Source organism: Castor canadensis, chromosome 5 (assembly GCF_047511655.1).
Source record: "Castor canadensis chromosome 5, mCasCan1.hap1v2, whole genome shotgun sequence".
Taxonomy (NCBI): Eukaryota; Metazoa; Chordata; class Mammalia; order Rodentia; family Castoridae; genus Castor; species Castor canadensis.
Window position 1 is genome coordinate 145,732,488 of NC_133390.1, and position 72,089 is coordinate 145,804,576.

The 72,089-nt window shown below is 36.6% G+C and overlaps 1 long non-coding RNA gene across 1 annotated transcript; it reads left to right on the forward strand.

Moving 5' to 3' along the window:
• The first annotated feature begins 33,656 nt into the window (after positions 1–33,656).
• Positions 33,657–41,136, forward strand: LOC141423119 (uncharacterized). The gene is made up of 4 exons (XR_012447773.1): positions 33,657–33,741; positions 34,909–34,979; positions 38,640–38,680; positions 41,102–41,136. It is a non-coding gene; the product is annotated as an uncharacterized lncRNA (long non-coding RNA).
• The last annotated feature ends 30,953 nt before the right edge of the window (positions 41,137–72,089 follow it).

Consider the following 72,089-nt stretch of genomic DNA (forward strand, 5'->3'; position numbering starts at 1 on the left):
GCCTCTTTACAAAGCTGATGCCACTTTCCCAGGGAGTTAAGTTTGAAAGGGTCAGTCCCTGGAATTCCTTGTGGTAACAGTGGAGAGACAACCACCCCTGTCTGTTAATTGGCACAGGAAATGAGCAAAGTTGAGTATGTGGTTCTCCTGTGATTAGAAACCTTTTAAAACAACAAGTTTGACTGAATCTTTCCTAAAAAGGGAGGGGGTTGGGTGTGAGTCTAGAAACTTGAGAACTATCTAGGTAATTTTAATGAAAAACATAGATTAGGGTCTCTTGATTTTGTAGAATAAAAAAGTAAAACCAACTGGGGGTAAATCATTCCTAAATTTTAGTAGCTAAAGAGTTTCCTTCAGTTTAAAAAAAAATACTTTTGAGACTAGTTTACTAAAATAAATCATATAAAATACACCCCATGTAGTTTGCTTTCCCATTCTTTTTTTTTTTTTTTTCCTTTCTGTGTTCCTAACAAACCTTCCAAGGATCTGGTTTAAATCCTGTCTCCTTTCCTTTTCTATCCTTCTGACAGATGCTGATTTTTAACGATTTCTCTTTGGGTTTCAAAACCATCAGGACATGTGTTTTTGAAACTTAAAAAAAAATAAAAACAGAACAACTTATTTTTCAGTAAAACTTTTGTTTTTTTAAGGGGAATCTGGGGAGGAGTAAAAAGACTCCCTTTCAATATTAACAAGATAAAAAAAAAAAAAAACATATCCACCATGGCCCACACCCCACTTTTACTCCTGTCAGTAGAATCCACCTTTGTCAGTAGAATCGAACCTTTTGATTATATAGCAATACACTTACATTTTCTTTTTGTTTCCCAAAAGTGCTCAACTCAGTCCTGGGCACAGAGTAAGCACTTAAAATATATTTGCTGATGTGAATTGAAGGTCTGGAGTATTTCCTACAGATTAAGCAATTTTGACACCATAATCCCTAAATAATTCCCAGGAAGTGCTTTGAACAATGGTTTCTATTGCAGTCACATTGGGGCTTTCGATTCCTGTCTTTTGCTGTTTGCTTCTGGTTCATATGTCAAGCTACTTGGTTTAGCTTTTTAGACAGGCAGAGTAAAATGGGTGATAACTCCAGAGCAGGACATTTTGATTCTCCAGGTTGCAGAAACTAGACACCAGAGCAGAGAAACCATTTTCCACTTTGCTGAGTAGTATCATGATTATGGCTTACAAATATTTGGAAACGGGCAATAGAATATAGCAATGAGAGATGAAGGTGCTTTCAGTTGAAATGAAACAATTCTAATTCTGGGGCCTACTCTGAACACAGGGAAATGTGAGTGAAATATCATAGTAGCAAGAGGAATGGTTATTGAACTGTGAAAAGCATTTGCTACATAAAGCGATCCTTAATTCCCTTGATGTTATCGGGGAGGGATGTATTAGGTTCTGAAAGAAAGTAGCAATGATCAGCAAATGTATTTTTAAAATGTTCCTCCCCTTTAATATCAAATGGCTAAAACTTAATCTCCAGTTTGGGTCATTCCTCTTACTTCCCTAAAAGAAGGTGTGGTTAGGGCAGTCAAAAAGACCAATGAAAAGAGTCCTTTAAATTCTGGAATGAATGACTTCAATGCTTCCACTTTTCTGTTGCTTTTGTGTCTAGAAAAAAATATGTTAACACACTGGGTTATTTGAGCTAATAAAAATGCACAAATTACAACTCTTAGTAATTGAAATAGAAGACTGTGATAAACTTGAAATACTAGTAATCATATATATGTATATATGATTCATATATATATGCATTAATTTAGATTAACTTTCTAAAGAAAAAGTTCTACAGAATTTAATTAAAAATCATTCAAGAAGTTGTTTTATTAAATAAAAACATGGAAGAATCACCATTTTTTTATTTTGAAAAAACAAAAATGATTTTAAATGAATAAGGTAAAACTTATACTTTAGTACTTTAACTGAGCTAAAGGATAAATTAAAAAAAAAAAAACTGAAGTATCTCATTTCTTCCAAACTGTTTCAATTGATAAAATACAAAATGGTGCTTAGTGTGGCAGCTAAAACAGAAATGGAGTGAATAGGATAAAATTATAATTTGGACTGAGAATTTGCAATATAGTCAATCTAGAAAGATCCCTGGCAATGTTAAGATAGCTATTTAGAGAGTGTAGAGTTGCTCTCAAGAAGAGCAGGATTTACACCTGGTGTTAGAGGAAGGGATGCAGGAATGTGCTTTTGTTGGGATGCTAAGATACATGCCTAACCAAGGGATTTAGAAAAGAAAGCAATTCCTAATTCTGTTCCTTTCAGAACTATTTTCAAATAACACAGAGCTTTAACTTCTGACATAGCTATAGAACAGAGAATCTGTTCATAAATTCCCTCCCCAGGGTCCATATCGTTGATGTCAAAACCTGATTGTAGTCTACTCCACTATTGCAGATCACTAGAATTGACATAGAGGATATCCCAAACATAGGCAATTGTCTGGAGTCCCTTTAATACCACAAATAATATGTGCTTATGTTCAGCTTAGAGTCCCCTGTCAGTGTCCCCTGGAAGATTCAATACTACCTGATGCTGGCCTGCCCACACTATTGCACTTCCCCCTTCCCCAAAGCCTGAGAGAAGGAGAAACGAAGTGCATTGGTAAAAGCCCATTACCATTCAGGAGAGAGGAAAAAGGGGAGAGAAAAGAGCTGGAGCCACCCCATACCACATCCAGCATTTGTTGGGTCTAAAATTTCACATTGGCCTCTTTCTTATTAGACAGTCTAAGCTGGCAACAAGGGGCTATCGACTGTCAAAATAGCAGCCAGACAAACAATCGACAAAGCCATCCCTTGAGAATGTGGAGTGAATTGGTGAAAGTGCCATCAAAGGAGTTAATGTGTCAAAGGAGTTAATGTGCGAGCTGGCAGCCAACGCCAGGTCCAGCGTGAGAACCACTTACGAAGTAACTGTCTCTCCTGTTGTCCTGGGCCCTGTCAAATACTGCTGTGGGCTTGCCTTTCAGCACAGGAACTGATCTCTTTTTGACAAACTGAAATACACACCTACTCTTAAATCCCACCAACTGAGGGTGGGGAATTCATGTGGCAAAATAGGGAATTCTCTAGCAACCTCAGGCAGTTCAGTTTCCCAGTCCCAGAGGGTCAGGCAGGCCAGGCAACTATTTCTTGGGAACACAGGGTGGTGTTTATGTGCAGCCCAACTCCAGGGCAGATGAAACCAGACATAACTTGAGTCTTACAAACCCCTTATCCCTAATCCATCCGCAGGAGGGGTTCCTCGGTCCCAAGTCCCACACCCTCTTTTGTGGCATTTATAATACCTATCCAAAAAAGGAGAAAGGAGGACTGTAGTCCAATCGAAATCAAGTGCATCACTGTTGCAGTAGCACCTGCAGCACCACAGCACAGACTCTAAATAAGCCAGTGGTCCTCCTTGGCTGAGACTTCATGTGAACCACTTTCACAAAGTAAAGGAAGTAATCTTTATAATTACACAGATTAGGAAACATGCAATTTGAAATAATAGCATTGCATAGGAGAAAAGAAATTCCAAGAGAGGAATTTATTTATTAATTTAGTTTTTTAGTTTTTATTTACTTTTTGAGCACAGAGGCATCACTAGTACATTATTTGAGTTGAGGCCAAGACTGCAGAATCTCTTAACACTATGAGAATCATACTAGCTTGTCACTGTAAATTCTCCAGTGGCCCAGAAAAATAAACGATAAACTTTTTAAAATAGAAACAAATATTACTATGCAGAAAAAGCCACCTGGGAATAATTTTAGCAAATAGTTTATGGATAAATATAAAGGACTTAAGATGCTCAAAACATAAATACATACAGGTTATAAACAGACAAATTGGAAAAAGAAAAATATATCAATCTCAAATGAATGTGGAAAATGAATTAATTTGATTCTTAATTTAAAAAAAAACTGTAAATACATTCAAATTTTTTGCCGTAGTGACAGAGATTAAAGAATGGTAACAATACATGCAACTTGCCCTAATTGGCAAAGATGTAAAGAATGATAAAACTACATGTGACTCATAAAATATGGGTGGTATAAGTATATATTGCTACAAACTCATCTGGGAAGCCTCTTGTCCCCTGCCATTGGGCAGTATAGAACAAAAGCCATGGGGAGACTGTTTTGTAGATGAACCACTCACAACCTTTGCCTTTCATCTTCCAGTTACAGGATACTGGTATGTATCTCAGGAGCTTTTCACTTGTTTCTAGAGAAGTCTGGACTTTGTGTGAAGCTCTGTGAGGAGGGGCACATACTGGTGTCTTTTATCTTCCCTAGATTTTGCCTAAGGATCAGCCTACTCATCAATTATTTCACAAACTTTTTCCTCATTTCAGGCTGTAAAAAACTCATGATCTTATTGGCAATGAAAATTCTATATTCCTTTTTAAGATTATTTTTCTTTTTTTGTGGGCACTAGAGAGTTAATATAAAGTGTCTTTATTCTATCAAAAATATTTTCACATTGTTCTTTCTTGGATTTTTAAAATATTCAACACAGGACCATTTTTGCAATTAGAAAAAATGCAGTTGAAACTAGTATACATTATGAATAGGTTTATAACATGCATTTAGGTGGAAAAATTAAGGTAATAGCTGTATACACATTAAAATTTCACCCAAACAACATTTGAAAACACACTAAATTTATCAAAACACAGGCAATAGCTGTCAATTCCTCTGATAAGCTATTTCAAATGTTTAATTAAAATATTGCAGCTTGAGTTTGAAATGCATCTGAGGCTCACCTTGCTATGTTTTATTCTCGTGTGTGGGTTTTAAGGAAATCCTTTAGTCAACAAAAAATGCCACCTCATAGATAAGAAAAATGAACTAGAACTGATTTTCAACAGATTTTGTTCTCTGCAATGTCTCCATCCATAAATATTTTCACCTGTGTGAAGGAATGAAATCTTCTGGTGGCCTTAGGGTAGTTTTGCTAGAAATGAAATTACCATAGAATTGTTTAATTTTTCTTTAGTACACAACAATAATCTTTGGCATGTATTAAGCAACACCAACTCCTCCCATTTTACCTGGGACTTTCCAGGTTTGAGCATTGAAACTCCTATACCCCGGAAACTCCCTCAGTCTGTCACCCTGTGTCCTGAGAGAGCCTACCTTGTGCTAATTATTCCCCTTATCTATGGCTGAGTGACTCTAAACAATAGCCATATTATTATATCTGATGACTCTGTAGTCAGGAATTTAAGTTAGGTTTATCTGGCAGATTTGTCTGCTGTAGATGACAGTGCCAGGGGTCACTTGGTATTAGCAGGCAGTTAAACTAACTATGAAGGTCCAGGATGGTTTCCTTACCAGGCCCGGCACATTAGTGAAAATGGATGAAAAACTGATCTCAGACTATATATTCTTCCTATGTGTGTAGTCTTTGGGTCTCTGAGGGTAATTGGATGCCTCAGGCAGCAGCCGAGGGTAATAAAAGTGAGAGTTCGAACATCTAGGAAATGGGACTCAGCAAACAGAAAATAGAAGCCAATGCACAGGAAGTAGAAACTGCTAGTCTCTTAATTTCTTGGCCTGAAAACTGGGATATATTCATCATATTCTATTGGTGAAAGCAGTTCCAGAATCAATGAGTCAGATCAAGGGATTGGGACACAGACTATATTTGTCAAGAATAAGCTCAAAAAAGTTGAGACAAATTTCAAATTGCCACACACATACTGTGCTTTGACATGGTAATCCCAAATTACAGGTTAATTTGAAAAAGTGGATATTGTTTCTCACATTTTAGTATTGGAAAAGCTGACCCTCTAAGAGTTGAAACAATTTTATCAAGGTCATACAACTAATAATATAGATAAAGGCTAACTTGATGTGGCTGAAAATTATGCTATTTCTTTTGTGTCACATTGGCCATAGAGAAACATTACATGACATGTTTATACACAGGAGTAGCATCTGTATATTAAATGTATAAGTGCATTACTCATGGGCCAAAAGGACAATGATCAAAACTTCCTGTCCTATACTAATGACAAAGAGATGGCAGAATTTCCTGGCAACGTTTTTAATTATCCATCTACCAAGGCATGCTGTATAGTGAGTGGAGTTAGACTTTTGGGTCATCTGGATTTTACAAGATGTCATGTTACTCTGTTACTCCTGGCTGGACAGTTTTTGCAATCCCAACAAGCTAGCCTGATGTTAGCGATTATGTGCCTGTGTTGAGTTGCTGATTTGGCTGGAAACTGATTGGTCCAAAATGGCTCACTCACATGCCTCTTGGCTTGTAGACCATTCTCTAGAGACTGGCTAATGGTTGGCTGGTGAGCCTTGCTTCTTCTCCATATAAATTTTTAATCCTCCAACAACCGACATCAGGTTTGTTCACATGGAAACTGCATAATTCCAAGAGCAATAATGTATAAGATTTCTTGGTGAGTTCAAGGCTCAGAACTCAAACATTGTTTCTATTGCATTCCATTGGCCAAAACAAGTCTTAATACAGACAGTGGAATAAGTAGAGATGATTTTGTATTCTAACATAAGATCAATTGGTTGATATCTTCTATATTATTTAGAACACAGATATAGTCTCTCATAATTTTGATAAACTGACTTTACATAAAAATGTAGTCTTCAACCAGAAATACTGTTCAGATAATTAATTAATAATGCAGCTAATTACTTCCAAAGGTGTCTGAAGTACTCCTCATCACAGTCCAAGTACAGCTTCTTAAACTATTGAGGTCCATTGTAACCCTGCCTATGTCAAAGCTATCCCCTCTCAGTTATTTAAAACTGGCCCCTTCTAGAAATTAAGTAAATCCCTTTAGACAAACTGGCCCCTGCTAGACATTAAATAAGTGCTTTCAATTCACACAATATTGTGCAATAAAACTAAATTAGGACTTTATAACAAAAATGCAATGACTGCTTAGAGTCCCTGAGAGGTCAAAGAATGTTCCTTGAATTTTAACTATTCCAGGATTCAAATTTGCAATCAAACAAGTATCAATTGAATGCATTTTAGGTTTCAAGTACCATCCTGAGTACTTTTTATATCTTATGTCATTTAGTCCTCACCTTCAAATTTATGATTCAGGAATAAACATTAACATGTCCATTGTTCATTTAAGGATACTGAAACTTCCAGTGCATGGTAGATTGTACAAAATTCCTCCCTGTCCACCTAATGATAGAGTCTATTTCATCATCCCTTAAATCTTGGATCACCTTATGAAACTTACTCTGATCCACAGAATTAGTAAATGTGATGCATACAGAGGATTGAAACATGTTTGTGCATTAGGACTTGTTCTCTTGCATATTTGAGACATTATGCCCACCATGGGAATGAGCCAAAGTGATCATGCTTTAAAAAAGTGGGAGACTACATGGCAGAGATTCAAGGTAAACCAGCTGAGAATCAGCCAACAACCTTTGACTGATCACTGGTCAACTGTCAGACATGTAATTGAGGCATGCTAAATCATGAATCCTACAACCCACGTACAGGGCTAGGAGACCATCCCAGGCTATTACATTCCAAAGCTTATATTTTTAAAAGGAACCCAGTGCTGACATCTTTAAAATGGGTACTATTCCTCAGAATATTAATGAAACTAACAGCTATTAAAATCCAGCTATAAAGACAGAATAGCATACAGGAACACAGAGGCAGAAATTTGCCTAGCTTATGTACTCAAAGGGCTTATACACACCAATGACTTATGAGGTAAGTCTCAAGGTAATGAAACCCATGAAGATTTTAACCAGTGTTATGATGGCCTTATAGAGATAAGACACAAGCAGCAAAGACATATATTAAGGAAAAGGAAAGAATAGAGGCAGGTAAACCTGAGGCAGCATCCTATGAGGTACTGAGTCAAGATAGTGAACATGATATTGAGGTACAGTGAGGAGCAGCTTGGGAGATATTAGAAGAAGAATCTCTATAGAAAATACTTCTTCAGTCCTGTGCTGTTCCTTCAAATACTACTCACTTCAATTCCCACAGGCATCCTGAGTTATGCAGATGCTGAAATAGGATTGATCTGAAAGTAGGAGAGAAAGAGACAACAACGACGGAGAGAGATGGAGATATAGGAACGTTGTAGTCTTGTGATAATTCTTGGTCTACAGATCAGAAAACTCAGAATTTTAATCTTTCTCTGACATAGTTTACTTTGGAGCTTGAATAAGTCATTTTACCATAACCCTCTGGCCTCAGTCCATCTCTGCCAAAGAGAATCCTCTGAAGGACCATGCTTATTAAAGTTAAAAGCACGATTAAATGTTCTATATCATTGATCTCTAAAATGGCCTTTTCTGTGAGCACTTCCCATGCCAAGGCTCTTAAAGGATTGGAAAAGGTGAAGTGGAAGTTACCAGAACCCTTTTCATTAGTTTCCCACATAATGCTGACTCTTCTTAGATTAATTGGAAACTTAGATTTTCTCTAGTGTCTTTTGGGAATTCAATCTGAAGTTTCAATAGCCCTACTTCAGGGGAACTGATATCCAAGAGAAATGTCTCTGGCCTGATAACATATTTACATGAAAAGATTTGGAAGTGTATGATCTCAGTGTTGTCTCGAACCCACTGAATCAAGCTATGAATTCCTGGTTTCAGATCTAGGCCCATCTCTTAATAGTTGTATAGTCTTGGCCAACCTACATAAACAGTATGTGCTTTAGTTTACTTATGTGCAAAATGGTGTTATTATACATACATATATACACAATACACACACACACACATATATACACACCGTAGGACTGGCATGAGAATTAAATAAGTCCCCATGTGTCTGGTGCTTAGAATAATGTTGACACACTAGAAGTAGTAGTTTTAAAAAGATTATTGGTTACTGTTACTGCCTCTTCATGTGAATTAAAACCTCTTCTTTCCCTCCAAAACTTACAAAATCAGGGCAAAATATTTACCATTGATCTCAGTTTCTTTCTCTCCCAGGCTGGTACATTATCCCTGTGCTTGCTCCTCTTAATGTTCTCATAGCAACCACACATCAAGGCATGTGGTTCAACCATGATTAATAAAAGAATGGGATCTCCAATGGACCAGAAATTATCATGACCCAGGACAATTTCAGTCAAAGCAACAAAACTACTTGGACTCTTAAGGGATCATCAAGGTTGCTCCAAATAATTTTTCTATTTTTTCTTTTAAAACAGCAGAAGCTATTTGACAGACACAAGATACAGTCTAAGCTTCTTGCATTATATTAGCCTAGTCTTGTTCATAGATTAGATAAAGTACAACTAGATTAAGTCACTCTACTGATCACACATCTGCTTTGTGGCAAAACCACAAAGGTACTCAGACACCAAACATGAGAAGCCGAACATGAATGTGCAAAACCCAAAGGAGATGGTTCTGTGGACCTGAGATACATCAGGGAATGGAAAGGAAGTGACTGGTGAAGAAAATTCTATCAAAAAGCTTTTGGGTGATGAATCCCCAGCACATCCATGGATTGGTGCCAGCATCTCTGATTGCTGCTTCTTTCCTTTGCACATGGTTTTCTCATTCTCAGCCCATTATCATCAGTGAAAGTTCACATAGTTCACTCTTAACTTAGCTATTCCACTCTTTTTGCTCAGAATCATACAATGATCTTGGCTCACATTACAATACTGGGTAGACAAATATAATGTGTTCCTCAGATCTGCTTCTTTTCCCTTTGTTGTGAATTTACCCTCTCTCTCTCCTTACAAAGTCTCTGATGGTTTCTCCTGAAGCTACTAACTTGACTTTTTTTATCCTACAAAATATACCTTTCCTTTGACCTAACATAATAAATTCCTACTCTAAATTTCCCTTCTAATCAGTACTTAACACATAATACTTTACAGTATGTAAAATCCCTTCCAAAATAGCCTTTCCTATATGTCTTATATCACATACTTCAGAGTATAATTTCTTACAAAATGCAAGTCTCTGAGGGACTAAGCTATGGGTACTCTTCATAGAATGAATGAATTCCTCAAATCCTTATCAAGCACGTGCTGTTGGCAAAGTTTATTGGGAGTAGTCTGAGGGTATCTGAATGTATGTTGGGGTAATAAGGTGATAAATGAGGATTCAATAAGTTTGCTGTTGTGGAACTGGTCTTGAAATGCTGCCCAAGGTAGAAAGCTCAGCATCTAAGGGTAATGTAAACTAATTCCATTTCTAGGATAGAGTGAAAGAGAGAGGAGATCACAAGCAAGCATAAGGTCCCTAAAAGGTAAAATCAGTGCTTGAATGATGACAATCCACTTAAATCAGGTCTATGCCTGGGATTCAAGGTCTATCCTTGGACTGCTGAGATTGTGCTGTATGTACTGCCCACGCCCCTTTCTTCCTACAGGAAAACGAAAGATCTTTACTTCTAACTAATTATATAGAAGAGAATAGAAAACAAATAAGTAAACAGCGAAGAAAACCAAGATGAGTTTCCCTGAAGGTTAAATGAGATCTGTCTCCCAGGAGTAAAGAAGCAATTACAGACTTAGGCCTTGGATTTGATCACATTTTAGATTAACATGATCCCAAGGAAGATGGAGGCCTTGAATCCCATTATCTACAAATGCAATTTCACCTGGAAGATACATTCTCTTTTCGTGTTACCATCATTTTCTGAGAATATGGCATTGTACAGATGCAAATAAAATCAAAATCTCCATAAATAATTAATCTAACTGGCTCAGAAAGATAGAAATCTGGGACAATGAATTGATTGTTCACTGGGTTTTAAAGAACTTTCTGTCATAAAGCTAAGATTTGATGGGAGCTCATGAAGAAGTTAAGTGATCCAGCAGGCTGAGGAGATAAACTTAAAAAGCAGTACAGACAATAGCTAGGAAATGTGGACTCCCAAAGGCTCACTCTATTTTTCTAAGAAGGCTTTCTGTGCCTACTACCCTCCAAAATGGCCTTCATGCCTAATGCTGCACAGGAGAGACTTGGAAGGCAGGGTAGCTGAATGTTGGGACAAGGCATGTGTCAATTACTGATACTAACTAGTGTGGAAGTATTGATATTATAGAAATTGGTATAGTCATCCATGTTTGTTTCCAGAGCTGTCTCCTTGTTAAGTCCCTAATCTATGAGTTTCTATTTGAGTATCAAGGCTTGTCTTGACTTCCGCCAGACAAATTCAAACACTCTGGGCTAACTATTCACTGTACCTTGCTCCTTTCTTTTTCTCTTATCATTGCCTTATACATTTACTTGTCCCTATCTTTTGTACTTGAGTTTGTGCTATGTAAAGACAGATTTCATGTAGAATACATTTTGTATCACCCATGCTGAACACCCTATGGAGTGAATAAATTAATTTCTGCATTTGTCACTATTACCTTCTTTTTTTTTTTTTCATGTTTTGGCATCTGAACTGAACTTACATAAACTTCAGTGTTGGAGCTAGAGTTTATATCTCCATTTCCTAATATCCAGAGTTTTCTAACTCATACTAGAGCTTCAATATTGATGTTTGTGGTTGGTGGAGGAAGCCATAATAATAAGTCAGTGATAACTTTTATGTTATGGTCCACTTTCTAAGTGCCACCACATACATGGGAACTGAAATCCAGATATCATATAAACACATATATTAACATATGCAGCATGTTTATACATATATATAATCATATTATATATTTATTATATCAAATTCACATACTCATTTCTTAAAAAATAAAATTCTGAGGGCAAATATTTTTATCTCCATCTTTTAGGAAAACTCAGAACCAGAGGGCCAAAATTTACATTTTAAAAAAATTCATTGCAACAATTTTGTGAGTTCCTTTAATGTGCTTGTTGTTGTAGGCACTAGGTGGTACATAGTAGGTGGTACATAGTACATGAAATCAGAGTGTTTCATGCCCTTTGGGAGCTTTCAGTAAATAGAGAAGAATACAAATTGTAACAGTTCTGCAAAGGGAAAGGGGATGAATTTGGGGAGAACAATGAGAATGATGTAATGTAAATCTAGAAGAATTGGGAACACAGTCACATGCAATCACATGCCTGCTTCATAAGGCATTGGACTAGAATTTGAACCTGAAATTCATCTGGCTGGTGTCTATGGACAAAATTAACATCTGTGTGCTTCATTTTCTAGATGGAATATGCTCTTAATTTAAAAATTTTTTGAACAATTTTATTCATTAATTATGGTTCACAGAGTATTAGTGTAGGAAGCAGCTCTCAATGTTCCACATAGAGGAGTCACTTGGTGAACAGTCATTATAGTAGTTATTAAAAACTTACTTGAATGCCTTCAGAGGTTAGGATCTTACAGCCTCAAAATGCAGTATATTCTACTCTTGGTAATATGCATAATTTATTACACACTCTCATCAGATCCTCAAAGCCACTTCCTCATTATTTCCACCCAGTCATTCTTACAGAACAATGGAGAAGGAATCACTTCTTCCACATGATATTCTTTATGAAATGCTCCCAATTTGTCTTCCTGATGATATCAGGGATTCTCCCTCCTCTTTTTCTCTGGCTAAGTGTCAGCTGCACCTCTTTCCTTTACCATAAGTCCATCTTATCCTCCTCTGGCTCTCCTTTTAAAATGCTGTGCCTGGAACTGAACAAATTTCCATCTGACAATCATACAATACAAGAGTTTTTCTTCCTACCTGACCACTTCCCTTATGCCAGGGACATGGTCTGAAGAAAAACAGATAATGCTACTCTATGTTCACCTATGTGTTTGACATTCTCATTGCTTATACATGTTCTCTCTTTTGATTATAAACTTCTCAAGAAAGCTCCTACCACAGAATTTGTGTTATAGTAATTTTTTCATAAATCTTTTTCAAAAGAGTTTTTTAAATGGAAAAGTCTCTCTCAGAAGGTTGTTCTGAATTCACTTCTTAATATAAGTGGGCAAAAATCAGAAGATCCTATCATGAATATCCAACTTGAATCAGGAACATTCTGAATATTTGGCTGATGGGGAAATCTTTATTTCCTACTGAAGGTCTGAAGGTATCTGATGGTCATGTGTTAATGATCCTCAAATATTTTTTACTTAGGGACAAAATTTAAATTCCTCTTATTTTTGGATTATGTTAAAATCTCTTTTTTTCATCAACATGTCTCTTTAAATATCTTGCATTGCCTTCAGCCAGTTTCTCCATGTTAACTACATGCCTGAGTTTTTGCTTATTTGCATCACTTCATGCTCCAAGAAGCTGACTGGTGTTCTTTGCTTAAATATTCACCTTCCTTTTCAAAAAACACAATTTACTTGGGTTTTGTTCTGTGAAAAAGCTAGAGACTTTTCTCTGCTAACATGTAGAGACAAATATGACTTTGTGTATTACATAAATGCTATTTTCTAAAACCAACAGGAAGAGGGCTAGAATGAAAGGAGAATGGAACCTCCTGGGATGAGGTCATAAGAGCAGCTTACATTTATAAAGCAGTGATAATATGGCACACATGCTTCCATGTGCTTTTCATTTACTCGTTCAGTGTTTACAATGAAATGAGAGAAGCCTGAATATTAGTTCCATTTCACAGGTGAGAAAACTGATGTCAAAATGGATTAATTGATCAAGATTGTACAGATAATAAGGGATAGAGATGGGAAACAAAATCCTGTCAGCTCTAATGTCAGAGCCTTCTTTCTCTCTTTCTCTTCTTCTCCTCTTCCTCCTCCTTCTTCTTTTGTTTTGTGTGTTTTCTTGAAACAGAGTTTCACTTTGTAGTATAGGCTGACCTGAAACTTCTATGTAGCCTAGACTAGCCTCAAACTCAGAGTCCTCCCTCCTTTACCTCCTGAGTGCTTGGATTACAGGCATGTACCACCACACCAAGCTATGCTTTTTCTTAATAAGTCTATTTTGATGCTACCATCTGGGATTCCTTTTAGCACTATCAAAAATCAACATTGTATAAACCCCTATTGCTTTATACAATCTCACTCTATCTAGACCAATCAACTCAGAAACAAAAGTCCCAGGAAAGAAAACAAAGCCATCCTCACACTTCCTAAAAGAAGCTATAGTGATGTTGGCAGGTGTCTTGCACAGTTGTTAGGAGTCGTGAGTTCTAATGCCTATCCCTGTGTCACCTTGCCCTTTGTCTAGAGTTTTGGATTAGAATGTGGATAAAATTTCTTTCATGTCTAGAATGCTATTCTCATGATAACAAAAGCAAAAATATTAGAGTCTGAGAGGATACTAGCCACCATCTCTTACCCTATGTGCCCCAAAGTGTGGAACAGATGTGGTATTAATGAAACTGAAGACTTTTAGTAAGAAGTCTACTTATTTGTTCATGTGGTGCTAGAATATCTTCAACAACTCTCTAATACCCGCTATCTCCCTTCTTAACAAAGAAAGAGCAGGCTCCAGGTTGAGAGCCTTTGACAACCGTATTTATTGCAATGGTTTTGCGTTGACTGCTAGAACAGACTCAAGCCTAAAATTTTGGACCCAAGTGCATGGTTGATCTGGGAAAAGGACCTTCAATCCATGTCCCAGAAATCAGTAATGTGCACATATTGGTCAGGCAGGTGCTAATGAGGGCTTCCAGAGTAAGTAGATAGAACTAGGCAGGAACAAAAACATTTTTGGCAAAGGAAGATTCCTGAAAAACCTAATGGGATCCTCATTCTGACTAGATGGCTTTAAGTCATGGCCAAGAAAGTATGACTTCAGTGGGGAGGTGCCTCTTTGAAATCTGTGTTTAATAAACTCTCTGCCTTACCATCATTAAAGAAACCTTTATCCCTTACCTGCATCTTTCTCTCTGTCCTCTTGTGACAACCACAGGATGTTGTCTTTCTTAGTGAAAAATCATACTGTTTCTTCATTTATGGGTATGACATAACGTTTTCTTGTTGAATTAATTTGAACAATTGCAAAGCATGATCTTCACTCATACTAGACTCACTATCTAAGGGCAGAAATAGACACTGTTGATTTTCTTCCAGCAAAGATGCATGAGCCTTCCGTGTAGTAGAAAATATAAGAGTGACTATTTGATTGCCCTGTGAGACATTAACCAGTTTTGTACCTAACCAAGACATCTTAATCCAACAGTCTTTGTCATATGTCCATAATCCTCTGATTCTTTATTTCTCTTTGGAACGACTTTTCTATGGTACTAAGTCTCTCATTTTGGAGCTGAAAAAAAATCTTTGATACATGTTCATTTCATATTTGTAAGTAAGCCATGTTTTGTGTTTTTGAAAGTATTCTCTGACAATACTCAGCTTAAGTGAAATTCAACAAATATTTATTGATCAGGTCCAATGTGTCTGGTACACAGATAAATGTACATTAAATCTGTGGTAAGTGCTTTGAATAAAAAAGTGGAAGAGGGAACACTTATTTCTGTGTCAAAGAAATGAACAATAAGAGGTTAAAATGTGTAAGTGATTATATATGTGATTCAGAAGTACAGTAAAATTGTGAAGGTGACTTTTGATTGGCTAAAATTCTGATGTATATGGATATTTCCCCTTGTAGATGGATTCCTAGAGACTCAAGAAGATAATCCCCACTTACTCTAAGCCCACAGCTCCCAGGTCCTCATAATCTGATCTATCCACCACACACAGAGTTGCCCTTCTCTTAGACAAGACCTCAAGTTCCAGCATGTCCTCAGGCAGCTCTGCCTTCTTCTCAGCCCTATGGTAGGTAGCATGTTCATGGCAGGTAAAAAACACAGGTGGGCTGGAGATAAACAGAAGCTGCTTATGAACAGACAGGTGTAACCCCTAAAAATTACTACTGCAATGTTCCTTTGTTTCTTCCTAGAGATGCAGACCTAAGGACTCCCCAAAAGCAACCATTGGGACTCAAATCAGTTTAATGATGGATAAAATGGAAAAGCTAGCAAGTGATTTTCAAACTTTCTTTTACTTCCTTATACATGCTCAGAAAAATAACATCAGGAGCATCTTTCCAATACTAGAGGTTGACTTCAGAAATTCTGGGGTAAAGAGGAAGCTCAGAGTAATTGGGAAAAGCTGCCCCACCTCCAGGTTTTTATGTCCCCAATGTCAGCCTCTTTCTGGAAATCTTGGAACAAACATTTAGCTGCACCAGGGACTGAAATGTATACCCCTCAACATATTAGGAGGATGTTGATTTTGTCTTTAACACCTTCCTACCTTCACTGTCAGGGCTTTCCACCACTATCTTAACACCCTTCCCTCTTGGAAATCAGTGGCTTCACAAGAAAAACACATCTCAGTTAGTTATCACACTTGATTAAACATCTCACCCTGAAGTGTAAATATCTCATGGCTCCTCCTTTCACAGAGCTATGTGCACCCCTTAGCTCTATGGAAGCCCTCTCAAACAGTGGAATTTCAACTATCAGAGAAAGCCAGATAAGGTGGGTATTTTGGGAAGGAGGACTTCCCCAAAGTCTATTTCTCAAACCACATTGCTTTAGGACAATTATGACAGTGATTTATTGGAGAAAAAAAGGCTATCACTTTGTTCTTTCCATATAAAATGTCTGTGTTTTCTTAGCTTAGCTGATTTCCTGGTATATCTGAAATGTATTAACAGAACTCCATAGAAAAGTGTTTATCTTTTTTTCTTTCATTTAATATATTGCTTATATTAAGTTTCTTCCCCTTGGGAAGAATTTTTTTTTTTTAACTTTGCTTTGGGAAGAAATTTTCTTTTAATTCACAGCTGCTTTAAAAACATCTGTATAAATGCAAGAAATTAAGAGCAAAAGCCAAAACATGCACCAGAACAAAGACTAAAATTATTAAACTATAACCTAAGAAAGTCAAAGCAAAAAATACATAAATATTGGGTCCAAAGCTTATGAGATTTAATTAAAAATCTAACTGGTGTTTGAAAAGAATAGCAAGGCAAAACAATAAGCTTGTCACTTGAAAAATCATAAATCATTCACATCCATCCATGCACACAATCATTTCCTGAACCCAGGAGTTAAAGTTCCCTGAATGTGAAAACAGAAAAAGATCTGGGAATCAAATCCTAGGCAGAGACCACAGCAAGTGAGTTGAATAGAGCATTTTTATGAGAAGCCCTGCTGCTTGCCTCATACATATCACACATCACTTATTCATAGCAGCACCAATTAGTCATCTTGTCCCAATACACAAAACATGATTATCTACTTTATCGGCATGAGTAATGTACAGATTACACACCAGAGTTTCCCCAATGGCTGATTGCATCCATTTGTTTTCTATTCACTCCTAAGACAGGAGAATTATAAAGCTGTATGTAAGAAATGCAGCATTTGTCCTGCACAAACTTCTTTATCTTTATTTTGCCCCATTGTCGGCTATGTTTTTTAGCCTTCTGGCAGCCAAAGGCCACATTTCCATGAAGATAAATTTCATATTGGACCTGCTGTGAACTGATGTCAGTGCATTTGGTGCCAGGACAGATTCAAAATGACAGTGAAGAGGAAGTTTCTGTATTTTATTTCTGTGTTATATTGTCCTGTTTTCCTGCTAATAAAGCCAGGGAAGACTTGGAACTGGGACTTATTTTTTCTGCCTTGCTCATCTCCCAACAATAGATAAATGACCTTGGCCCTCTGTGTTGGCCAGATTTCAGTCTGGTTATCTGTGAGATGTCCTCAGATGCTAAGCTCTGGATTCCAGCATCCTTACCTGCAGGCCCAGTTTTGTTCATGCTGAGGTGACTTGGGGTTAGATTAATTGTGTTCCATGCAGGGTTTTGCTGCCAGTGAAGGTCAGACTCACTGTGTCTACAGTGGTGCTTCCTGTCCATTATCATCCTGTTTGACACTGGATGCGTGTCCACTTCATGTGTCTACTAGAAGCCAAGTGGCATAGCTCAAAGATAACATTTTGCCCTGTTTTCCTCCCATTTCAAAGTGAAATCAACTTTTCTGTATGAGTATGCTCTGTTCAGAGTCTGGGGAGGGGGGGAATTCCAAAGCCAAGAATGTTCTGTTTGTGAAATGATCCTAGTAACGTGTGGAATTTTCATCGTGATTTTTTTTTCCCCTTGTAAAGTTTAAATTTTGAAGAAAAAAATGCAGGAAATTGGCAATAAGAATCAATTCCCTTCATAACACCAGCAAGATATCAGGGAGAAAATATGTCCTTCAACTGGTGTAATAATTGCCAACAATAAAACTCTAGGGAGAGCCCATGGAATACTCAGTTTGATGTAGGGGAACACTTACAGTATCGTTCTGTCACATAAAGAGGTCATGTTTTAGGGACTGGTTCACATGATGTTTGGAATTCACACCATGAGTTCTGATTAAATTCATAGTATCGACAAATATTCCAGGTTGAGTTCCACAACCCCGAATGTGCAAAATATCTTCTACCTGCAGCAGTTACAAAATAAACAGTAAAACATATGATGGAATAAGATGAAATCTATTTGTTAGACACATAGCCATTGCTAAACAGTGAGTTCACTATATCAAGGACTGACTTCTTAATATCAGGATAGAGTCCTACCTCTCCTTGTCTAGATATTTGATGAATCCAGCCAGTATTTGTTAAGCACCTAGTATGTACTGGACATGGCTCTATGGACTGGACACTATAAAGGTGCAGTGAACAAAACCGACAAAAAAATTTTACTGCAACATGAGGAGACAAGAGAGAGAAGAAAAAGAAAATGAAGTGCAGTTTATAAAGTGCTCAAAAGAAAATAAAAACCAAGAAAGAGGTTAGAAAATATCAAAGAAAGTATGGTAGCAATTATAGATATTAGCACAGAGAAAGTCAGGTCCTGAAGTAGGAAGTAAGTTAACTGGGAATCAAATCCTAGGCAGAGACCACAGCAAGTGCAAAGGACCTGAGAAATGCCAGATTTGCATAAAAGCCAGTAAGAAAATACTTGTTGGTTCCTGTTTCCAAGGAAGAACAAAAACTGTGTGGTTAACAGGACCCAGTCTAGAAAATATACCAAGATGCAGAAACTTTTAATTAATTAAGATCTCTCCACTCTCTGGATGACTGTTGAACTTCTTCTCCTGGAGACAATCAGCAGAGCAGAAAGCTGGGCGTGGGTTATGTTCATCCTTTCTTTGGGTACTCTAATTTATGCACAAAACAGGACCTAGGAATGTTTGAAATGTATAATCCTTTTGTTAATGTGTAAGCATGTGTTTTTATTCATGTATTTTATGGTGTGGTACAGAAGTTTGAAAAAACTTTTATTGTGAAATGTAACCTACATAAAGAAAACAAGGATATATTGCTCAGTGATTTGTCACAAAGCAAGCACCCATGGGGCTTAGAGTACCCATCTCCACTCTCCTGTATAATAAAAGTACTCTTCTGATTTTAAATAACATTTTCTTGCCTTTTTGTTTCAAAGACAGAATTGTAAGAGGGCCTCCATGTCCCTTTGTCATGCAACTTCACCAGTTGCCAATGACAGACCAATCATGGTCCAAATAACCCTCTCCCTCCCTCCATCACCCCTGTCTAGCTAAGTTAATCAAGCAATGTGCTTATTTTTACTGAAGAATAATCTGTATAAGATAAATGACTGGATTTAAAGTACACAGTCGCATGAGTTTTCACAATGATTATACATGGATGACTTGCTACAAACATTGGGCATGATGAGTTTGTTTAGAATCATGCAAGCTTTCTTTAATAACTGGCAACTCCTAAGTACTGTGTATGCCCCCAGCCTCCATATGTGTATCAGGGAATATCCCAAAGGAGCCAGCCAGAAGTCCAATGAGGTCCCTGAAGCATGCTTAAATTGATCTTCTTAAAACCTTTCTAAATGTAGACTGTTATCAGCTTCCCACTCCTTTTCCCTTCCCCTCCCTCTTTTTCCTTCTGTCTGCAAAATAAGTTTGTTATGGATTAGTGATAAGAATCAGTGTCCACTGAAAGACACATCAAGACCATGGAGACCTTCAAAGCATACCAGGTCACATTTTGCTACAGTGTGAAGAGACTACCTGTCAGGGGGACACAGTTCATGCCACCAACTCCCTTTTGCCATTTTTTGCCCCCAAATCAACCAGAAGGGTGACTTCTTCCCCTTCCTGGGTGACTGGAAACACATAAAGTTTGTAATATGTAGGTTCAGGAAGGTGCAGCAAGCAGGGATGGTAGCCCAGATCTCTAACTAACAATTCCCCTTGGCAGTGAATCCCACTGAGCAGAATTCAGATCTTCTGCATCTCTCTTTCTTTTGCCTTCCACCAGTCCTATGGCATTCTTGCTAGATAATGGGTAATGGTGAGCCACAGATACATTTGTCTCCTCTAGTTACAGGGAACTAAAAGAGTCAAAATAAGTCTTTATTTTGTATTTCTCAAGAGGCCTTTTAATTAAATTTGCATTTGCTTATGCTGATGCTCAACACCTATTTGTTAATAAAGTTGTTTACAAGTGAGTCAGAAATTCATGGCATCATGACACAATTAAATCTCATATTATAATTATACTTAGACATTAACTGCATATTTTGCCTTCTCATCCACATTTTATTAATCCACATCTTTGCTTAGCTTAAAAAATAACACAACAAAAACTAACTAAAAACAAAACAAAAAATATCATGACATTTTCCAAGGTACCCCAACTTCTGAATATACTAAATAAATTAAATTTTGTGTTGAATTTCTTTTGCCTTTTAATTTTCTTGATGTGGTCAAAGTCAGCCAAACAGTATCTACTTTACCAAGAGACTTGTACAAAACCACAGTTATAAGAAAACAAACGTAAAGTACAGTTTTCAAAGCTGGCCTGTGTTACTTGTGGTTAAGCATGAAATAATCCCCACTAGACAATGGCATTATAAAGCTACATATGTTGTGACGTGTACCTGCAGTCTTTCAGTGGGCCTGAATGCAATATAAGATCTGTGTCAAGGCACAATTTCAAAAGTGTTGGAGCCTAAATTTTTCACTCAAGAAGTTTTGGTGTTTATGATGTTTCTTTATACAAAATGTTTTTTATAACAGGAAAATAAAAATAAAGACCCACAATAAAAAGGCTTTGGTCAGCAGTCCCAAACTTAGGAAGAACAGCTTTATATTGTTCTTCCACACAGACACCAGTTCAGGGACCCCACTGAGTGCACATGAATCCCTGGGACACTTGTGAATATGCAAACTTTGATTCAGTTAGCCAGTGTGATTCTGTGTTCCTAATAAGCACCCAGGTGTGGTGAAAGCTGCTGGACCATGGACCATACTTTGAGTAATAAAGAGTTAAAGAAAGTTATCTTGAAATGCTAGGATTTTTCGGGAGTGGGAAAGAGGAGGTTGGTGAGGATGGGGAGGGCAGGTTGGAGTAAATAAATGACTTTTTGTTTCCTGCAGTTCTTCTGCAGCCTTTCATGGGAAAGTGAATTCAAGGTATGGGATTCCTGTCTTTTAAGCACTGTCTCTGACATAACATGTCCCACATGAATTTTCAAAGACTTGCCCAGGGTTTTGCTCTCTTGGCTCTCATGGAAATTAACTATGGTCTTGCCAGTCTATGCTTTGAAAAAAGCAGTGCTCTTTATTTTTGTGGGAACCTGCATCCCATAATAACAGTGGCTCTCAGTGGGAGCAACATGAAAGCAAATTAACCCCTTAAATTACAGGGAACAGACAGCAGTAAACTCACCCTGGGCTGAAGCTGCATCCCTTTCTCCTTTTCATGAGGCACAGGGTTCTTTTAAGGCAATGAAATATCTTTTGGGAGGCAAAAGCCTATGGTGTTACTACTAGGAGACTTCAATCTCTTGTTTGACCAAAATAAGGTCAGATCAAGGGATATGGAAGAGGCTCCTGTCAATCATCAGATAAAGGAATTAACCATTTGAAAGGAAAAGGAACTAATGTCTTCTGAGTACATTGCTTATTCCAGATCCTCTCTGTATAGGATGTCACTTAAATGCCACTCGATCCCTGTTCAATAGGACTGCTCTTTCTCATTTTCTCAGTGAGAAAAATTGAGATCTAAAGATGTTAGAACCACAACTTATGCTTCTGTATTAATTAAACAGCAGAGCTTGAGAATATGAACTCAGCTCTTTCTGATCCCAGAAATATTGAACTGTTTCCCAGACTCCTAGTCTGAGAGCTCCCTGTAATTTGCAGGCAGACCCATTCCATGTATGCTATGTCTGGCACCCTGGATCTCAATCATGAATTGCTGCATAAATGAATGAACATGCTACTCAAATCCATAGTCTCCAGCAAGAAGCCAGAATTGTTTTTAATAACAGTGTTGTACCATACCATACAAGGACATGTATTATAGATCTCACGTGCATGAGAATTTAAGATCAAGACAGGAAACGATACATGTGGATTGAACCTTCCTGTCTTCTTTATAAACTCGGTCAGTGTTATATCTTTTTCAAATGTCCCCTACCCCCTCCCCCGAAAAAAGTGTTGATAGAAGGAACAAGTTCCTAGTGACATCAGTTCTCAGGTTCCATAACATTTTTTAAGAGCTTTAATATGTCTCCTTGCAGCAATGAAGAGAAATGAGACATGGAACAGAATGTAACTTAGCTAAGAAAAAAAAGCTTAAAGATAGCAGTAGGGGATTCAGTTATTAATATGCAAACACAAAAGAGTCCCTACATGGTCTGGATCCAGCAAAGGAAAACTTTAAATTAAAGAGTCAGGATTCTCTGTCTATGACCCAGAAGTATTAGAAAACATAGTGTGGAATGTGTCTTCTACAAAAGAAGTGAGGTCACCATCTCTGCTTTGTTGACTATGGGTTTCTCTCCTTGGAATCCCTACTATCAGTCAATGTTCCTGTCTCAGATGATAAAAGGAAATAAAAGTCCTGGAAAAAGCAAAGAAAATACACATGCTAACATACATACCCATACATGAACAAATAAGCATACAGAAAAAACAGAAAGTGCCACCCCCCCATAGAGAGTGATGAGTCAGAATTTTCAGGCAGTGTTTTACAGATACTCCATATCTTCTTACACTTGGTTACATTTTCCATACCCACTAAAGAAAATGACTTGCAATATTTGCATGGAAGCAACTGTCTTAGAATCCCTAATACTGACCAGGCTTAGTGCCACATTTCTATAATCCAAGCTACTGGAAAGTCTGAGGTAGGATGATCACAGTTCAGGGCTGAGCTGGGCAAAAGTATGATATCCTATTTGAAAAATAAACTTTAAAAAAACAACTAGGGGTGTAGCACAAATGGTGGAGCACTTGTCTATCGTATGTGAGGCCTTGGTTCAATTCCCTTTACTTCAGGGAAAAAGAAAAAGAAAGAAAGAAAAAGAAAAATCTAAAGCATTAAAGACTTATCATCCTAGTGATTATGTATCAAAATAAATAGGCCACGGAGCTCCACTGTATTGGCACAAACACCTCTGGGAAATTCTTAATACCTCTTCCTTCTTGTCCTTTCCTCACTCACACATTGGAATATATTATACTGGTTTGCTTTTTATTAATTTGGAGCTAGGAATAGTTCTCTGAAAACTGAAATATCTGAGACCAGATAGTTTTTAACATCAACATCAATTGACCACAGGCCACACAGATAACCTGGGTATTAGGTTGCCTACACGTAAGAATTAGAGACCAAAAATTGCCAGTCTTTTGGTTAGTGTGGAAATATACTAAAAAGCTAAAGTCTCAGAAAAGCAAAGAGTGGGCCTTGTTGGGTAGGATTAGAGATAGTGTCAATCTTTTTCCTTCTCATGATGGGCAGTACATCTTTCCTCCCCTTGTCTCCTATCGTCTCCTGATTTGAATGACTCTCCTCTGGAGAGCTTCCCAGCAGGCTCACTTTCCCAGGATTTTCAAGTGGTGTTTCTACCAACTCAGTAGAGCATCATGGTCTGTTTATTTTGATAAGTCTGTCACTAGGGCAATAAAAGAGATCTTTTAAGCTTTTCTTCTCACGAAGCCACCAGCTCTTCCCTTATAGATCCCATTTTGTTGCTGTTGTTTTGTTTTGTTATTCAAAACAATCACTTCTTGGATTTTCTTTTATAAATGCCACAAAACAATTTCCTACAGAAAACAATGTTTTTGAAGAGTATAAGAATGAGAAAAGGAAAGATGATTTTATTTTGACTTAAATGTCAAACTTCCATAGAAGATGATATATTGAGCTCCTCCCATAATCTCCTCTAATCTCGTACAGTCATTCTGATTAAACACAACCTAGGCAAGAAGTTGCTTACAAGGCAACTATGCTTCGGATCCCTGGGAATAAGAACAGATTTAAAGAAACAGTTCTGAAGTAGGAGACTCCTAATGCTCTGCTTTAACTCTTCTGGGGAATGACAGGTTGAGCTTCAAGTGTGTGATCTAGAGCTGAAAGCGGGGAGTAAATGATGGAAGCGGAAATGGACCAGGGGGACAAGGACCAAGGAGCTCAAAGTGCACTGCAAAACTTAGCAAACTTCATAAGACATTAAAGCCGCACTCTGGAGACATCAAACTCAAAAACGCATCTGAAATTTTGTTTTAGATAAAGCATTGAAAAGTGTGTCATAACCCTCCACTTTAGCAGACGGTCCAAAATCACCTGCTGCCTAACTGTGACTAGGAGGGGAAGGTTTGATAAAGAATAATCAAGAAATTTACAGATTGTTTTTATGTGGAATATAGTGACAAGTTTTGTATGTGAAAGCATTAAGTAAAAGCCGGCAGCTCAAATACGACATTCTCGATCTCTTTTGATTAGAAGCATCTGAAATGTAATTTTAAATGTTAAATATAGAGTAAACAGAAGTTTTCCGAAAATGGTTTTTGAGTTTCAATAACAAGTAAATTACTTTGGGTTGGGAGTGTACTCAGTGGTAGAGCACTTGAGTTCAAGGGCCTAGATTTGATCTTCAGCACTGCCAAAAATTACTTTGTATAAAGAATGAATGAACCCAAATTCTTGCTACCATTTTAAAATAGTGTGTACACTAAAGCTTTCTAAAAGAAAAAAAAGGTATAGGCTCTGAAATAGGACCCTATAACACATAGACTCTCATCAAAATATCATCATGGTGGCTGATGCATTGGCATATACTTGTAATCTCAACTATGCAGAAGGTGGAGATTGGGAAGATCTCCGTTCAAGGCTACCTCAAGTAAAAACTTAATGAAATCCCATTGCAACAAACAGCAAGTCAGTGTGGTAGTGTCTATAATCCCCACTACCCTGGAGGCAGAGGTGGAACATAATGGTTTGAGGACAACCCCAGTCAAAAAGCATGAGATCTGCTGGCACTGTGGCTCAAGTGGTAAAGCATCTGGCTAGTGAGACCCAAAGTTCAAATCCCAGTACCCTCCAAAAATGTATAAAATCCTATCCAAAAAATAACTAAAGCAAAACAGAGCTGGAGGCATGATTCAAGTGGTAGAGCTCTTGCCTAGCAAGCACAGTCCCTAAATTCAAACTCCAGTATTGCCAATGATATGTATATATATGTATATATATGAGATATGTGTTGGTATTGATATAAAATTATAGAAACTGCTATACCAGTAATCTCAAGAGAAAGCATTAATTTTAGGCCTAATCTCAAAACTTAAGCATTTTGGGATATTTACTTATTCTTTAATTTCTGAATAATTTAAAAATGGTTAGGTACAAACAGCATTCACAGTTCATTCAACTTGAATGTTTTCTAAAATAAAAGAATAATATATAACTCCTTTGGTTTCTAGAGCACTTTCACCATTTTAGTGCAATTTTCCTTCAGAATATTCAGTGATGTGTGTGTGTGTGTGTGTGTGTGTGTGTGTGTGTGTGTGTGTGATTTGGAGGGATGGAGACAAGGCCTCTTTTTGAGAAATGTCATTTCTTTTCTTCTGATATCTCCAAATCATTGTTCCTCACAATGGATAAGTCTTTCTACATGAGGTATAGCATAAGAAGAAATCATCACCTGGCCCAGTTGTTCCCAAAACTTGTCTGCACATTGAAATCATCTGGAAAATTTCAGAGCATATAGCATCCATCCCCTGAGTGAAGAGACTGATTTATTGGCCTGGGTGTGTCCTAGACTTTGGAATTTTTAAAAGATCTCTTGGTGATTCTAATACACAGACAAGCTTAGGAGCAACCCATCAAGACTCGTTGGATCTCACTTTTCCCACCTATAAAATGCATGTGTGGGTGGAGTTGAAAGAGCTTGAAGTGTGGAGTACTAATCAACTTTCTGAAGTAAGTTCTGGAGAACACTGGATATCTCTGATCCATATGAGAAACAAAATGGCATGCTCTGATAAAAGTCACTTTAGGAATGAATGTGTAAACTGCATTGAATGAATGAATAATAATTGTCTTAGTGAATGAATGCATCGATCTATCAACCCAGAATCAAGTGCTGGTTCAGATTCATCTTCAACCCCCACTAATGATGAATCACTTCATGTCATTTACCTCACCAAGGCTCAGCTTCCTCATCTGTAAATAACTGGTTGACTAGATGTCTGTGATGCCTTACATGTCTCACGTTCTGCGACCCCATGCAGAAGAACTCTGAGATCCCTTTTATTATAGGATTCCATGAGTCAAGGAGAACCAATGATCTTATCTAACTCACTTAAGAATACAGTATGGGGGTGCTTAATTGGTCTAATTTTACAATGAATCATCATTAGGCCTCTAGGCAAAGTAGCTGTAGACCATGATTCTTCTCTCTAGTGGTTAAGACTCATTTTACTCCTAAAAGCTTTGTAAAATATTATCTTCTTACTGTTGCAAATAAAGACAGAGAGCCTCAGAAGGGGTGATTCATAGCTTCTGTTTCTCAGGCTCATAACTACAGACGACAATCAACACAGGCCTTCCTTGCCTTCAGCTTTCTCTCTGCCAACAGACTGTCTAGACCTTGCCCGGGCTGTCTCTGGGTATTAATGAATGCCGCATTCACTCCAGGGGATATCAGAAGTGACTAAGGGATAGAATATTTGGGCTGCCTGCAGTCACATTCAATGTCCTCTTATACCAGCTCCCCTTTTTCCTCATGTTAGCTTGGAAATTGGAAGAATAAATAAAATGCTGTTAGGCCAAAAAGAATTTAGTGACATGGAGGAAAGAAAATATGAAAGTCTGGTGGGTCCTGAACAGTATCTATGGATTGACAGCTTAAACGTGGAACCATTTAGATGAGCTGCATTTCCTTGAAGCTAATCTTTTAATGCAGTCTTGAAAATTATTAAAATGCTTGCAAATTAATCAGTTGTTTGGAAAAATAAAGGACTGCAAAACATCCTTTAAATCAGCTATTGACAAAAAATAGATTATGTGATAAATTCATCCCTATGACTATTTTTGTTAATAAAGTTTTATTAGAATGAAGCCACACATTTACCTACAGAAGATTTCCCTCTAAAATGGAGCACTAAATAGATATAATAGGTAGCAAATGAACTGCAAGAGCCTAATATATTTATGATCTAACATGTTGATTTAAATACTCTTTCAAAAAATTTATTCTTTCCTCCTTCCCATCCTTCCTTCCTCCCTCTCTTCTTTCCCTCACTCCAAAGGCATTTATTATCAAAGCAATGAAATGAATACAATAAAGAATACGAAGAAGTAATCTCCTACCCTTTGCAAACATAACTGAATATCCAAAGTCATCTTGTTGCAATCATTTATCTACAAAATCCTGTAGAAGCTCAATCCTATACACACTTACACACATGGCCTTCAGGATGAAAGGAGAAACATACTCATGACCTTCTCATGTACTTCACCTTATTATACCAATTAGATATAATCCATAGAAATCATACAATGTCAAGCTACTAAAGACAATTATTTCTAGCCCATTCTTTCTAGTCAGTGTCATAAAACCGCAGTTGGTGATAAGTTGTTTTATAATATGGAGGAATCTTGCCCCTTCAGCTATCATAATAATACATATGTATGTAAATATACATATAAACAACCCATATACATAAACATTTGAGGTATATCTCCAAATGTTTCAGTATGCTAGATTATTTTGCATTTTTCCCTGTTAGGACAATTGCTGCTAGAGTATGTCTTCTTTTATAGCCTTGGTATAAAATAACAAACAAACAAACAAACAAAAAAGTACAAGACAGGTTTTGTTTAGGATTTTTTCACTTCAGGGGGAGGAAAAGATTCTAATAGCAATTTCATTTTAAAGATGTTTAAAACACAAACATTCTACTAATTTAATCCTTAACATCTCTACTTTGAAGCTGTGATTTACATTGAAATAAGGATGGGATCGATTTTGATCCAAAGTATTTTTTTCTCAGCATAAGAACAGATCTGATACCTACATGTTTGAAAAACAGAAGTTATAAACTAGTCTAAATAGTGCTGTTTTCACAAATAATTTGCAAGTAATATGCTCATGGAACATCTAATTCCATTCCACTAATTTACACATTGTGTGATTTCTTAGTCTCAATGTAACACACCATAATAATAATAGGGATAACAACTATTCTGGGGCACTGCTTTTCTGCTGTTGGGATCTAAAAATCCTAAGCCCATGTTTTACTCATTAACTGAGAACCAATCCTTTCACCTTTCTAAATTATTCCATATTAGGATTTCAAGAAGTAGTAGATCAGGTTACCACTGCTTATAGAATGCTGCTGGAAAGTGCAAATTCAAACGTTGGAATTTTAATGCCATATTTCATTGGAGTAAATGCATGGTAGAGGAAGATTAATTAGATTTAAGATACAAGGAGAGACCAACCTAATTTTGCCTCATTACTCAACATGCCTGGAAATTACACTTAGTGTGTGGGATTCTCCCCGAGGGGAACAGCAACAGAGCCTCCTCCTGCAGTGAGGTCTTGAGCATAGCAAGAGATTTGTTCAGTCTCCTTGTGCTTGTCCTGTTCTGTACACTCAGTGGCCTATTTGTGCCTGAACAGCTCTGTGAGCCAGTGAGCACTCTTTTCTGGCATGAGATTTGCAAGATGAGGAATGGCCTTCTATGGTTTAAATAGGTCAGCATGAAACTCTGGCTTTGATTGAAAACTCTCTGAGAGACTTAGACTCCAATTCTGTGTTCATAGGGTTAAAAGCAGAGAGAAGTACATGTCACATTTCAACAATTTGCAAGTAAATTCTTGCCATTCAAATTAACCCTAGTTTAACCTAAAAAGGACTTCAGGGCTGAATCTGGAAACCTTCCAGATGAGGCATGATGCCAAAAATGCACCTTATCCTTTCTCCCCTCAGGAGTTTCATGTTTATTGGCCCCTGAAAAGACCTGCGTTTACCTACTGAAATGCTTTAAGCCCCAACACTCACTCATTAGTCCTTCCCTAGTCCTTTTCAACCTCTGTCTTCTAAATACTCCAGTACATTGTCTGTACTACAGAACTTGGCAGCAAATCTCCACAACATTCTGCCTTTCAATCTACAGACTTAGAAAGATATAAGCAAAACTGTTGAAGGTCAGACTCATCAACTGTGCCTATCACCAACAGAGGGCGTAAGAAGTTGGAAAAGTGGTCCTAAGAACCAATTTCTTTGTATTTGCTGGATGATGTTCTCAGGGTATGTCACTGTGAGCCTGTTTGTCTCAGTAGAACACAGCTTTTGAGAACTAGATTCAATCTTCTTCAATATCTTCATCAAGTTATGATCTGTAATTTAAGATCTGGTCACCTTTTCCTTCCAATGACCACAGGTCCTCACTAATTTTAATATTGGGTCTCACAGCCCACTTTCTGAGCTAGTCTGGAGAATCCTGGAAACACAATGCTTCCATGAATTAAGACATAAATTTTGAGACAGACTATCACTTAGTAAGAATAACAAAGTGTGCAGCATTAAATTTACCTATTGATTATAAAGTGCACTGCAATTCCAAAACAAGGTTTTTACCATCTCAAAAGTGGTAGAACTGATAAATAACACAAACCAACTATATCAGCACAAACTCCAGTGGAACATGAAACTGAGTCCCATTGGTCACAAATGGCCTTAACTCTTTTGTAAATAAAGAATGGGTTCATGTATACATTTTTAAACTTCTCACAGCCTCAATCCACTTTGCTTGATCATTAGTGTATTTACAGAAACTAGTGTGTTTAATTTGAGTTGAAAATATTCATGGTAAATAACTAAGACATTGATTTTCATGTGCTTCGCATGCATTATGTTATACAATTCTTATAACAAACATACAAAGTGTAAATTGCCATTATTTTAATTTTACACATAGAAAAAAATGAAAGAATATAGAGATGAAACAAGAACTGATAGAACCCAGGATTTGAACTCAAAATGTCCAACTCCAGAAATCCCATTTAAATCATTGGACTGTACCAAGTTGTTAAAAGTGGTTTAGATAAGAGCTAACAAATATATTCAGGGTAATAAAAAGAGAAATAGTGAAAAGGTGTTGAGCAGTGAACAGTTATTGCCCTCTTTGGCAATAGGATGAAAACAGAATCATTTAATCCTTGCTATCAATATTCTATTCTGTGTGGGTGTATGTGTGCATGTTTGTAGGTTTACATGAATGTGCATGCATGTGTTTGTGTGTATTAAAAGATACCTTGTTTCCTTTAATAATTTACCTTTGCAAAATCTTTTTTTTTTCATTTCATTTTCCTCACCATGTTCTGAACTAGTCATGCAGGAAGACTCACTGTTCCTCCCCTGGCAACCCCTATTTCCTCCCTCACTGTCTCTTGAATGAAATTTTCTGTGCAATTCCAGTCTTTTGGTATGTTCTATCCTTGACAGAAACAATGTCAAGAATCAAGGGAGGGCCTGATATGGTGGTACATACATGTAATCCCTGCTACGCTGGAAAAAGCAGACTAAGTCCTTCCATATTGGTAAGAGAAGATTGGTATCTTGATAGTGGAGAGAAATATTATTGCTTGGATTCCAATGCCATGCACTGCTTTCTACCGTCCTACACTATTTTTTCTTTCTCTTTCATCTTTGTGAAGAAGAAGCTTAGAAGGGCTCTGGGAGAAATATTACCATCTTCATTATTTCTTCTTTCTTTCTCCTGCAAAGTTTAATGTAGCACCAGCCACATAGTATCATAAAACCATAGAATGTCAGACCTGGTAGTTTCCTTAGAGTGCATTTAATTCAAACCTCCATTTGACAACTAAGAAAGATCCATCCCAGAGAAAATAAAGGACTTTGCCAAGGCTACATGTCTTTCTTGTGTCAGCAAAGATGTGAGAGACTAGCTCTCTAGACTCCAGGCCCAGCAGGTGCTTGTTAAAGATCTGACGAGAGGAGGATTAGGTATATGAAGGGTTGCAAGCCCTGAAATGCTGTCTCCTTTCCACGAGGACCTTGGATGAATTGCACTTTATTGGGTAAGCCTTCATGATTCTTCATAAGTGGGTTGAAGTGGGTTAGGAACGCATCCCAGGGTGTCATGCCTGGGTGTCCCTTATCCTTATCCTACTTTAATATGGACTAGAAAAGAAAAAGAAAACAAAACAAAAAGAATGCACCCAGAATTTGATTAAACATCTTCTTCTCAGAAAGGCTTTGTCTACCCATCCCATAAGGAACATCAGTGCTCAATATTAATGGTTCAATTTTCTCTCCATAGCACTAAATACCACCTAATGTATTACAGATGTGTTCATTTTTTATTTCCTTTTTTCGAATGCCAGAAAGAACTCAAAATGGAGAATGTGCTTGAGGAAAATGGAACACTGAACATTTCCCTACTATTGCTAAGGTATTGGCTTATAGTACTTTAGGCAGAGAAACAAAATAAACTCTGATAAGGCATGAAGGCAAGGCAAGAGGAGGGACTAAAAGTTCATAAGTAAAAAAACACCATCAGACTGTTTCACTACCAAAATGTGTTGTGTAACCAAAGAACAAAGACTTGAAATAGAACATTAGGAAGAAGGTAGCTGTGTTACTCACTAATATTTGGTACAATAGTGCCACATAACAAACCACCCCCAATCTCTGGCTCAAAGTAGCACTCAAGCCCATTCATATTCCCAAGGGTCAGTTAGCTGTTGACTGATTTAGCATGGCCTTAGCTAGGACAAGTGGGATGACATGAGACTGTCCCTCTATCTTATCCTCCAGAAGGCAATTCACAGTACAATGTCATGATTGAAACAGACAAGTATTAAGTGAACAAATAGGAAACATGCAAGGTGTCTCAGGGTTTGGACAGAATTGTACAGCACAGTTTCTACTATTGGCCCAGGCAAATCCCAAGGCCAGCCAAGAATTAAGAAATAGAGAAATAGACCCCCACTTCTGGAAAAGAGATGCTTCAAACATCATGGATAGAACAGGGGTAAAGAATTGAGCTTTCAATCAAAATCTACAACAGTAGCTCTTGAGATTCTGTGGACTAGAGGAGGAAAGTCTCTGGAAGGTTCTCCAGTGTCTCTTTCTTTCCTTTTTTTCTTTCTTTCTTTCCTTCTTTCTTTCTTTCTTTCTTTTTATTTTCTTCCTTCCTTCCTTCCTTCCTTCATTCCTTCCTTCCTTTCTTTCTTTCTTCTCTTTTTTGGTGGGACTGGGATTTGAAATCAGAGCTTCACACTTGCAAAGCTATTGTTCTACATCTTCAGCCAAAACTCCAGTCCATTTTTCTCTGGTAATTTTGGAGATGGAATCTCACAAACTGTTTGTCTGGGCTGTCCTCATACCACAATCCTCCCTATCTCTACTCCTCCTGAGTAACTCTGATTATAGGTATGAGCCACCAGTGCCTAGTTCAGGGTTTCTTCTTAAAGATAAGAATATTCCACGAGAGACCTGTATTCTTGGGAACTTTTTTCACATGCATATATTCAACTGTCTTTAAGTCATTTTCCATATATGTTGTATATTATGTATGCATTTTTCATTTCCTTTAACACTGTCTTGAAAACAACTTATTAGAATGTACTCTCCAAAGATGATGAGTGAGGTGGGCTTCACCCCCAGCTACAATTATGTTATCAGGAGAATGTAACTTAGTCTCTTTTAGCATAATAACCAAGATGACATGGGAGACTGATGTGCACATGGGTGAGGAGCATTCCATCTCCCTACCTCAAGTTCTATAACTTTGCTGAGGTATTACAGTATTTACATTCCTCTTTATCTTACCCCATTCTATCCTATAACAACTAAATTAGCCCTCTTTATTCACTAAAGAGATTGTGACTATGTTGGCCCAGAATCAAACTTGGGGAAGAAGACTCAACCATTCTCCACCTCCCCCCAGTGACTGATACAAGGGCAATTTTGTGATTCCTCAAATAGCCCTCTTGCCAGCTTGCAAGCAGGCCAAAGTCCAATAGGGTCCACCAACTAGCCACCACCATTCCTTGGTAACCCTCATTTTTATGTAGGACTGATCATTATTGGGATAGGAAAAACCTCCTGAGGGTACTTCTGTCTACTCTCTGCATACTTATTATTCTAGGTGCAAACTAAAATATAAAAAGGAAAACCAAAGGCTTGCTCATCTCCTATGACTCTACAGGGGAATTCCAATCACACAGAGAACACCCTGTCTCTTCCTCCCACCTTTTCCACCCCACAGATGAAGAGGAACTAGCCTTGGGGGGGGGAATCATTTTCCTGTTCCACTGTCTGTAAGCACATTTTCCAGATCAGTCCTGCCTTTTCAATTTCAGAAAGCCTCCACCTCCCAATAAGGTCCAAAAATGGACCAGCTTGACCACGTACTTCCTCCTTCTCATAGGTAGAATGTTTATCTGCCTGAAGGGAAATGGCAAATGCACAGGGTGACAGAGAGAACATGCACACTGCTGGCTGATAAACAGAGCTTCATGCTTATGGCAGCTTGGGGGGTGAGTGGTTATTTTCCATGGGTTGTTATCAACAGGAAATCTAACTGTAGCTAATGCAGCAGGAGATTTTGGCTAGGCTCTGGAAACAAACTTTTGAGAGCCCTTAAGATAACTGTCGCTCACCCTCCAGACTCATTAATCATTGGCAAGCTAAAGCCATCCAGTGAGGAGGAAATGAAGAGGGGGCTAAGGAATACATGTCAAACAAATCATGCTCTTGAACTGGCACCAAACTCAGGAAACCCTAGTGAGAGACAAAATGTACCCTAATGTGCCAAGTTAAATCCTTGCACTGTGATTGTGTATGTGACTGTAAGAGACAGAGAGGGAGACATAGACAAATAGAAGAGAGAGGTGGGGGGATACAGAAAGACAGAGAAAGGGAAAGGGGGAAGACAGAAAGCAGAGAGAGGGAAAGAGAGAGATCTAAAAAAAGTAACATGGCTCTGGTTCTGTGATCAAAAACTTGAGATCGTAACTTTCAATTCTTTTCCTTTTACTCCGATCCCAAAGAGAACTTATTACCCTGTCTGGGGGAAGTAAGAGTGAGAAGGTAGGAGAGGCACAAAAAGTGATAAAGCTGTACAGAGAGCTCTGTGTTCCTTGACTTCCGTAGACAGCAAGGTAGATCCTCGAGGACTTATTTTTCTCCATTAACTTTTATGAAGCCTGACGCGGCTGTAATGTTTTCTACATGCCAGCTAGTTTCCAGCCAGGATTTTCCAAGTGCATCTAATTGCCCATTTTATCACAGCTACTATCAGGTAAATGGTGTTCCACCTCCGCTGGGCCTGCTAAAGGCTGACACTTGGGACTTGTCAGGCAATGTATCACAGAGCCAGCATAGAGGCCCCTTGCCCCACATACTTGCAAGAGGGTGACAGTAAATTATGACATCTGCCAGGAAGATCAGAACAGGGCTATGCTACCGGATGCATCTAAGCAACACATGAGGAAGGCTTTTAGGATGTGACTGGAGATGTGGCTGAGAGCCCTTAAAGGTACAAAGAGCCTCTCTCCCCAGCCACAGCAGAGAGAGATGGTCGCTGGACATGCACTTAGTCTTTGATGATGCTTAATGACCTATTTTTATGTTTGAGTGAATGATGCTCCTGGCAATTGTAAAGTGTTCCGGAGTTTAAACTGTGCTTATATCCATCTTCTCAGAGCCATTCAGAGGAAAAGCAGTCATCGTGCCCATCATCTAGGATAAAGAAACTGATACTGGACTAGGTCAGGTGAGTGTTTTTGGTCAAAAGGAGATTATAGAAAGTGCCTCAGCTGGGCTTCAACTATCTAAAATGTGTTCTTCACTTTAGTGAGATTTTTTTCTATCTTCCTCTCTAAATTTTTTTTGATAATTATAGGTTGAGGAATATGAGTTATACTTTTGAACATGTATGCTTTTTAGCTTAAATCTTTATAGGACTTATACTGAAAATTAATGTGAAAACAAACAAAAAAGTAGCACAAACACACATTTCAAAACCCAAGAGAGGAAAACATTCTCACTTCAGTGAGTTTTTAAAAGGAAAGTCTTCAACCTTTAAGTTTGTAAAGCAAAAAAGAGATTGTTTCATGGGTGTAAATAACAAGTATGCTTATGTTACATGGCTGAATGACTCTATTTGGTAACAGTAAAAATTGTCCTTTGAAGGCCCAATGTTTAATATTCAAGAATACATCCCTGATACCTGAAAGACCCTAAAACCTCAACCAAAAAATCTCTTAGATCTCATAAACACTTTCAGTAAAGTAGCAGGATACAAAATCAGCACACAGAAGTCAGTAGCATTTCTATACACAAACAATGAATAGTCTGAGAAAGAAATCAAGAAAATAGTAACATTCACAGTAGCTTCAAAACCTGAAATACCTAGGAATAAATTTACCAAAGGAGATGACCGACCAATACAATGAAAATTATAGATCCTTAAAGAAAGAAACCAATGAAGACATCAGAAGATGGAAGGACATCCTATGCCCATGGATCAGCAGAATCAATATTGTGAAAGTGACTACAATACCAAATGCAATCTATATGTTCATTGCAATCCCCATCAAATTTGAATACACTCTTCACTGACATAGAAAAGTCAATCTCAAAGTTCATAAGGAAGGACAAAAGATCTTAAACAGTCAAAGAAATCCTGAGCCAAAAGAACAACATCGGAGGTATCATAATACCTGACTTCAAACTATATGACAAAGCTATAGTAATAAAACAGCATGGTGCTGGCACAAAGACAGACATGAAGATGATTGAAATAGAATAGAAAACCCTTTCTTGCTAATACCCAATGCTAAAAAAGGGCTGGTGGAATGGCTTAAGTGGTAGAGTGCCTGTCTAGCAAGTGTGAGGCCCTGAGCTGAAACTTCAATACCACCAAAAAAAAAAAAAAAGAGAGAGAGAATGAAATTCTGTAATTTTCAGCAACACAAATGAACTGGAGGACATTATGTTGTATGAAAAATCCAGGCACATAAAAACAAATGTTGCATGCTCTTTCTCATATGTGGAAGCTAGAAAAGTTGATTTTATAGACATAGAGTGTGGAACAGTGGTCATTAGAGGTTAAGAAGCATAAAAAGAGTGAAAATAGAAGGAGGTTGGATAACAGGTACCAAAATTCAGTTATGTCAGAGGAATAAATTTTAATCTTCCATAACACAGTAGGGTGAGTACAGTTCATAACAATTCATATATTTTATAAAGAACCAGAAAAGAAGATATTAAAGTTTTTAACATTAAAGAACAATAAACATTTAAGGAGGTGAAATGATAATTACCCTGATTTGATTGGACCCTTAAGTATATGTAATTATTCTGTATCAATAAAGATATTTCTTGGCAAAATAAATTAAAAAAGAAAACCACTGTGGTAGAGGCAGGCATAGTCAAACAGAGTAGAAAGTTGAATTGTATTTGTTTGTGTAAATGTATCTTAATTCCGTTCTTCCAAAATGTACTGAATAGCCACTGGCCTTAAGTAATGTACAGAATAATGTGCATGGCATATACATACACAAATAATCCAAACTATTACATTGTGATACGTGTAACAACAAAGTAATTTTATGAGCCCATTTAATGATTAAAATTTTCTGGGAAGGAAATGCCTGAAACATTAGTATATGCACTTATTCTTACACCTCGAACTATTTATCCATAAATACCACCTTTTTAAAGTAATAGTTCAACGTGGAATGGATTGGAAAACGTTTTTCTTCACTGTAGTTTTTGGCAATACTGGAGATAAGTAAATAGATGGCTACACTTAAGTGACCAGGAAATAGAAAAGCTGACAAGTCATTGTAAGCATGCATGACAAGTAGAATGAGGTTGGTTTACCACAATTTGAAGCAGAAAGATCCTAGAAAAAAAAAATATGAATGGATGTGGCATCTTCTAGCCTTCCTTGCGTCATGGTCAATATTTCAAAATACCAATAAAATGCCGCCTATGCTGAAATGCTGGTGGAACAAATGAAATAAGGATTTTAAAAAAAAAGATTTAGTGGTTTCCTTGCCATTCACTCTCAAGTTGCAATCCTGGAACACTGCATCTTTTCTCTCTTCTATTAGCTAAACTTTTCCAAAAGAAATTGTCATCATTGCTTCTAAGATATATAGAAACTACATGATCAATAGTAAGAATCTGTGTAAATCAAGTAGATACAAAGTATTGTTTTTACTCTATTTTAAATATTTGTTAGTTTGAATTTGTACTAAAAATGAATTGTCTAGGTTCTTAGTTAAGATAACTCACAGGCATTATTTTCATGCTAAAGTTCAGAAGTCACTAATAAGTTTCTGTGAATCCTGTCATTTAAGAACCTAGAATTGAAAACAGTCCTCCCCAGTCCACAACTGGCAATGTCCTTCATTACAGTTGTTAACACATCACAACAAACACAATAACATTGCCAAAATGGACTCTTCAGATTTTCAAGTGGTTTGAAAAACATTGTCCTTTGATTCTTTTATGAGGGTTCCATAATTTCTTAGGGTTTTCCAGCTGCTTTTTGATCACTAGGCCTGCCAACCATTCTTCCCAGACAGAAACTGGGATACTCGATGGTGGCTGTGGTAAATTAATAAAGGGAAAAAATAAACAGAAGGCCCTTTTCCCATGTTTTTTTTTTTTTAACTTCACAATCTGTTCACTGTACAGTTAATTTGGAGCTTGCAATGCAGGAACCCTGTCTGGCTTTTCTAATTCATCATTCTCTTCTCATGTTGTTCCTTCCTTAGAGTCCACAAGTGGGGCTCACAGCAGGCCAGTGAATGGATGGCCCTCACTCCAGGTTCCCACATTCCTCCAAGACATCTGGGCAGCTGGATGCAGGCAAAGCAAAACTTTCCAAAATTCCTACCATCCAGTCTCTTAGACTTAATATCATTTAAATTAGTGGTAGGCAAACATTTTCTATAAATAGCTATGTAGTAAATATTTTTGGCTTTGCAGGCCATATGGTCTCTATCACAAATCCTCAGTTTTGCCTCTGCTGTATGAAAGTAGCCATACATAACATGTAAATGATTAAGTGTGGCTGTGTTCCAATAAAGCTTTATTTATGGACACTAAAGCTTGAGTTTCATGTATCATGAAGTACTTTGTTTTGTTTTTTTCCAAACCATTTAAATACAAAAAATATTCATAGCTTTCAGAAACATAAAAAAAAAGACAGTGACTGAATTTGGTCTTCATATCATAGTTTATTAACCTGTAGTCTAAATGCTTAGTACTTCAAATTTACATCTCCTCAAGCCAATTCCTAGTTTTTGAAACTCATAATTGGCTATTGGTATTTCTACTAATTTATTCCCTAAAAACCTTCAGAGTCCAACATAGAAACCATGATTCCACATTGTTTTGCTTTGTTTTGTTTTCCCAGGTCTTCCCAATCTGAGAAAATATTTTCATGCCTTCAACATTGTGAGTATAGTTAGAAAACTGCAAACCATTCTTAAGTGTTCTTCCTTTATCATCCATAGCTACTCCACCACTAAATTCTATGGATACTCTTTCCAAATCAGATCTCAAATCTTTTTAATTCTCTTCATCCTGTCCAAGTTATTTGCTATGGTTTGTATGTGTAACCCAAATTCATGTGCTGGAAGGTTGAGCCTAATAAGAAGCAGTTGGGTTAGATAAAGTCATAAGGGTAGGGCCCCATGATAAGATTAGTGGCTCTTTAAGGAGGAAAGAGAAACATAAGTTTGCACATTCTTGCACTTTTTTTCCATGTGATACATGTATATTATGATGCCATGACATAGCAAGAAGGCCTTCCCCAAATACCAGCACTTTGATATTGGACTTCCCAGTGTACATGGTCATGAGCTAAATAAATATTCTTACAAATAATAAATACTTTTTATCAATTACCCAGTCTACAGGATTCTACTATAAAAAAAAGTCTAAGACACTACCTTTTTACTTATTTCCATAATAAGTTCCTAATTGAAGCTTTTTTTTGTTTATTATCTATTAGCTAAATCTTTGCAAATAAGTATTGCCATTGCTTTGGAGATGTCTGAGACTGAGTGATCAGTACTTATAATAGTTCTAGGTAACATAGAAGCTTTCACTCTTCTCCTCTCAGTGTATTTTCTGTACAGTATCTGAAGGGAACTTGCTAAAACCTTAATACATATGATCACTATGACGATCAATGTTCCTTTGTCCTGAAAATGATGCAAACTCTTACTTAAATTCTACCAGGTCCTACCACAGACAAACTCAACTTTCACCTTCATTTCCTTGTCACCTCAGACCATTCTCACTCTTGTTCATTATATTCAGCTCAACAACTGGCCTCTTTCCTATCCCTACATTTGCATCCTTTCTTGGCTCAGTGACTTTCCCTGCTGTCTTCTGACTGGGTGGTCTTTCTCCAGTTTCTGGCATGGCTGACTCATACTCATCTTTAAGATTCAATACAATTGTTACTTCCTTGAATGACCACTCTATCCAAAGTAAGCACCTCCACCTTCTTCACCCTGACAATACTCTTCATAGGCTATATCTCAATATCAAAACATTTTGGTTGCCCTTTTCTTAAACTAGTTCATTATCTGTCTTCCATATAGAATGTAAGTGGTGTTGACAATACATATTTGTTAGATTCACTGTATTCAAAGGTGATTTAGCACAGATCTAGCTACGTAATAAGTATTAAATAAATGACCTCATACATGAATCTATCAGTTAAAATTTTAGAACAATCCTGTAACATAAATTTTTTAATTTATGCAAGTTTTAACTGAAATATAAATTATACCAAGTCACATGACCAGAATGGTATTATTAATTTTAAGTCACTCCTTCAGGAACAGTCACTGCAATCCACATGGCAACAAGAGAAATGCATAAATCGTACCACAATTTTCACTTTATTTTAAGAGCTTTATTGCACTTTCAACTTTTCTGTAAGAAAACAGCACAAATTACTTTTATTATTAGAAGTAACAGAAATGAAAATATTAATAAAAGGAAATCTCATCCTGTTTAAGTTTTTGTCTACAGTTTTCGAAATCATGTCCTTGAAATCTGTATGATTACATTGGAACATGGAAGTGCTTCAAAATCTAAGGTAAACAGAGAAAAGGCAATATACCACCAGGATGCTGGCACTGAGAAAAGCTGTTTCAGAGCCATTTACCCCTCCAACGGAGCTTTGGGGAAGGCCTGTGGGGGTTTTGGCTGAGTAACTATGTCTTCTCTGCTGAGTCTGTATTGTATTCTTTCAGCATTTCTAAAAACATCATTTAATTTGAAGGATAATTAAGCAACAGAGGTGATTTTCACAATATGTATGAATGGGGCCTGAGGCTCAGATTGAAATCCTGTCTTTGGGGCTTGTGTAATATCACTTCTGAGTTTCCTTCTTTTTAAAATAAAGTCCTAAAGTAATTTCTCATTACAATATTTTGAAAATTTTGAAGATATTTATTTGGACTTGATACAGAATATGACACAAACTAGATTTATAAAAATAAAGCTCCAGTTTGTGTGTCATAAATATTTTATTACTTTTAATGGAATAAATTCCACAATTTGTAAATGTCTTATATGTTTGAAGAAGAAAAAAGGAGGGAAGAAAAATGAAATCTTGTATGAGAAAGGTCTTGGATCGCATACGTTCCTGAGATGATTTACTTTTTTCTCACGTTGTTCAGAATTCTTGCTAAATGTGAAAGTCAGTATTTATTAGATTATACTGCAATAGATAACACTTTCTAAGACCTTGAAACTTAATAGCTGCAAAGATTTATGAAGTTTTATTTCCTTTTTGCCTTGTATTGGGGCTATGACAGCTATGCAGCGACCACTCAATATGTATTTTTATCCTAGAATCCAAGATGAAGAAGCAGCCTTTGGAGGGACGTACTTTTCTCTTTGCAGAGGAAAAACGGAGATGGTTGAATCATACATTACTCAAAACTTCAGACATGGTATGTGTACTTTGCCCACATTCACATGGTGAAAGCAATCACATGACCAGAATGGTGTCATTATATCGAAGTCACTTATTCAAGAAAAGTCACTGCAATCTACATGGCAATAAATATTAATAATTCTATTATGAGAGCTGTATAATTATGTATAAAAATAATAGATTTCAATAGCCTTTTTCCCCAAAAAAAATTAAAAGGAAAAGTAATTTTTAAAATGTCCTCTAGAATTATTATTATGGATTACTTGACCAAAAATAAATCAATAATTAAATATAAAACATTTATTTGTGGAAATAATGAGTTTAGATATTTAATGTAATGGGAAATGTTAACATTTTTAAGCAATAAATTCAATAGCACAGTCTGGGAATTGTTTCCATTGATTGATATGGCTTTGGTAGAGCTGGTCAGAAAGGCGGATTTAGTGTTAGACTGATGCTTCTGGGAAATGGTGATCATCATTCTTCATTGACAGAAGGACAGCTCTCACAACTGTGGTCAGCATGATTACATTGATCCCTGGGCTAAAGGATTTTCAGTCTCCTTTAGGCAAACTACAATATATTGATTAGATATTTGCCCAGAGTTTATTAGATTTGGGCTATCCAGAGTTGCCTGTCTTAACAGGCATCAGATTCAATATATCTTTTCATGTACCCAGTCATCAGCAAACCGTGGAAAATCCCATTTTCCTTCATGTTTCTCATTTTACTACAGTAAAATTAACTAACACACTGATACCTGTCTCATTGATCAATATTAGAGTCCAATGATGTCACTAAGAAAAGAATGAAATATACCAAAGTGTACAAAGTTTTAATTAGACAGGAGAGTAAGCTCTAGATATCTAGTTACAGCATGAACTACTGTTAATAACAATTTGTTTTAAATTTGAAAATTACTAAAAGTAGATCTTAATTTTTATCACCACAAAAATTCTTGATCAATATATTAGATGATAGATGTGATAATTAGCTTGATTTAATCACTTCACAATAAATACATATATCATAATATATTACATGTGATAAATATATAAATATGTACAATTTTTATTTGTTAATTGTATCTTAATAAATCTGGGGGTAAGAAAAAAGGAATAAAAAGATATTCTCATCCTCATTTTTAAATAAGGAACCTGACTTTCAAGGAGTGAGGCTTTGTTTTCTAGCCCTGAGCTGATTAATGGAAGAGAAGAATGGCCCCCGAGATTCTTCATGAAAACCATGGCTCAATGATCTAGTGGACACAGAGTTCCACAGAGGTAGAAACCAAAACCATACCATTGCAGAAAATAAGATGTTTATACACAGGAAGAATTAATCAAAATGCTTTTTCTTCCAGGATGTTAGTAAACATTCCTGTGGTTATTGATACTGTTGTTTCATTTTCTTTTTTTGCTTTCTCAAAGTACCTCTATTTTTGTGGATAATGTACACGTCAGTTGAACCAAAACAGTTCAAACCCTGAGTTTAAAATGGGCAATTATTGAAATAGATTATTGAGACAGGACAGGTTTCTTAATAAAGTTCAATAGTAGTTCACTGGCAAATTAATGATTCATTTCAATAAAATGTTCAAGTCTGTTTGTACATGTTGGATGTAAACTAAAATGTCAGGAAATGGTAAAATGAACTTCACCAAGAAGTATGTAGTTTCAGGTTTGAGCAACTTGTATAGCATGAAAATGCATAAGGAATATTTATATTCAAATACTTTTACTTTGCATCTACTATAAAGTGATTGAATGCACATGGAAAAAACACAAAAGATAGCAAATATTACACATGAAAACCAAAGATTTCTCTGTCTCCTCTGTCTCTCAGTTGTCCAGTTCCCTTTACCTTCAGTCACCTATTTCTCTAGACCACTTCCAGAAATAAGCTTATAACTTAAGAGTTATCATTTTTATACCAGTAAAAAGGGGTGAGTTTGGGGATGACAGTAGATAGTTCTCTTTTATGTTTTTTGTTTTTCCAGGTATTACCATCAAGGACTGGAAAAAGGGGGAGTAAGATAAGAAGAAAAAAAACTCTTAAGAATTAGTACTGTCCCCAAGCATTTTTGTGCCATCTGGGTCTCTTGGCACAATAGTTAGTTAATATTTTGATTTTTTAAATATTATTTTCCAAAGTTTCAGAGCTGAAGTTAAAGAATGGGACTTGCTCACTTCCATGGAGAGAACACGGGACAGATAAAGATTAGTTTTCCAAGCCAAGTATGGTAGGGCATACCAGCAGTCCAGCTACTCAGAAGGCAGAGATAGGAGTATCATGGTCCAAGGCTATCCTAGGAAAAAGCATTAAGAACTTGTCTGAACAAGGATGCCCACTATCTCCACTCCTATTCAACATAGTACTAGAATTCCTAGCCAGAGCAATTAGGCAAGAAGAAGGAATAAAAGGAATACAAATAGGTAAAGAAACTGTCAAAATATCCCTATTTGCAGACGACATGATCCTATACCTTAGAGACCCAAAAAACTCTACTCAGAAGCTTCTAGACATCATCAATAGCTATAGCAAGGTAGCAGGATATAAAATCAACATAGAAAAATCATTAGCATTTCTATACACTAACAATGAGCAAACGGAAAAAGAATGTATGAAAACAATTCCATTTACAATAGCCTCAAAAAAAATCAAATACCTAGGTGTAAACCTAACAAAAGATGTGAAAGACCTCTACAAGGAAAACTATACACTTCTGAAGAAAGAGATTGAGGAAGACTATAGAAAGTGGAGAGCTCTCCCATGCTCATGGATTGGTAGAATCAACATAGTAAAAATGTCGATACTCCCAAAAGTAATCTACATGTTTAATGCAATTCCCATCAAAATTCCAATGACATTCATTAAAGAGATTGAAAAATCTACCATTAAATTTATATGGAAACACAAGAGGCCATGAATAGCCAAGGCAATACTCAGTCAAAAGAACAATGCAGGAGGTATCACAATACTTGACTTCAAACTATATTACAAAGCAATAACAACAAAAACAACATGGTACTGGCACAAAAACAGACATGAAAACCAGTGGAACAGAATAGAGAACCCAGATATGAACCCACACAACTATAACCAACTTGTCTTTGACAAAGGAGCTAAAAATATACAATGGAGAAATAGCAGTCTCTTCAACAAAAATTGCTGGGAAAAGTGGTTAGCAGTCTGCAAAAAACTGAAACTAGATCCATGTATATCACCCTATACCAAGATTAACTCAAAATGGATCAAGGATCTTAATATCAGACCACAAACTCTAAAGTTGATAAAAGAAAGAGTAGGAAATACTCTGGAGTTAGTAGGTATAGGTAAGAACTTTCTCAATGAAACCCCAGCAGCACAGCAACTAAGAGATAGCATAGATAAATGGGACCTCATAAAGCTAAAAAGCTTCTGTTCATCAAAAGAAATGGTCTCTAAACTGAAGAGAACACCCACAGAGTGGGAGAAAATATTTGCCAACTATACATCAGACAAAGGACTGATAACCAGAATATATAGGGAACTTAAAAAACTAAATTCTCCCAAAACTAATGAACCAATAAAGAAATGGGCAAGTGAACTAAACAGAACTTTCTCAAAAGAAGAAATTCAAATGGCCAAAAAACACATGAAAAAATGCTCACCATCTCTAGCAATAAAGGAAATGTGAATTAAAACCACGCTAAGATTCCACCTCACCCCTGTTAGAATAGCCATCATCAGCAACACCACCAACAACAGGTGTTGGCGAGGATGCGGGGAAAAAGGAACCCTCTTACACTGTTGGTGGGAATGTAGACTAGTACAACCACTCTGGAAAAAAATTTGGAGGCTACTTAAAAAGCTAAACATTGATCTACCATTTGATCCAGCAATTCCACTGTTGGGGATATACCCGAAAGACTGTGACACAGGTTACTCCAGAGGCACCTGCACACCCATGTTTATTGCAGCACTATTCACAATAGCCAAGTTATGGAAACAGCCAAGATGCCCCACCACTGACGAATGGATTAAGAAAATGTGGTATCTATACACAATGGAATCTTATGCAGCCATGAAGAAGAACAAAATGTTATCATTCACTGGTAAATGGATGGAATTGGAGAATATCATTCTGAGTGAGGTTAGCCTGGCCCAAAAGACCAAAATAGTTTCTGCTGGGTATTGAGAGGGTGGGGGCTAGAGGGAGGGGGCAGAGTGGGTGGTAAGGGAGGGGGTGGGGGCAGGGGGGAGAAATGACCCAAGCCTTGTATACACATATGAATAATAAAAGAAAAAAAAAAGAACTTGTCTGAAAAAGCAAACCAAAAAGTAAATGGACTGGATTATGGCACATGTGTTAGAGTGGCCCTAAGTTCAATTCCCAATACCATTACCAAAATAATTTGCTTTTCACTTGAAAATACAGAATATGATTTAAAACAAAAATAAGCAAACAAAATCCTTCTAATCACAATGGGCTTATCTCTGCAGTGAGGATAGATACATCATCTAAGATTGTCTATTGGCTTACAACAGGAAGTTCATTGAGCACCTAATGTGTATCAGGTGCTGAGGATGTAAACAACATAAATTCTTATGACTTTAAATATCCCCCAAATTAAATAAGCCAAACACTACATGATGAATAACAAATTTTCTCAAAGTGTATTGAAAAGCTATCTTTATAAAGATCATTCATTCAAATTATTAATTAATCAAAAATTTCTTTTCATTAGTACCTACCATGTGAAATACAGTAGATTATAAAAATCACCATCTGAACTTGAAAATAAAAAGGATGATGAGATACTAGTACACATTTGTTGGAATTTCTAAAATTAAATAAAAACTCACAAAACCAATTGTTGGTAAGACTATGGAGCAATGGAATCGCTCATCCACTGGATATACGGATGAAAACTCATATAGCCACTTTGGAACACAGTTTGGCATTTTTTTATCAGTAATAGTGCTTGTAGGTATTTATTCAACTGAAATAAAAACTTATGTCCACATAAAAACCTACATGTGGATGTAGAAAGCAACCAAAATGTGCTTCACTGGGTGAATGGATAAATGAGTTCTGCTACATCCTGTATACAATGGACTGAGACTTAGGGATGAAGAATGAGCTATCAAGCTATGCAAAGTCATGGATGACTCTTTAAAAGCATACTGCAAAGTAAAACAAGCTAGTCTACATAAGCTATGGATTTATGATTTTACTAACATGACATTCTGGAAAAGACAAAATGATACATACCAGAGAAAGATTGGGGTTGCCAAGGGTCTAGTTGAGAGAAGAGATGAGTGTGGAGCACAGATAAATAACCCTAAGTAGATCTTAAAATCCATGGACCTTTGTCATCCATGATGTTCCTGTCTTGGCCATTGGGAGCTCTTTCAATCTACTTGTGTGTTTCTTTGAAATACTTCCATCACTGTGAAGGACATTTCCTTTGCTTTTGTTTGCACTTCTCTTTTTGTTATATATTTCTTTAATTTTCAGCACTACAAGATGCTTCAGGGTCATCTTTTATATTTCTCTACTCCTACAGAATATTTGTTTCTTTTATTAGAGAGTAGTATTTACATATCAAATATATATTACCATGGGAGCATTGTTGCTGCTAAGCCCTTTCAGCTAGCAGAGCAAAATATAGATGATGATGGTAGATAGACAGATAAATAGATAAATAGATAGATGTGTATATATACCAACATATATATTGTTTTACATATAAATATTTCTACATGTAATTATTTATATTTCTATTAAGCTAATATGAGTTCATCCTGAGGTCTTCAACTCTAACCTATTACCCCATGGATCATTTTAACTTCTCTTTGTTTATCTTCAACTTCATATTCCAAAAGGAAGAAATCCAGCTCCTACCATTCACTAAATCATTTAGTTAATTATTCAATTCCAGTATATATGTATTGTAAACCTGTATGAAATGGCCTTATCACGTAGAATAGAGTGCTATGTACAGATATTTTTGACTTTATTATCATTTCCAGTTATTTAGTTAGCATCTTTTCCTCCTATTCCTGACAGTAGAGCTGTTGCAATACTATACTTCTGTAACACAGTTAGATTATTTTGTCACATTTCAAGTTCCATTCAGGCATTGCCTGACCTCATAAATGTTTTTTTTTAATTTCTTTTTCTTTTTTCGTATAACTGGGGTTTGAACTCAGGGCTTCATGCTTTGCATTGCAGGCACTCTACCACTTGAACCATACCTCCAGTCCATTTTTCTCTGATTATTTTGGAGATGGGGTTTCGCAAACTATTTGCCTGGACTGATCTCAAATCATGATTCTCTCAATCTCAGCCTTCCAAGTAGCTAGGACTACAGGTGTGAGCTAATAGCACCTGACTTCTTTTGTTTCTTTAATTTGCATACAGTGACAATACCAGGGCCAAAGGAAGGCTTCTTCTTCCTTGTTCTCAGAATGAGAAGATACATGACATAGTCTCAAATCAGTTGGCCTGAAAGGTGAACAAGGCATAAATAAAAGTTTGTGCTTTAAGTCACTGAAATATGGAGATCATTTGTTACCTTAGCAATGTTGACTAAAACAACCTCAATTTGAATATAAAATGATCATTAATTGAGAATTCATGAATCCCAAATATCAAATACTAAATAAATCTATATTCAACAGAACTGCACTGTCATCTATGAAAGATATGTAGAAAATCAGTAACTTGAATTAAAGATGTTGTGTGTATAATTTATTGTGTTATTTTATTTCTTCACTATAGGACACTGACATTTCCTTACCACTCCTAGAATGATCTGCTTTATATACATTAACTTATGTACTTTTGCTCTTTTTAAATAATATACATATCATACCACCATGGAAAACCAGGAGTAAAAAGACAATGTTAGCATTGCTTTGTAAAAAGTGAAGTTCTGGGTTGAAAAGTAATAGATTGCCTAGAATGTGCAATGCCCTGGTTTCAATACCCAACACCACACACACCACACACACACACACACACACACACATACACACACACACGCACATTCAATTAAACTGCTTTGATTTAATGACTACTTCTGGATAATACAGGAATAAAAATAGTTTTTACATTTTAAGAGCAATAGGTATTTCCAGAATGATCAACGTTGCTATTCAAATGGCAGCCACATTGACTTTTGGCAAGCTGGTTGTTTGTTGAGTGAGTTTTTTTGTGTGGTAACTTAAATCTCAGCAAATTAATATCCTTCCCAATCTTTGCTACCCTAGTGCTGATGTTATAAGTTCATGAGAGATTAAGATTAGGAATTTTTTTGGCATTTCAAAAGTTTTGTTTTAGCACCAATAGATGCATATAAATATTTTGCTCATTTGGATGAAACTGAATTCTCAAAATTAAAGTGAGGTATTATATATTTTTTATCAAATCGTGACCCTATTTAGTAGGTTGCAAGAAAATAATAAGCTTAAAGATTTTACATGGCAGGAAATTATCTAATGTGTCCAATTATAAATTTTTCATTCATATCACTGGTAGAACTAGCTCCAAGAGAAGCTAACCTATTTTCCCAAAAGGAGTTGGGACCTATAAAAATGGAAACATGAGTTTATTGTGAGTGGCCACAAGGAAAGAATTTCCCAAGAAATCATCAAAACATCTGTGTCAGGGGCCTGATAGTTATGATTACACATCAGTGCCAGAAGAAGAAGCCCAATTTTCCTCATCACACACTCAGCATGGTGACAAGAGAATGGAAGATGTTTAGGACCACAGGTTGGAAATAGGTGGAAGTCAGCCTGGAACATCTTTGTAAGAAGCACAATGTCAACAATGTGAGAAATGCTGTCAGCAAAACTGAAGTTCTTGGGGTTTCTTTGCTTGGCTCCAAAGACAGCATCTAATATTTCTATCAGGGATATTGCCAGGTGATGATCTTCCTTCACTCCAGACTCCAAGTCAGGAGAAACCTGAACTATGGTTTAACTTACTATAAACAATGTCTTTTGTAGATTAGCATGAAGTCTGTATTATTATCTGATAACTGCATACTTCCTAGAATTCATAATCAGTGTGTTCCCAGAATGAGAGTACACTGAGTTTGAGAGGATGATGACTTGAGAGAAATATGTGATCCTCTTCCATTGATGTTAAGGACATGGCATTCTTTGTTGTACGAGGACAACTGAAACATGGCATGGAAAGAGGTCTTAGAAAGGCAAGACCTATCAGAACATTTGAAAATCTTATGAAGGCAAGGGATGTTTGCCACTTTCCTGGAAAATCTGAAGAGCTTTGGGCTACTTCATAGCATCTCTGGCAAATAGGAGTATAATGGGCCATTAACCTACATCAGAAATTTACCACCCTTAAGAGCCTATCTGGGAATGTAGTGTATTTCTCGTGATATCAAAGTTCTCAATTCAAATGCTCACAAGTTTGAGACTTGTTCATCAACCTGGATGACTGCATGGACAATCCAGGTTAACTGTTAGGAATCACAAAATTATGCTCACAATATATGAACATGTAGACATCAATTTCTCAATATCATCACTAATGGGTTTATGCTCCATGGATAAGCAATGCATATAAACAGGAAATATTAAGATTAAGAACATTCACATGGTTCAAGACCAGATAAGGAAAAAAAGTTAGACCCTATATCAATGAATAAGATGGGTATGATTGTACATTCTGTAATCCTAGCTATACAGGAGGCAGAAAGAGGAGGATTATGGTCTGAGGCCAGCCCTGGGAAAAAAACGCAAGGTCCTATCTGAAAAATTAATGCAAAAGGGGCTGTGAGAGCATGGTTCAAGTAATAGAACATTTGCTTAGAAAGCAAGAGCTTTGAATTCAAACCCTTGTACTTCAAAAAAAATTAAAGAGCCACAAATTACAATTAGACCTTAGCCCATTGATACTTCTCTTAATATTTGCCTAAATAAAGACAGATAAATGTAAGGAAAAGAACAGTATATTTAAAATGATTCTTAGAGATTGCAAATATTAAGTTCTTCTTTAAAAAAAACTATTTGGGGGTTAGCTCTACTTTGCAGATGCAATAAGCTTGGCAATGGTTTAGCCATGTATTCATCAAGCAGTGAGACAACCCATTAATCTTAGCTACAAGTGACATTTTCCATGAATTTCATCTCCATAAATAACTAAGCTTGTGTTTCCTAAACTGATTTCACAAGCTTTAGAGATAAACTGGAAAGAGGAACCCCATTATGCAGAAAGTCAAATATGTTTCTGTAACAACCTGAACAAATTTCTAAACAATAGAGGAACAATAAAGTAATAGGCTACCTGAGAGAAAGAGGCGGTGGAAAACTGAATCACAATGACTTAGCAAGGGAATGAGCTCAGTCCAATCACATAATACTCCCTATTGTGTTCTGGATTAGTTAGAAGTCAAAATCAGGAAGCACATTCCATTAGACTAAATAAAGCTTCCATCATGTGTAAAATTTCCAACTTGAATAGGCAGCCATCCTATCACTCATCGGGTTAGATGCATTTAATGGGTGTAATTTCTTCCTCATATTTCTATGCATTTATTGTTTCATTTTATTATAGGAACTTGGGCATCTTAATAAGCTTATTATTTTCTGTAAAGCCTAGGCTTAAATAAATATAGTTCTACAGGGTGTACATGCAAATATGTTTCCTTTAGATTGTCAAAAGAATGGAACAATCTGATTTAACTTAACTATGAGATTAGAAGAAAGGAAAAGTGAAGAAAAAAAAACTAGTGCTAAATCAATGTAACTTGAGACTGTTTAAAAGTCATTTGGGGAAATTATAAGATATGATTTTCTCTATTCCAGAGGTTCTGATTCAGTAGACTCAAAATAGAAGTTTTAAAAATGTATTTTAAGGAAACTTAGTAATTTTTCATTTTGAACTAAGTAAGCAGTACTTTGGTAAACTACAAAAAAGTTGTCCTTATTACTTAGGGAAAAAAAGGTAGAAGATGAAAGACAAATGTTCTTTCAATTATATTAAAACCTTATCCGAAGCACTGAATGTCAAAAATTGTCCCTGCAACATTTTAGTTTCAAGATGGAATTGTGTTTAATGTGAGCTGCTGAGCTGCACATCTTATGCTGGTTGTATGATCCAGGACTCAGCTGGCTGGTGATCAGAGTTTTGGGCCTAAGCAAGTGTTCATTATGAAGTATGATTAAAGGGAGCTGAGTATAATTCTACATACTCTGGCAGATTTTCCAAGGTAATAATACTCCACAAACAAAAACCCTAGAAAATACACCCAAAAATGGTGATTTATCCCCTGAGTAATTGGGGATTGGGAGTGGCTTATTTAGTATTTTTCTTAAGAGTGGGGGAGGTTAACAGGTTGAAGGTATTTCTGTTCCAAATTCCTCAGAATTTCTTTAGTGATGGACCCAGAAATAGAATCTGAGGTAAAGATTTGAGTAAATTATTCAGGAGATGATTTAGGAAACACTGGTGGGCTGGAGGAGGGAGCAATGAGATTGACAAGAGAAATGAACCAATATGAATGAGTGCTTTATCAAGCAAGCTATTGTAAACAACTAGGGCTCAAGCCTATGGGTAATCTGAGAAACAGTCTAGAACATGTACTTTGGAGTTACCTTCCCAAGGGGAGAGGGGGGATGGAGTATTTATTCACCAACTCTGGTCATTGGTTGAAGTTTCTCCAAGAGAACATCAATTCCCTGGTACTCCCATTCTGCCTCTTGCACAGGAAAATCAGACTTCAAGGGCCAGAGTAAGTCCTCAGGGAAAGATGCAGGCTCTGGCAGTTAGAATTCAGCCCAATTCTATGAGTATTCTATGAGAATTCTATGAGAATTCAAATGAGTACCAAAATGTTAAGTGTGTAAGGAGGTGAGGGCACAGCTAATGAGAAAGCATCTGCTAATGAGATTTATAAAAATCATCTTTGAAGCCAGCTTTTGTGCCTGTTATAAAGAACCATGGACAAGAAGTCTGACTAAGAAAAAACAACACTGTGTTGTATTTAAAACATCTCTTTTATGAGAAAAATCAGGCCATATTAAAGAACAGGCTGGCTCCCCTTATTACCAATCCATAAGGGACATTTCAATTATCACAGTGATAAAGTGTGTTTGGTATTAGTTTACTTGGATTTCACTTAGAGAGTCTTTCCATAACTATGAAGTGTAAAATTTTTCATACCCCCTAAAGTTGAGAATGCTCTTAGTAGAAATGTTAAAAGCACTTTCTGCTTGCATGCCTAACTGTGTTATAGAGTAGGTTTCATAATATAATCTCTAGTACTTAAGTGTCACCAGAAATAGTGAGTAGAACTTCTAAAACTGAATGACATATGGTATCTTTTTCACCTGGCATTGTTCATTTATTTTCTAAATGCAAATGATTTGATATGCCACCTGTAAAGTTATTCAGTTCTGGAAAATATATTTAAGAAATTCTGATTTTTTCATTTCAACATAACATAACATTAGTTAAAAAGAATTTTTAACTAATTGTAAAGTTTCTCTTTGCCTTTGCAAAATAAATGATAATTGAATATTTACGAGGCCTCATATTGAAGAAATGCCAGGTCTTTAGCCCACCAGAAGAAACCTCACATGATTTTATCTGGCACTTTACAAAACAACCAAATTTGTTTCACAAAGTGAATAGAAATCCAGTATTATTTCAAATATAGTCATTACCTTCTTCCAAAATATAGGAGTGTCCACAGCTGCACAAACTAGAGCTTTAGAAAAAAATTAAAACCATTCCCTTGTTCATGGAGGTCAAACAATTACACTGCTTATGGAATTGATGCCCTAAAGCTACATGAATGGAATCATAGACAGACTTTTTTTTTTTTTTTACTGGAGATTTGCAAACTAATCAGAGGGAGACACTGTAGAAAGAACCATGGAAGATTTAGATTTCATTTCATTTCTGATGAGTTCTGAAATTCAGAAGATTTCCATGTGTACTATGGACTCAAGCTACCTAAAAAAATTGACATACACAGTCACATGTACATGAAATGATTGCATGGTGGTTAATTGTGCCTTTAAATTTAATTTATTTCTACTTCTACTTTTTGTGCTCCAGAAATATTTACAGATTGTAGGGGGATTCCTGGCTACTATCATGCCTGGGAACGCTTTCTAAAGTAACTTAGCTTAAAGTAACCAGCTTGGTAATAGAACAATTAATATCAAAAGATATTCTAAATTAAGAGTCAATTTCTCAATGTTTCCTAATGTCATGGTTTCTGTTACACTGAAGGGACTCTGCTGTCATTGAAAACTATTGTTAAAACATATTTTCTAAGAGGAAAAGAATCTAAGTACCAATATTGCAATTTGAATATAGGTATAATTTTGCAACTCAGACTTATTCTGCTGATTTGGGTACTTTCTGTATTGTTTCATTTTTAAGATTAGAAAGCCAAGAGCAGCACCTGTGAAATCCTAAAAATTCCACAGACTATTGAGATTTTATGTCTCTTAATGATAAAACTACATTAAAGTGATCAAGTTAAAAGAATGAGATGATAAGCTAAGTAGGGGCAGAATGAGTTGAGAGAGATGTGATTAAAAGACATGATAGCAGAAAATTGTATTTATATCCTCCACATTGAAGTTACACCATTTCTGTGTTCCTCTGGCTACAGAAGTCAAGCATGACAGGAATTGCAGAGGAGATCAAGAAAGGGAAAATTGGGATAAGAAGGTAAAACAAGAAGATAAATATTTGAGGGGATGGAAGTCTTAATTACTCTGACTTGATCATTCTACCCTGACTGTACATTGTATACATGTATCAAATTATTATGCTGTACCCCATAAATGTGTCAAGCAAAGATAAAAATAAAAATAAAGCAGAAGGAAGGACGAAAAGAGTCAACACTAAAGGGTTTATATTGATAGAGACAGAGGGGGGGAAAAAAGCAAGCTTATGATACTTGTTCTTCATCTATAAAATGTTGAGGCAATGGTCTCTAAGGACTCAGATAATTCTAAAGTGCTTTAATTATTTGCTTTTAAAGGGAGAATCTCCCTTTAGCCACCAGCCAGTGAAACATTTCAGAATGACTCTCTCTCCTATCTTTGGATTAAATAGTTCCCTATAATATCATTTGTAAAAACAAATTGTCTTCTAATTTTTTTACATATTTTTTCTATATGAACATCAACTTATCAAGCAAGTTTTTGAAAGAATTCAAGGAAAATTACCAACTGGCAAGAAATAGGCTCCAAGTCTACCAGTTTACTTGAATGCACTTTGTACCTGGAGTTTCACAAAACATGATGCCAACTGAGCCCCTCACTGAGCTCTGAAGTACGGGCACTAAATGCATATAGGCAATCAAACTCCAGACGGTGTTTCCTGGAAAAATGGCTGAGAGTTTAAAGGATAATCTTGTCTGGTGATGGCAGATGTTTAACCCCATTGAAATAACAAGTACTTGTCAGGTATTTTAGTTCTAGCATGGAATGGGTGTTAGCATTTCTGCCTTCTGCTTCCACCTCAGAGTCAGGGTGAAGCGCAGTGCTTTGAACTATGAGGTGGTGTGATGCCTCTAGTCATTTTCATTTGGAGGTAGCAGAGACCATTTTGGAGTAATATAGATCTGCAGCAAGGGATTTCTATTATACAAGCTTTGGGAGGATGCAGCCCAGAGGCTAGGGAACCTCAGCTCTTTGTTCTCACCTAAGCCCCAGAGAAATAATGTCTATTCTGTCATCTACATGTACAGCACATGACTGTCACAGGGAAGATGGTAGGCTCTGCATGGCCAGAGAACTGTTCTTGAATCAGCCTACCAAGCAATGTCAGATTCTTGATTTAAGTAAGTCATATATGGCCTTGTCTCTGAAGTTTGGATTTGTAATCACCATTCTTCTTGGGGTTTCTAACTCCAGTTGATCCTGAAGAGAAATAGAATAAGTTTATAGAATAGTCCTTTTGGCAATGCATCACTGAAACCTCAACTGACTCCTGAAAATAAAGGAAATAAATTTTCATTAAGTTCAAAACATCCTACTGAACCATTTGACTAGTCATAGTCTTTAGTATAGTATGGAGTCCAGAGGTCCAGGACAGCCATGTGTGTTAATATACAGGTGGGAGAAGCCCCACACTAACCATATACTTCTAACCAACACCCAAATCAAGATGCAGAGTATTGGCATCACCTTGAAAGCTGCACTTGTGTGGTTTCTGGCTATTACAATAGGTCATGTTCCCAACAATAACTGTTGCCCTGGCTTCTCACACCATAGATTCATTTGGCTGACTTTTGAACTTCATGCAAATGGAGCCACATGTTCTATATTCTTGTGATTGGATACTTCAGTTCAACATAATGTTTGTGTAATTCACCAACATTACGCAAGAATGTAGTTCATTCAGTCTCATCTCTATTGTTTTCCACTGTGTGAATATACCACAATTTATTTTTCCATGAAACTATGGAAGAGACAGAGTAGATTCAAGTATTTTAGCTATTGTGAATAAAGCAACTATGAACATGCATCTAGGCATTTTGAAGAGATATTTAATCCTAGCGGAATTACTGGTTGCTAGAGAACTCATATATTTATAGGTAAGAAGCTTTGCCAGTTTCCAAACTATTTTTATCAATTTACATTCCACCAAACAGCATATGAATTTGGATGGCTCAAAATCCTCATCGATACTTGGTATTGTCTCTTTTTTATTTAATCCTGTCTGCTGAATATGTCATTAAGCTATTTTACACAGATAAAATGTAGGCAGGTTAAATAAATGTAGGCAAAATAATTGACCAATGTAACACAGTGAAAGCATTTAAGCAGCATGTAGAATTAATTCATTCACTTATTAATTTGTTGTTAGTACAAACATTCAAGGAAAGTTTTACAAAAGACTAACAACTATGCACAGTGGAGGAAATAAGAAATGACTTGCCCTGATGATTGGAACTACTAAGAGATATAATGGATCTGGGATCTGAACCAATGACCATTTCTTACCATCACAAACCATTGTTTACCCTCAACATAGCTCTGCTAAAAATGCTTCATACTGTTGCCTTTTAGTTTCCATTTTTATTATTCATTGTTTTAGAAACAATGATTAAGTTGTTCTATTCCCATTTCACAGATAAAGAAAGACAAACTCCAAAGGAAACTAAGAGTTTTTATTGTTTTTAATTGCTAGTAAGGGAAACACATAGAGAAACCTTAATAAATTGATTAATGTTCTAAATTCTGTCTGCTAAAATAGATGAGCTCAGGATATAACAACCAACGCAGCCATACAAAATGGGAGGCCTCTGATAGAATAATAATCTTTGCTATATTCTTAGAATTTCACATTTCCTGGTGTTTAGATTCATAATATCTTCAATGTAGCCAAAGAAAAAGAAGTGTCTATAATAGTTGTAGTGCATAAGTCTTGAAGACTTAATATGGATATATTCCATAATTTTAGGAGGCTTTCTGATTTAAATAAGGCAAATAATTTTTCTTCTTCCTTTTTTTTTTCCTTTTTACCATACTAAGGATTGAACCCAGGGCCTTGAGCATGCATACAAATCTTCTACTACTTGAACAACGTATGCCTCCAGTCCCATAGTTTTTATCTTGTTTTGGAGATAGGGTCTCACTAACATTGCCCAGGCTGGCTTCAAACTTCAGATTCTGTTGCCTTTGCCTCTGGAATAGCTGGGATTATTGGCATGAGCCACCATGTTCCTTCTCTAACCCATATTCATAAAAACATATTTTCATAATATGAATTAATGGCCACCCAAAGATAAAAATACAGATCACAAATTTCAGTGTAACAAAAACAAAAACAAAAGGCCAATATCAGATAGTTTCAAGTGGGATCTAGTCCTTTCATAGTTCCCCTTAGACTTTGTTGTTTTATGGTAAGATTAACAACAGGAAACAAGTTTATGAAATATATTTGGTGAGTCTTTCTCGGTAAAAGAAAAAGAGAAAAAAATAAAACTCCCAGGGTTTTCTGATTTTAAGTCCAAACAACAACAAAAAAAGCTTTATTGTTTCTTTTGTTAATACTCCTAACTTCCATGAAGTCCCAAGAAAGAGTCAACCTAAACAAGTTAAGCTGGTGGATCTACTATTTCAGAGTCCAAGCCTGGAGTCAAGCATCCTGGCAAGGGAGCATGTCCAGTTAGAGGTGTTTGGACTAATGCACACTCAACGTGTTGCTTGGGCTACCTCAGTGGCCAAAATTCTCTACTTCATACTGGAAATGTCTTAAAACTCACCAGACCAGATCACAATATTCACAGGATAAATAAAAGGTAAAGAACACATCAAAAACTTTCAGTGTTAAACATTTTGATTAACTCATTGTGTAAATGAAATATGATGCTCATAAATATGCCAAAAATTAAAAAATATGTATATTGGTAGTCTCACCTCAGTCCCAGGAGACATGATTTGAAGTCAAAAGAAGAAACCAATTTGAAAAAATTGACCATATAGAAGCTGAATATTAATTTTTTAAAGAATTATTTGTAGACAGGATAAATGCCCTGTATATTGAGCTATTCTTTTACATTGAAATGAAATCCTATCTGAAGATAGGATCATGTTTGTCTAAATTTGATTTATATGCATTAAAAATATCTAAAAAAATTTCTTCAAGGTATTAGAAAAATTAGCTTAATTCATAAAAGTAAAGCTCCAAAGAATTGAAAATGCAACAAAACTTGTTTCTCCTCCCAAATATTCTGGAAAACAAGGGCCAAAAGTGGATTTTGGTTTTTGTCTATTGTCTTTATATGCCATGTAAATCTTGATATAGATTGAGAGTATTTTTCTCATTTTTGGTTCTTAAATAATGAATTATTTATTATTTACCAACACACAGCCTTTCTGTTGAAGGATAAATATAAGCCTTTCTGTTGTAGACTAAATATAAGCAAATACCCTAGGTAATAATCCCACAAGAAGAAATCCAGGGTCTCATCACAGGCAAAGAGTCCATGATTAGTCAGGAGATGGCACTCCATTTGGAATATTCTGGAGAAGTGGAATCTTTACCTTGCTTAGGCTCATTAGAGACCATCCCCCAAAATAAGCATGAAAACAAACTAATCCTGTTTTAGAAATGTTCCTTGAGGAGAATAATTTCGACTGAAAAGAAGCCATTGGTTCTGTGTGCATTATCGTATTTAGAGTCAGATAAATAAAGCACATGAAATGTATAGACTATATTTTTACCTAATGTGTAATTTTTGGTGGGGAGAGGAAATGGGGGAATACACAATGAGAAAAAGAAATTCTGATTCAAAAAGGAGATAGTTCAAGTAACGCAAGAAGAAAACCACATCAATACCCAAAACAACACATTAGGCCTGTCAAAAGTACTAATAAGATTTACTCTAAAGTTAGGGAAATACAGTGTTTGGGGATTGGCTTTGCTTTTGTGAAGTGATATTCATGCTAAAAAGAAGCCAAAAGAAAGTCAAGAGAGCCAAAATTACTGCATTTGAAAGGAAATGGGCAACTCAGGAGAGGGAGGTTTCAGGAATTAGGGGACTCATAAAAGAAAATGTATGGGATATCACAAAGAAAATGAAATAATGTAGCCTTTAACCATTAGGGGAAAAAAAAGAACAACTGACTGTTGTGCCTTCTTTCACTTCTTTGTTCATATATTGACATCTCAAAGAATGAGCATCGTATACAAAATTCTCCCTCTTCCACCTAACTACATTGCATATCCCCCTTGTTGTGCACCAACATTTTCCATAACATAACACTTTCTAGCATAAACTATTAAGGTCTTGGATTATAGCTCAGTGGCAGAGTGCTGACCTAGCATCTCCAAGGCCCTGAGTTCAATGCTCGGGTAATACACTATATTAGTTTCTCATTTATTTAATTTATAGAATGATATTGTTCCCCTAGCTACACTATAGTCCACTGAGGGAAGACAGATGTTTGTTCATTGATGTATCTCAAGCATCAAGAACTGTGCTTGCAATATAATAATCACTTGAAACACATTCAGTGAGTGCATAAAGAATATAAAATGCAATATTGAAAGATTCAGTGAGTGCATAAAGAATATAAAATGCAATATTGAAAGAGTGAAGTTCACATGCTGAATTTGAACTGTGAGATATCTCATTTTGAAACAGGTATACTTGATATTACTACATAGGGAAAAGAAACCCAACACAACTCCTTCTCTTGGAACAAACCAACTTTATAGGAAATTGGTAAAAATTAGAGAAAGATTGGAAAAATCTATTAAGTATCATAAAGAAAGAATTGTTTGAGAATTTTGAGTGTCTGCCATGACAACTAGAAGTTAAATGTTGGTATCTGCCTTTGTGGTAGGTGTTGTGAACTATTCATGCATCCCCTAAAATACAGTGCACTTGAGCATTCAGTGCACAGACCCATCAAATTGGTGAAACTTTTCAGTTGTATTTAGTCTCCATAACAAATGTATCAATTGGTGTAACATAAATGGAGTGATATTTAATCCTCAAAAAATTCATTTTAACCTACTGAGTTATTACCTTAGCCTCCTCAAATTTTATGGAACTACTAGTAAAAATATCTGTTTTACGTTCCAGTTGACATCTCCATCATCAGCAGCCAACAAATCAATGAAACAAAGACATTATTGCTTGTTCCCTTAAGCTACAATGGAAGATTATGATGCATTTATGATCCTAGACTTCCAGAATTTCAGGGCCCCATCCATATTGTCTCAATTCTCACAGTTCCCATTAAGACTTCTTAATACAAGTGTCTAAATCTGTGCTTGCACACATTCTCTGGTAAGAGAAGTGTGCCTCATCTCTACATACCAGAAGTGTACAGACTTAGCTACCCCAGATGACCCACTCATTAATGGCAGACAAGAGCTGGAAGATAAGTGTCCCACAGTAGCAAAATAGTGAGGTGGGCATTGCAGATGCTCCCAGAGATCTTCTGTGGAATTATGCTCTTGACAGCAACAATCTTCTCAGACAATGTTCCTTGAATTGTCTGCCTCCCCTTCCCTGTCTCACCTCCCCATTTCTCTACCAGTTCTTCATAGAATCACAGCCTTATACTCAGCCCTCAACTCAAGGGATACTTCTAGAGATCTGAACTTCAGACAATTTAGTCTATTTTGTGAAAATAAGACAATCTGTCTTTAATTCAATGTTAAACTGTGTGACAGGAGTTAAATGCTATAAAAGGAGAGGGAGGTAAGTTAGGCTGAAGACAACAGATATTCTTTGTACTTTGGATAGGAAGGGCGATATTTTGCCAGATCCTGAGGGACACAGTGGATTTTCAGTTGGATTTAAAAGGATAGAAAAGTTAGGACTTAGGAAAGACTGTACAGTATTTGTGAAATTGAGAGAGAAGCAGTTGTTTGTATAAAATATCTGATGAAAACTGACAAGATAACCTACTAACAAATAGAAGAATCACCATGAAGTGTCTTTTGGTTGTTTTCCATATGGCTAACAAAATATTTAGAGTTTAAAAATAATGATCCCTTTAATCCTACCCCTCCAGGACCACCACCAACCTGGATAAAATCTTTAGAAATCACAATTTGTATGTAACATATGCTGTTATTGTTCTCACCTGGACTCCCTTTACTGGCCTGTGCATACACTCTGCACCTCAGTCCACCTACTAATGGCTCTCAATCTCCCGTTTCTCTGAAAAAGTACCCTTGCTAATAGAAGCCTCCCTCCTAGAAGACTGTCGGTAGTCTGTGAGTATTGACTAACTGACATGAATGACAAGGGAGTACAAAATGCTGGGCCACCGAGTCTCTGGATGGCACAATTTATATTTCAGAGCTTCCATAAGATTGGGCAAAATTATACACTTGTTTAGCATCTTCCACTGCCTTGTCTTGCTCCTCTTATTCCCCTTTCTCAAGAAAATACACCCTCAGTAAGTCACGTGTCTCACACTCTACTTCCAGAGAAGCTGACTTTAAGTCCTTGCATGTATAATAGGAGTTGGCCTTCTTCATAAATTCATGGGGAAATCCATTATGGCTTGCTTGGTCCTTCTCAGACCTTAATTGATTTTCTGTGGAAGATGAGTAAGGGCTTTTCTCTTTCCTGAAGAAGCCCATCCAGTCATCCCCACTGATTTTGTCAGGATCTAGTAACCTAAGTCACCTAAAGTGGCTCTCTCCACTTAAGGACCAGCAAGCCATTAACTAATAAAGTGGACGTGACCTTTGGCAGAAACAAATTTCCAATTATAGCAGCACAAAGACATCAGAACTGCCTTTTGGGCCAAACTGCCCCACCCGAATTCAGTGGAAATAATGAGCAGGTGACTTTCTGAGAGGACTAAAAATGGATCCTTCAGGAAGGCTTGGGAAGAAAGAACCATAAAACTGTTTATATACTAACTCTCATGATCAGTTGCAGGGACTGATGTGTGGGAGGCCCTTGCTCCAGGTCTGAGTGCTTTTCTGCACCCTCAGTTAAATTCAAAACAAAGCAGTCCCACCATGCCTAATACCTCCCAGATGACTTTGTATGGGACTGTTAGCAGAACATGGTGTTTTTATTTCTTTCCTGCTTTTTTTTTCCTTTTAAAGAGGCATTCTTCTTCAGACTGTTTGTGACATTGGAGCTCCTCTTGCTACTATTTGATACAATGTGAGATCTCACTCTTTCTGCCACTATGTGGTTGATGTTCAATGAACAAAAATATGCTTCAACACTAGCCTTAAGCAGGAAGTACATCTGTAGTTCAGGTACACATGCATAATGCCTTCACACTGTCCTAACCCAAAAAGCAATGGTTTGCCTCTTTGAAGGCTGTAATATAGTTGGGACCCCAACACCATGCAGTAAGTCAGAGAGTGGTATGCTATACCAACATTTCCTCTCTTAGAAATAAACCCAACAGTGATCCAGGTATAAGTCAACAAAAGCAGCATTATTTATAAGTGCCTCAAACTGGAAACTACCCAAATGCTAATCAACATTAAGCTATGATATACACTTACAATGGATCATTGTACAGAGTTAAGAATGAACACTCCCCACTAACATTACCATATGAATGGAATTCAAAACATAATGTTGATAGAAAGAAGAAAGACATAAATTTGCAAAAAGTCTGGATAATGGGGTGGTTTATCCTCAATGGGATGGCAGATGTTGACCAAAGTAAATGTGTCCAGAAGACACCTGTTCCATTTATCAATTTGGGTACTAGTTACACAGATATGTTCACTTTGGGAAAAAAGCATCCAACTGTAGGTAAAATTTTTGTGCCTCTGTACATGCCATTCTTAAAAGCAATAAAAATAAATACCTTATTTAACTGGACTAGTTGGTCTATTATTTGGGGTTATTTTAATTTATCTTTCTTACATGCATGTCAATAATCGAATGCTGAGTGGCTAAACTGAGTATGGTGTGTTAGGAAGATTCTTTGACACTACACTGGCAAGAAATGATGAACCAATACAAAATTATCTTGATTCATTAGATACAGGGGTAAATATAACAACAGACTTGTTCTGATCCTCCATACCCACTCCCAGGGAAAACATTACCTTGTTAGGTATTTTAGAATTATAAAGAAATTCCATAGATTATATAAAATTAGAAAAGTTTTAATTGTGAGTAGACTTAGAGAATAATTTGTACAGCCCATGCATTTTACAGATAAGAAAACTGACCTCAAAAGGTTAAATAATTGGCCCAAGGTCACATATGTGGTTAGTAGCAGCTTTGGGAGGAGGTCCAAGGTCTTGATCCCTTTTTTCTAGACCACACAGTCTCCTTGTTTTCCAGACCTTCTGAGAAAATCCATGAATACATTTGTCTGTTATAGAATTTTTAAAGTTCAACTCATTTATCCTCTACTGGTCACACATAGGATATGAACTGGCTCAAATCCCCCTACTGCAATCTGTCAGCAATCAACAAGCAGATTTCTGGCATTTCTGCTTCCAATTAATGGTTGATTTTAATTAACGCATTGTTTCAGTGCTCACTAAAATCCTTTAGCTTACACAAACAGGCTTAAAATCAAAAAATATTCTCAGGAACTAAGACAATTGAGGCCCTCAGGGTCACTTTTTCAAAAGCAATAACCTCTACAGGGAGCCACAAAGTTCTTGGGACAAACCTCTCCCAATTGTTTGCTATGGAGACTCCCAGCCCTGACTTCTTTCCAGTGTATTCTGTGGAGGGTTTTTTTTATTAGCAAATAATAGTTGTACAGGGAGGATACATTGTGACATTTACATATGTACTTATAATATATCTTAATTAGATTCACTCCCTCCATCAGTCTTCCTCATCTCCCCTCCACCCTTCTTAGAACAATTTCTGCAGGTTCCATTGTTCTACTTTCATAAATAAATGCAAAATATATTCACCATATTCTCACTCCTTTTACCCGTTCTTTATGCTCTCCCCATTCCACTGGTACCCATCCCGAGAAAAGGATTGGTTTTATCTTACTGTCCTTGATTTTTAAGGATATATTAATAGTTCAAGGGGGTTTTACCTTGGTATTTCAGACATGTATCTACTGTGTTTTAAGCAGATTAACTCCACCATTACTTACTCTTTCTCTATCACCCTACTCCCATAACATTCAACAGCTTGCAGTGCATTGAATTATATTATCTTCATACACAGATGTAATATTTCAGTATTTTTCACAAACATTCTTTTTCCCTCTCCTACCTCCCAATAGTCCCCTCAGATAGACTCATTAATACAATCATGTTCTCTCTTTCTCTCTCTCTTTCATATATGTATTTATGTTTATACATATATATATATTTTATAGGTTTAGTTTCCACATATGAGGAAATACATGTGACCATTGACCTTTTGAGTCTTAATGCACTTTACTTAACATTACGTTCTCCAGGTCCATCCATTTACCTGCAAACAACATAACTTCATTCTTCTTTATGACTGAATAATACTCCATTGTATATATATGTGTCACATTTTCTTAATGAATTCACCAGATGTGGGGCATCTGGGCTATTTCCAAAACTTGACTATTGTGAATAGTGTTGTAATAAATATGGGAGTGCAAGTGGCTCTATCATATCCTGGCACACATTTCTTCAGGTATATGACCAAGAGTGGACCCTATGGTAGTTCTATTTTTAGTTTTTTGAGAAAGCTCCATACTGATTCCCATAGTGATTGCACTAATTTGTATTTCCACCAACAGTGTATGAGTGTTTCTTTCTCCCTGAATCCTTGCCAATATTTTGTGCTGTGTGTATTATTGATGCTAGCATTCTAACAGGAGTGAGGTGAAATCTCAATGTTGTTTTGATTTGCATTTCCTTGATGGCCAAGGATATTGAGCATTTCTTCATGTATTAGCTATTTGTACTTTGGGTAATTGTCTGTTCAGTTCTTTTGTCCATTTATTCAGTGGGTTGAGCAGATTGAAACTAGATCCAAGTCTTTCATCTTGTTCTAGTATCAATTCAAAGTGGATCAAAGACTTTAATGTAAGATCTGAAACTGTGAAATCACTCCAAGGAAAAAAATAAGGAATACACTGGATCATATAGTCATGGGTAGTAACTTTATGAACAGAACTCTAGTAGCTCAGCAATTAAAAGAGATGATTGATAAATGGGACTGCATGAAACTAAAAAGCTTTTGCACAGCAAAGGAAACTGTCACTAGACTGAAGAGACAGCCCACAGAATGAGAGAAAATCGTTACCAGCTATACATCTGACAAGGGATTAATAACCAGAATATACAGGGAGCTCAAAAATCTAGCCTTTATGGAGGGTTTTAAGCACCATGATGCTGTGGTTCCATCTCAGACTGTCCAAGTCAGATAATCTAGGTACAAAGTTTAAGCATCTGGTGTCTGCTTGAAAAACCCATGGGTGATTCTAATGCAACCCTGATTGGAAATGGCGGTCTACCTCTATGGCATAGCTTTCTCCATCCATCCTATCCTTCCATGATCGTTAGATACTTAACAAATAAAGCAATAACTAGCAAATGTTTGTCTCAATTACCAAAACCTGAGTGTCCAATTTTTCCTGGCATTTCCTTGATTATACAACAAATCTTGGTATATCACCCACTTGAATAGCTATATTCACTCAATGGATAGTTTCTTATTTGTGGGTACTTTGCATTTCTACCTGTGGTTCAACAATATTCTTTTAGGAGGTCATTGCAGCATTGGTTAAGATCATGAGCACAGTCATTGTAAAGGATAAAATAAGAGTTAGAGATTCAGTCCATACTCTGGATATAGTTAGAGGAGGCTGGAAAAGTCACTGAAAGTTGCATGGATGAAATAAGAATAGAATGTCAAGTGAAAACCCATTCTATCTGAATTTTAGTTACAAAGTAGAGAATTCTGCTATAACATTCTACTTTACATAACTACATGAATCTTACTGACTCACATTGCTTTAGAATAATTTGAGCTCTGTTCATTAATTCATTGAGTAGTTAATTTATATGGATTTTATGCACTAGTTGTTGAGAGTTTTTTAAAAGACCCTGTCCTAAGCAGTTTATCTAGTGGGACTGCAGATGAGTAAATAGACACTATAATATGGTGATAAGACAAAATTCAAGGACAAGGACTATGGATGTCCTTCTATAACAAGTTTCATTATGTAAAGTAACTGTGGAGATTAAGTCTTAAAGGACAGCAGGAAAAGGAGAGAAAGAGAGAAGAGAGAGAAAGAGAGATTACTATTACAACTATGCATAGGCCAAGGCCCTGCTCAGTTCATGGAATTTTACAAGTTCAATATGGTATGAATACAGAGCACAGGAAATCCTGTCTCCCTGGCTGAGTTCCTCTATATTTAAAAACACATGCATAAAGAAGATGGTTCCCAACTTAGGATGGTTTGACCTTGGATTTTTTCACTTAGTGCAAACACTATGTGCATTCATAGAAAACAGACTTCAAGTTTGAATTTTCATCTTTTCCCAAGCAAGGCTACTGATATGCAGTAAATACTCTCATGATGCTGGGCAAAGGCAACAAGTCAAACTTGTAGTCAGCCATGTGATCACGAGAGTAAGCAACTGATATTCTACAGTGTACCATATGGTTAGGCACATTTAATTCATCTTCAACTCATAGTATTTTCAACTTTTGATGGGTTTATCAGGTCATAACCCCTTCACATGAACCAAGGAACACCTGCATATCTATTGACCTACTGTATGGCATATTCTCATACCTATTGAATAAACTTCTTCCAATTCTACCATATTGTTATTGAGAACACTGAAGTCCAGAAAGATAAAATGTACAGCCATTTAGTGGCTGAACCAGATATTAAGACTAGATTTTGGAGCGACTATTTGTTTTGTTACAACAGACCACATGCAAAGTCCTGAACTATAGAAATCTTTTCAGCTTCTTGTGAATATATCCCAAAAATGTTGGGAATAGAAAACTTATATGAATTCTTATTTCTTAAAGTATGTAGTGGATGCTGGTATTATGAATTTAGCAGAGAGAATGTTTATGAATCAAGGACTCAGTAATTCAGAATTGTTATAATAATAACTAAACACATCTTTAAAAAGCTGGAAACTAACATTGGTATGAAAATAAGTGATGATTTCATAAAATTTTAACTACTTTTTATGAACATAAATAAGCAAGTCATTCAGATTATGATGGGGAAAATGGATCTTGACACACCCTTAAAGGATGAATTATTGCATATTGGGTTTCAAGGATTTATCAAAAACAGAAAAGAAAGGAATTAAAAAGCTGTTTAAATACCATAGAGTCATGAAAGTAGAATCGACAATGTCCTTTCAGCTCTCAAACACTAGTACTTAGACATTAATAGTATATTTCTCTCAGATCCTCAGTGTTATAAAAATAACATTTCAAGCAATAGTGTCTATAAAAGAGGAAAACTGACAGTAATCTTCAATTGTTGCTTAAAATTCTTAGTGTTGAAGCTTAATTCCTTTTCTTCTCAGTTTTGGATCTGGAATGCATAGCTCTATTTACAACCAAATCCCCTCCACCTCCTGCTCTGAGTTTTTTGGGGTTTTTTTAATGGTTTATAAGCAAACCATCCATCTCAGTCATTTGCCTGGATTCCACCACCAAATGAACCACCTTGGCTATGTCCTAGTTTCTCAGTCTGAACTATTCATGTGGCCAGGCATCTGGTGAGTGCTGACAATTCCCTCAACTCTGTGCTCAGAGAACACAATGGTTGACTTTCAATGAACTCTTCAAGATGGAGGGATGATTCAATGAACGAATGTAAAGGGATGAAAAGGTAAGCAGAGGTGCAAACTAGGACCCTGCATGCAGAAGGGTGATTAATGGTGACTGGAAGTGGAGAAGATTTTTGGAAGATGAATAGTTATATAGTTGGTCCTTGAATATTTAGTAGTTTCAAGTAGAGTGCCTTGAAACTGTACACACGTTTGGAATATTTCTAGAAACTAAGGGGGGCTATTAGCAATAAGTAAGCAGGATTATTTCTGGGAACATCTTTGGCAATAGGCATGATCAGAGAAGTAAGGATAAAAGACAGAGAGAAGAGATAAGAGTTTCTTTAAGAGATCTGTAACCTTGCTATTCACAGCAGCACCAGCAACACCAAGGAATGTGTTAGAAATACAGAATTTCAGAACCCCTTCCAGACTTACTAACCTAGAATCTCTTACTTTAGTATAATTCCTAAGAGTTTAAAATGTGAAAGGCACAAGTGTAATTTAAAATGTTGCATATCCTCATCTTGGCAAGGTTAGGGATCACAGCTCTGAAGAAGACTGGATCTCAGTGACCTCCTGCTGGCCCAATGCTTTGAGCAAGAAGCAAAGAAAATCTGACATTAATATACTAGATAGTGATAAGCTTGGAAGTTTTCAAAGACTTATACCTCTCAAGTTCAGGTGGAAAATAAGAACTTACTTAGGGATGAAAGAATCACAAAAGTGAGCAGGCAAGATTAGGTTATGGCTGCAGTTAGAACATCTGGAGAAATTCCAAAAGGTAACTGACAGGAGAAAGGAAACTTCTATGGAACACTGCCAAGGAGACTGTGAGTGAGGGTTAGGTCCACGTTGGGACAGGATATAGGGTTTTGGGAGGAACTGTTTGTACTGGGTGCAAGTAGTTCCAATTGGGGAACACAGGGGAGGCAAATTGAGTGTCATAATGGAGGGATGATCCCCAAGTTAAAGTGACAAATTTTATGTACAGTGTAAGAAAGAAGGAGATTCTTGAAATGATACCTATGTTTCCAATCTATTAAACTGTGGGAAGGTGATAACAACTGCCTATCAAGATAAATGCACGGAGCTTAAAAAGCATTAATCACTGGTGGATCAAACTCTAGAATATCTCTTTCAGAAAGTGCACACATTCTGTATCAGGTGACGTTAGTGTTCCCTGAGTGTCATGCCTTTAAGAATAAGTAAAAATTGTTTATAAAACACCTTCTGACAAAAAAACCCCCATGATTTTAAATGCTTAAATGCCCATTGTGAAACTGCATAACTACCCACTGGAATATGATGTGTTATTATTCCCCTTTTACAGATAAGGAAACTAAGGCATATAAAGGCTATTTAATTTGCCCTAGGCAAAGACCAGTGTCATGTTCAAGATTTGGACCTGATTGATGATGTTTCAGCCAATAATCATCATTAATATGCCCAGGATGTACTGTCTTCCTTCCCCCACACCTTTTTCCCATGGTATAATACCATTTGGGAGATTCCTAAGAGAGTCCTATGCCAAAAAAATGTGGTGTATACAATTGTTCAGTTCTTTGAAATAGTGTGTCTCTAATGTCAGAAATTATTTTAGGAATGAAAAATTATTAGAGAGAAATATTTCTTAGAGCATAATGGCTATATATACTGGGATAGAATGGTTCTTGGTTATTTGTATTGATGATAGTGTTAGCAAAGACAATTCACATCCTCTAATATCCCACAAAATTTACTCTAAAAAACCATGTCAGTGAGAGGTTCTTTAATCTAGATCCCAGGTATTCTCAAAGGATTCTCTGTATGAGAAAATGAGAAAGTAAAAGATATAAAGAAAGAAAAGGTAGAATACTAAAGATGTTGGGTGATGATTAGACAAGGTGCTTAGGTCCAGCCTTTCCATGTTCAGTTCCATGTTATTTTTCTCACTTTCTAGCTCTATATCCAAGGCAAACTGCTTACCTTCTGTACATCAGTTTTTTTATCTGTAAACTGGGATCAGTGATAGCATGTTGTTATAAATATTGATGGATGAAACAGAATAACATCATTCATAAGCAGCCCATAGTAAACACCAAATGATATAGCAATCATCAGATCACTAGTCAAGACCAACACATAAAAATTAAATTGAAAATGGCAACTCTTCTTTTACAAATTGGAATAGAATTGGTCTATCAGACTGCCAGCATATCTGTCTCTGTCTCCATCTCTCTCAATTGTGGGTTGAAAGATGAAGCCCAGGTTGGCAGGAAAAAAAAAGTCTCCTTTTAGTTTTCTTTAAATTAGCTCCAGAGGGCTTTCTTCCCTGGCCACGACTATTTACTCTGGCACTCAAAGTCAGCAGCAAGACCTATTAGCAAAACTCCCCAAATCACATGGATATCAATAGGATGAAACCCTTCCAAGATTCCATATCCTGCTTATGCCTCAAATCCAGAAACATCCACTGACCTCCTTTTAACACTGACTGATGACAATGCAGATATTTCAGGCTGCAGATCCCTGCTCACTACAGCCTGTCTGAGTTTGTTTTGCCCCTGGACTATTTTTGCTCACATGGTTGTTCTTAGCCGCAGACATTCAGATGGAAACCAGAGAGATCCAAATACTTGGGAGGAACCTATAAACAAATGTAGGAATAAGCATCCAGTCTGACCATGGTGCCCACAAAAGTTTCTGTAGACAGAATATAAGGGGTTGGGAATCAAATCCCTACTATTTGAGAACTTGCCTAGATCTTTCTTAGCTATTTCACTATATCGTACTGGAATGGAACGGTGGACACTGAGAGCAGTAGATTTGAGAATGTATTAATATCGTGTGTGTGTATGTGTCTAGAGATTTCCCATTTTGGATAAGAGCTAAGTGCCTGCCATTTTTGTACTTGGAGAAAATGCAAAGTGGGCCTTATATTTTTTTTTAATGAAAGGTGACCCAAAAAGAAAAAAAAAGTTCCTTATGTTTTAAAAACTTTCAGTAAAACATCAGCCTAAGTTAAGGTATCTCTTAATTAAGAAAATAAATTAAAAAAAAAAAAACTCCTAAACTGGGTATGGTGGCTAACACCTGTTGTAGTTCCCGCACTTGAGAGGCTGAGGCAGAGTTCAAGACCAGCCTATGTTATACAGTGAGTTCCATTCCAGCCTAGTCTACATAGACAGACCCTGACTCAAAAAAGAAAGGAAGAAAGGAAGGAGGGAGGGAGAGAGGGAGGGAAAGAAAGGAAAAGGAAGGAAGGAAGGAGAGAAGAAAGGAAGGGAAAGGAAAGAGAAAGGAGACAGAGAGAGAGAGAGAGAGAGAGAGAAAGAAAGAAGAAGGAAAGAAAGAAAGAACTCTAAATATTATATGAATGGTATCTATTTGGTGACCAGTAAGTACCTCCAATCATAGCTTACAAATATCCAAGCATGATTAACAAAACAATAACGTCTACAATAATGTAGACGTTAGAAACGTGCAAGTGGGTCATGGACCTCTATTATTTCTCCCAAAGGGTTGGACTTTTTTCTTCTCTCCTTTCCATTCCATCCTCCATTGGACCAAAGTCAGAAAAAAAGAAGTGATACAAAATAAGGGAAGGAGGGATCCCAAAGCTTGAGACTATGCTGGCAAAGTCTCTAATTGGAAAATAAACTGAACTTTCCAGCAGCTTCATTTATCACTGTCCTGGGTCATATTAACTCATCAGCCTGTTGTCACCTTGGAAGGATTTCCAGGCAGAAATCCTCCAACTCTCGTGTGTCCTAGAGAGACAGAACACACAATAGTACCTGGGACCTATCTGTTTTTAATAAGAAAGTTGAGCCACTGAATCTGAACAAAAATAAAAGCCATAAGAAAAGTACAAGGAACACTTGTTTCCACAAATGTTCAAATCCTTAAACATGTGTCCATTAGTAACATCTTTTAAGGCAACTAGAAAATGACTTATCACCTGCCAAAACAAAATCAAGTTATAGAACATTTTCACCTTTTCGCCTTCCAACAAGTTCTTGTTTTCCCATCTGAACAATAACCTTATTGTTTGCACTAAAGTACAGTACATGACTAGTCATGTTAGGAAGTGAATGGATTGTTGTGCTGTCAACATGATTTTTTTTCTCACATACCTATTATATCTAGGAATTCCTTCCAAAGTTAGAACTTTGAAGAAAATGCACATTGCTCTTATCTGCTTTCATTATCCAGAGTATTGGTGACATTTAGACCAAGGTTGCTTAGCAATGTGAAATTGTTGTTATTATTAATAATACCACAAGTTTCTGAGTATGTACTGTTGAATCTTTGTCAAAGTCTGATGAGAATTTTGATTCATTATACTTTGTATATTTTATTTAACCACCATAAGATCCAGTTTACTTGTTGCTACAGAAGTATATGAAAACATCATAAAGATTTAGACGTAAAATAAGACACCCTTAACCCTTCCCCTCCCTCATAGCACTTAGCAGTTCAGGAGTCTACTGACAAAGAGGAGCTATCTGACATCCAGTTGCACTGGTCTGGTTTGACCTACATTTTAAACTAATCTGGGTAAAATCCAGAAACTAGTCACATATTTTAATTATAAATTGGTGTGAGGGGGGTCCAGTTGATAATATATGAGCTAAGATCTTAATTCCACATTCTATCAAGCATAGTACAAACATAGATGGCCTCAAACAAAAATCAGTCAGAAAAAC